The 72,089-nt window shown below is 33.3% G+C and overlaps 3 protein-coding genes and 1 pseudogene across 3 annotated transcripts; 3 read left to right on the top strand and 1 right to left on the bottom strand.

Moving 5' to 3' along the window:
* The first annotated feature begins 20,268 nt into the window (after nt 1–20,268).
* On the top strand, nt 20,269–22,875 carry LOC120081938 (uncharacterized). Its single transcript, XM_039037122.2, has 2 exons — nt 20,269–20,757; nt 21,858–22,875. The coding sequence occupies exons 1-2, from the start codon at nt 20,414–20,416 to the stop codon at nt 22,702–22,704; spliced, it is 1,191 nt and encodes a 396-aa protein (XP_038893050.2). The 5' UTR covers nt 20,269–20,413; the 3' UTR covers nt 22,705–22,875.
* A 25,527-nt stretch (nt 22,876–48,402) lies between these two features.
* On the bottom strand, nt 48,403–49,908 carry LOC150035233 (uncharacterized; annotated as a pseudogene).
* An 11,694-nt stretch (nt 49,909–61,602) lies between these two features.
* On the top strand, nt 61,603–62,849 carry LOC150035232 (uncharacterized). Its single transcript, XM_090315279.1, has 2 exons — nt 61,603–61,658; nt 62,279–62,849. The coding sequence occupies exons 1-2, from the start codon at nt 61,603–61,605 to the stop codon at nt 62,847–62,849; spliced, it is 627 nt and encodes a 208-aa protein (XP_090171405.1).
* Nucleotides 62,850–64,751: 1,902 nt separating this feature from the next.
* Nucleotides 64,752–67,986, top strand: LOC120081783 (uncharacterized). The gene is made up of 2 exons (XM_039036944.2): nt 64,752–65,218; nt 66,852–67,986. Exons 1-2 carry the CDS (start codon nt 64,884–64,886, stop codon nt 67,717–67,719), a joined length of 1,203 nt encoding a protein of 400 aa, XP_038892872.1. The 5' UTR covers nt 64,752–64,883; the 3' UTR covers nt 67,720–67,986.
* The last annotated feature ends 4,103 nt before the right edge of the window (nt 67,987–72,089 follow it).

Raw genomic sequence — 72,089 nt, 5'->3', positions numbered from 1 at the left:
TAATTTTAAATGTTGTTCCAATTTCTTAGGTTTTTGTACCAACACATGCGCCAGACATCCCTAGACCTGAAAGTAATGTAAACTACATTTATGTCCTTTCCACAGCTTGTACGATATTTTAGAAACACCTTTTTAGGGAACCATGTTTAGAATATATACTGCAGTCTGTACTGCATACCCCCAAAATGATTGAGGTAACTGAGCAAAACTCATCATTGATCGAACCATGTCTAACAAGGTTCGGTTTCTCCTTTCCGCGACACTAATTTGTTGTGGTGTACTAAGTGCTGTGAGTTGGGATTGAATTCCATGATCTACTAAGTAATTCTGGAATTGTAAATCCATATACTCACCACCTCGATCTAATCGAAGTGTTTTAATTCTTTTACCTAATAAGTTTTCTGTTTCGGTCTTGAATTCCCTGAACTTTTCGAGAGTTTCAGACTTGTGACTTATTAAGTAAATATAGGCATATCTAGAATAGTTATCAATAAAATCGACAAAATATTCATATCCACCTTGTGCTCAACATTTATCGGATCATAAAGGTTTGAATGTATAAGTTCGAGGGGTTCTTTGGCACGAAGACCTTTGCCAGAAAAAGATCTTTTAGTCATTTTTCCTTCAAGACATGACTCACAAGGAGGTAAAGAATTGTCTCCTAACTGATTTAGATGACCGTTTTTAACTAATCTCTCCATCCTGGTGAGATTTATGTGACCAAGTTTGAGATGTCAAAGATAGGCGTAAGAGAAAATTTTCTTTTTTTATTTTGAGTTTCTGCTGTTTAAAACATCTCTATGTTTAAAATGGCTTTTGCTTCAGTTGATTTTAACACATATAAGTTATTATCAAGTCTAGCATAACAAATATGAACACCTTTTGAAAAAAAAAACATTTCATTAATTTCAAAAGATATTTTATACATATTTTTCAGTAGACATGATATAGAGAACAAGTTTCTTTTCATCTTTGGTACATAATATACATTTCTTAACAAGATAAAAGATTCTCCAAAAAACAACTTGACATCTCCCACTGCTTCAACTGAAATGACTTCTTCTGTTCCCACCTTGAAAGTCATTTCGTACTCTGAGAGTTGATTCCAAGAACTAGTTTCCTGCAGAAAAGTGCAAACATGGTTAGCGGCTCCTGAATCTAATATCCAGGTCAAGTGAGAATTTTCCACTAAACATGTTTCAATTACAAGTAAATCTGATTTATCTTGATTTGCCTTTTCCGCTTTCTTCGGACAGTTTCGTTTCCAGTGCTCATCTTCTCCACAATGGAAAGATTTTCCTTTGGGAGTCTTATTTATTTATTTTTTTTGCAGTGGGTTGTTTATTCCCTTTTTCATTTTTCTTCATCTGTACATTTTTGTCTTTAGATGATGAAGGGACAAACTTCTTTTTGTCAAGGGTTTCATTCCTGATATGAACCCTTCAAAAATTTCTTTTGTTGTGAAGCAACATTTGCTTCACTCTCTTTCAATTTCATCATTGACTGATAATTCTATAGTTTGTTTAATAAAGTAGTCAAATTGTAATTAATTTTATTTATTACAAAATTAGTACGGAAGGTTAGGTAGCTCTTCGGAAGAGACTCTAACATCATACTAACTTGATAGTTTCGTCTATGGTAACCCCGAAAGATTATGCAACATTAAAATGAACCTGGTTTCATCTTTCATGCGTGAATTATAAACATACTTTATAGCCTCATGTCGTACAGAAGATGGCGGTTGCCCGAAAATTTCCTGTAATACGCCATAATTTCATGGCCTGTGGCATGACTTCATGTTTCTTATTGAGCACATCAGATATGCTCACTAAGATATAGGCCCTTGCCTTTTCATCCACCCTTACCCACCTATCATAAGCATCCCAAATGTTTCGGTTTGTAGTCGAATTGGGAATAGGATGACATTCTTTCGTTAACAGAGATCTCAGATCAACAACTATTAATATTTTGTTTAAATTTGACTTCCAGTTAGAATAACCCTCTCCATTAACTTTGTCAAAAGCAAGAACTTGTATTATTGAGTTTGACATTATTGAAAAAGATTAAACAAATTCTATTAATCTTTGTGCATCTTTAACCTAAATTTAGCAAAAAAAAAAAAAAAAAACTAATAAAGTACACATATATCTTTATTTATTTGCAACGATACTATAGTGAGTTAGAATAAGTGCTATCTGAGGCAGTCAAATACTCCTTCACTAAATCAAGACTGTCTTAACTAAATACTATCGCAAGAATAACTCATATTCCGACAATCATTTAGCTACCATTTTTCGGTCAAGAACTTATTGACCCCCATTTTCAAATCTTATAAAACGATATGAACATGCCCCCGAATTGGAAGACAATGTACAAGACGGAACTATAAGACCCTATTCATTTTTTAAGCTTGGGTTGTTCTGAATCCTATGTTACAACCCTCCGAAGGGATCACCGCTGTTAACGACTAGCTAATGCTACCTAAAAATGACAGCAGGCGCAACATAGGAATCTCATGGTTTGAATTAATGGAGGAGAACGTAAGATACGTTATATTTCCTTCACCCACTTACTATGAACTACTTCCCTCATTCACCTTGTTATTGACCCATGCAAACACTTTTCGAATGGAGGAGTCGAAGTAAAATCGACACGAAGTCGAGCATGGATCTCACGGTGCGAACTCTTGAGGACGTGAGAGCTAAAAACGATATAGCATATATATTGTTAGTCTCCCACTAAAGTGTTCTAAATGTTTGGGCACTCTTTAACTTAGGTTTATTACGACTAATTTTAACAACCTAAGTCTATATGTTTATTATCCAAGTATAACGTTTATATTTGAATTTAACCTATGATGTCTAGGTTTTAAAACTAATTTTAAACTTCACACCACACTCACGCAAGCTCATAAAATCGGTTAACAATTCTCGTCATAATCCCCAGGTAGGAGGTGTTATGTAAACCGTCAACTTAAATACCCCCAGCCTTAGACAGGATTGTGAACCGATTGAGTCACAAACCAAATTTTATAAGATAACAACCTATTTTAACTATTAAAACAAGTTGTTAACCTAAGTGAGCATGTTGTTTATCTTTGTTATAGATTTTAATGTCTAATTTTAATTTCATAATAAATTACAAGAATAGACACACTAATCATCCATAACATACATCAAAGGCATTCAACTTTTAACATAACCTTTATATTAAAATATTTGAAACCTTATACATGCATACTATACATTATAACATTTTATAACATACTTTCAATGCATGTAACATGCTTTCTATAATGGGATTTTAACATGGCATACTTTATGCACATACAAAATTTATTTAATTATATCATACATCAAATGCATAAATAATTAAACACAAATTGATATGGTTTTAGTTTTGGCATTTTCAAGCAATCAAAAGCCTAACTATTACATAAATCAGCAAAAACTGGCTTTAAAGACCTTCTGGACCACTCGAACCGCCTTGAACTGGACAAAATCTATTGAGTATCGATAAGCAATGAATACCATCGAGCATACCACCCAACATCGAATATACTAGTGTGCATCGAGTATGACATCCAGTATCATCAAAATCGAGTATTTCACAAAATACCATCGAGTAGACGCCATCGACCATCGAATAAGGCATCATGCATCGAGTACCATCAAGTATGGCATCATGCATCAAGTATTTTATAAAATACCATTGAGTGTGAGCATCGAGCATCAAGTATTTTATGAAATATCATCAAGTAAATGCATCGAATACCATCGAGTAAAGCATCGTGCATCGAGTATTTCATTAAATACCATCGAGTATGTCATTGAGTATTCCATCGAGCATCGAGTATGTGGCAATGATTTGAATCTCCAGTTCCTGCTTCTCGACCTTCTTCACTTCTTTCTTCAATTACATCCTAATTGCAACTCTAAACTTCAAACAAATTATAGACACTTAAACACACATTAAGGCCCATCAAACAAGAGCCAATTACAAGAGTTACAACATAATTCAAAAGATTTAAATGCCAAAACATTGAAAAACCATATCAGTTCACCATTTTCATAAAGTCTATGAAAAATACCCACCAAACTCAAATTAACGGTAATTGAGTGCTTAAATCATGCTCTGATACTAATTGATGGAGTAAATTAACATGAAACGGAGAAAGTCAGAATCAATAAGTACTCTAATTATACTTAATTTGAGTTTAAAACATACTTCAAAATAACTATTACAGAAGAGGGTTTGGTGAACACAATACCTTTGATGAAATCTATTAACAAACCAGTTGAGTTTCACGTAAAGATGCTTCAATCTACAAGTAGACCACCACGAAGATCTTCTCCACTATTCTCTTGCAGGGATTGTGTGGTGGAAACACTAAATTGAGCTGGTTTTGATGAAGACTGAAAAAGGTTTGGAGAAGGTTTCGAATTTTGCATAATCTTGTAGAAATTCCGAATGCTTGGCTAATCATTCAGCTCAACACTCTAATTTATAAAGCTTTCATCATGCAATCTCAAAGCTTGCATGAAGGCCAGCCATTTCTTCATGGATTGAGTGGAATTGTATGAATAAGGTGCTTGCACCATAGTGGAGATTTCCAACTCTTGGAAATTTTCATTTTGTGTTTTCAAAATTTGTTTTCAAAATTGATTTCAAAAATCAATTTACAAATAAACTAATTTATTTGTTTATTAGTTTTATAAAAATCAATTCAATTAATTATTTTTAAATAAAACTAATTAACTAAACCTTTTAATTAATTTTGTTAATTTAGTATCTAATATTAAATTAATAAAATACCAATTTCACTACAATAAATTGTTTCATATAATTCATATTTAAATCATAATTTAAACATTAATTGATTCTCCAATTTTGTTTAATTTCAATAAAATTAAACATTTCAATTGTATCGAATACAATTAATAGAAATCCTAATTGAATTTGAACATTTCAAATTCTAAACCCTAATTTCAAACCTCATAAAGATTACTCAATTTACTAATCTAAATTACGAGTTAGTAGAGGGACCTTATGGACCTATAGATCATGAGCTCCAACGATTTGTAATTAATTGGTTAAACTCTTTAAACCGAATTAATCACTATTCGTTAACTACCAAGACACTCCACTATAGCTCGATAATTGCACTATCCTCACTGTAGATATATTTCTGTCAATTTTAATCATAATCGGTAAGTCAATCCTTCACAGGTCGTTCGTATTTACAGTTGGATAAAATATTACCGTTTTATCCCTGTAAATACATCTTGCTCCTTAAACTCCCACTGATCCTCCATTGAATAATTGATTTATAGTCCAACTAATAAATCAAAACCCTCTCTTTTATGAGAGGGCGGTGCCTCGTTGTTCAAGACAAGGCATCATCACTTAAGAGAACAACCCATCTGCTAACTCTAAATCGGGTAGGAGTGAATTCTATATCACAAAGTTATGTCCTCAACTATCTGTCCGGTCTTATCCCAAAAATGGGAGGCTTATTCAATAGTGTTGTTAGACTACTCTCATCTATGTAGATCAAAGGATAATCCAGAATAAACAGAAGTTCATCGTTAGCTCAGGATTAAGATCAAGTTACCCTAGGTCATTGAGTTTGAGATAGTCAATTTTAACAGTAAACAGTTGTTATAAAGAAAAGTGACTATTTCGAAGTCCGGTCTTATGGAAACTCATTGCACAGGATGCCTCTACTCACATGTCTTCACATGAATGGTTTTTAGATCACATCATTTGTATCAGTATATAAAATGCGCCGCATCTGATAGTATCATAAGGATGAGGTACCCAATCTCATCCATATACTTATAGACCATTTTGACTATATACAAAAACTTGATCCTCTTTTATGTCGTCACATAAAGTTAAAATATTCATGTTATAACCATGGATTTGATTATTGGATTTTCATAAAAGAATGCAATATCAATAATAATTGAATAAAATAATCAACAATATTTTTATTGATAAATAGAATATGTTAAAAACATTTACGAACGATGAGATTTCCAACATTTACATATATACATACACATAATAATAATAATAATAATAACAATAATAACAAACTCACATTCTGTATAAAATATGAGTTGATAACTTTTATATATATATATATATATTATTTACTTTACAAAAATCAAGACTTGAACATTTTCATCCCAACTTTTCCATATTTTAAGATAATGAATGTAATATTTTTTTTTAAAAAAAAGAAACAGACAGATAATTATTCTTAGAAATGAAGGAACTTTTTGCCATTTTATTATATTTGTAAATAAATGGGTCAATTTGCCATATATGAAAACAACTTCATAAAATATTATTATTTTTATAAAAACATTTTATAGTATTCTTTAAATAAAAAAAAATTAGAAATAAATCATTTAATATATAAAATCTTATTTGGTTGAAAATAAATTAAAATTTTGTTAAAAATAAATACATTATATGAAAAAATAAATGAGAATTTTTTTTCCCTACAGGAAAAGGAATTGAAATAGGGGGTCAGGACGGGGATGTCCCCATCCCATCCTGTGGACATCTCTATTCCTGGCCCCTATGTGGCTCCACTCACGCGGGGGAGCACACCATAGTCGTTCTCATTTCCCAATATTTTCCTTTCCGTGGATAATGAAGTTGTTGATATTTACCATTCATTAATCTTCTAGCTTAACTTACTATATTTGTATTTCTCTGTTACTCTCTTTAATCACAATTTTTTTTTTTTCAAGTGACAATCATATCATCAAATAAAGTATTTCATTTATTTATTTTTCTTTTTTTAGTATAGTTTTATTATCAAATGTACATTACAATTTTATTTTATTTTGATATATATTTGTTTGTGTTCGATTTTGGAACACCCAATAAGTTTGTATTTTTTCTGTATGTATTATTCGGTGTGTCTCTTCTTAATCACTAAGTTTTTTTTCCAAGAGATTTGACCACAACAATGATATAATTAAGGTATTTCTTCTATTTTTCTCCCTTTTAAAGAATTGGTGTCATCTATCTCAATGTTATGATGTGTACAGATTTGTTTATAGGGACATTTTAAAATACAATCAATAATTTTATAAATTTATTTTATTTTCATATATATCTTGGAATGTCCAATAGGTTTGTATTTTTCTGTTCCCCTCTTTAATCACAAGGTTTTTTTAAGTGACAACTATATCATCAAATAAGGTATTTTCATCTACTTGTTTTTCTTTTTTAGTACGGTTTTATCATCAAATGTGTATTGCAAATTTGTTTTATTTTGATATATATGTTTGTGTTCGATTTTGGAAATCCTATTTGGGCCTTTCTTTAATATTTTTGAAGATCATGAAATGAAGATTCTATATCTAAACAATTCTACTTATATATATATATATATATAACATTTTATTTTGATATTGTGTTTAAACACTTCTTTTCTTATTTTTCTTTTTTCTTTTTTCTTTTTTAAGATTTGATAGTGAAAAAAATAATATCAAAAGAAGTTTTTCATTTTTTTCCTTTTTCGCAATAAAGTATTTTATTCCATTGAAAATATTATCTATTTTTTTAGTTCATGTGATAAGTTTAATTGATCATTACTTTTTTTAGATTGTTTTCCTCTAAAAAAAGTATTCTAAAAACACATCAGTATTTGGTTGTAATATTCATTATTTATTTAATTTTGCCTAACATTTTATTTTTTTATTGAATTTTCACTTTAATATGTTTATTATTTTTATATTTTATGAATGTTCAAATCTTGAAAACACATTTGCTTATCTAAACAATTTAAGAAAATATAATCATTTATCAATAACATATTTGAAAATACATGTAAATATAACTAAAAAACTATTTGGAGTTATTCCTTCAAATTTAATTTTATGATTATTCAATATTTTTTTTGCAAATGAAATAAGATTTTGAATCTAAACCATTCCTTTTTTGTTTTATTCTTTTAATTTTAAGAACATATATTATAATTATTTTCTAATTATTTATTTAAAGTGTAAGTAAATATTTTTTAAAAAACAACATATAACTTATTTAAAAATATTTTACGAACCTTTATTTTTTCAGTAGAAATAAGATTATGATCTAAATATTTTTTTTTTAGATTGTAAGAAAAAAACGTTAGTGTGTCGATATTGAATCTAAATTAAGACTTTTATTTTTAATATTAAGTATAAATAGGTGTTTCATTTTTTCTGAATATTTTTTTTATTATTTTTTAGATTTTATAAACCTTTAAACTTGAAAACAACTTATTGTGTATATCAAACAATTATAAATTTTTTTATCTTAAAGATGTTGGGGGAAAATGGGATAAATAGAACTAAATACACTAGCAAACTGATTATACCTTAATTACTAGAAACAATACACTCAATGTATAATACATTCGTGGAGTGATGATCAAAATCGTGTTTATGGTGTTTTTCCAACTAGCATAATTTTTGCCAGTTAATTTGACGGCGAAAAGTAAACTTAGAGTCGCGGTAGCCATATTAAATTGCTGAAACAGAACAAATTTAATTAAGTCTACTTGCATTAAACTACTTTTAGAAAACCAAACATGTTTTAGCAAAATAGTCTAGTGTACCCTTTTTAGCAAAATAGTCTAGTGTACCGTAAGTGACATCTATTTTGCAATGATACTTCAGTGAGGCAGGACAAAAATCACTATAGGGTGATCAAGTGCCCCTTCACTAAAATGAGACATTCTCAACCATTAGACAGAAACAACTCATTGTAACTGTAACTAATAGTTACCATTGTTCGGTCTGGAATTTGTTAACATCCTTAACATATCTGTGTAAAAGTCACCGTAGAGTGATCAAGTGCCTCTTCAATGAAATGAGGCATTCTCAACCATTAGATAGAAACAACTCCTTGTAACTGTAACTAATAGTCACCATTGTTCGATCTAGAATTTGTTAATATCCTTAACAATTCTGTGTAAGTGTAACCCCTCATTTTATGTTCTAGAGTCCCACCTTAATGAGCCAACCTCAGGGAAAATTCGATTAGAATAAGAGACTAAAGCAACATTATCCATTTATGGAGATCAAATAAAGCTTCATGCAAAACTACCATCCTTTAAAAGGACACCCACGATGCCTCGAGGCGATGTATGAAACTTTATCCAACCTAATGAGAGAGACCAAGAGATATGTTGTCATATATTCCGCTCCCACTTACTACAAACACTCTCTCCATTCAACTTGGTATTGACCTACCCAAACGCCACTCGTAGGGGGGACACCCATGGTGCCTCGAAGGCGAGAGTAGATCTCACAGTGTGAACTTTTAGAGAGAAACGTGTAGAGGTTAAAGTAAAGTATCATATACCCCATTTTCCTCCCACTGGGTGTTTTACCTAAGGTTCATTAACTTAGAAAATCCAGCTATTGATTTTATCTAAGTATTTGTTATATTTTCTAAAAAACAACACTTGTCTTTGATGATTAAACAACTTTGATTCAAGTATTATTAAACTCTTTAACAAACTTTCATCAAATTTGCATGCATGTAATAAATCTATCTAATTTACCTTTTCAGGTAGGTTCCCAGGTAGAAGTGCAACGTTTCCATCGACTTAAGTACCCCAGCCATAGACAAAAGGTTCCTTATAGATACACTTGTTACATATTTAATCTTTTGTTAGGAATCAATTTAATCCTATTAAACTGATTTAAAAGATTAAACTTAGATTTCTAATCTCATTAGAAACATGATCTTTAGGTCTATCTCAATTAAATTTTAAAACAATTTTAAAAAAGATTATAGTCTAAGGTTTGCATGCAGCTCTTTATTATTGATTTTAATTCTAATTTCATTTATTATAACACTTATAAGAAATAAAACAATTAAAACCAACCATCATGAATGACATACATAAGTCATTTATAACAATTATAAATTGTAATGACCCAGATTTGTACGCATACAGGAAATTAAATGTCAAATAATAAGCAAGACGAAATTTTATTTAAAGGGGTGGAAATTTAGAAGGAAAAAAATAAATAAATAAATAAATAAATTGGAAATTGGAAATTTATTCATTATCCAAAAGATAATGAATAAGGGAGCAAGCGGGAGCGAGAAAGTGGGAGAGAGCGAGAGCCACACCAGCAAGAAAACTGGAGAAAACGAGATTCTGAGAAGAGAGCTGCGCGATCGAAGAAAGAATTGGAGAGTGAGAAACCCAGCGAGCGATGCTAGCGAGATTGAGGCTGGCGAGAGTAGAGAGAGCAAGATCCCTGGAGAGAGCGAGATTGAAGGAAAATTGGAGAGAGCGAGAATTGTAGCGAAGAAGTTGGAGAGAGCGAGAGTAAAGAGAGCTATTCTTAGCGAGACAGTAGGAAAGAGTGGGAGCAGGAGCGAGAGCGGGAGCGGGAACGAGAGCGAGAAAGCTGGAGAGAGCGAGACGGATGAGAAAATTTGAGAGCGAGAGTGGAGAGAGCGGGATTTCCAGCAAGAAAGCTGGACAGAGTAAATTCCTAGTGAGAAAACGGGAGAGAGCGAGATTTTAAAAGCAGAGTGAGCGAGATTTGGACAGAAGCGCGAATTATGTGTTGAATTTGGCCACGATCTTATAGATTATACATGGAAAAACCCTAAAATTGAATACAAACAAAGAATGATGACGTAAGGGCAAACGTTAGCCAAGATTAGGTGTCTTATTGAGAGGAATCCAAAACCATAAGTAATTTTAAAGAAGCCACCTGTATGATGATTTGTCACACTGAGAAAAGCTGAAAACTACTATAAATAGGACCCTTTGCCGAAGATTTAACCCATTCTCAAACAAATCTCAGTAACAAAGAATCGTGTGAAAAAGTAAGTGTGAGTGAGGAAGTTCTGTGAGATTAAAAGAGAAAAGCTCGGGTAAAGTGCTGCCCAAATTTCTTCGTTTGATTTAAAAAGGGAAAACTCTGTTGATAAAATCATAAAGAATAATAAGGAATAATTAGATCACAGTCAAGGTAAGTAGTTTATCTCACCCTCTTTTAAGTGTTCTATGGTAGTGTACCTTTATTATGTTGCATGGTTATGTTAATTGTTATATTGCATTACATGTTTAGAACACGTTTCTCTACAAGGGACCCCATGCATTATGTTTGTTCACGATTACGTTAAAATCAAGTTTTAATTAGGTGTAAGTTATGCTTCCAGTCTAATCTTATGGTTATGCTAATGGTTGATGTTGGATGTGACTCTGACCCTACTGACTGCATGACCCATTAATCATCAGATGGGTTAGTTTTCGCTTAAGTCCTCATCTTCCTATCAGGGCGGAGAAATTTATGCTTCCAGGGCTGGCAGGGCATATATGGTTGCACCCCTCCAGGCCTAATCTTAAGTTATGTTTATGCTAAAGACTAGCAAGGTATGTATGGTTGCACCCCTCTAGTCCAATATTGCGTTTATGCTAATGGTTGATGTTGGATGCGACTCTGGCCCTACTGATTGCATGACCCGCTAATCATCAGATGGGTTAGTTTCCGCTTAGGTCCTCATCTTCCTATCAGGGTGGAGAGATTTATGTTGGAAGCATAACGTTTATGCTAATAGTTGATGTTGGATGTGACTCTGGCCTTACTGACTGCATGACTCGCTAATCATCAGATGGGTTAGTTTTCGCTTAGGTTCTCATCTTCCTATCAGGGCGGAGAGATTTGTGTTGGAAGCATAGCCGACCACCACATGTTATTATACGTTTTCGGTCCCAATCATATGTTTTCATGACATGTTGCTTGTGATTGTGCATTTGGTCACTACCCTACGTGAGAACTACTTACTGGGTATATTATATACTCATCCTATATTTTTACAGACTTTGTAGGTAAGGACACAGCGTAGATGGCAGAGTTGGACGTCGCTCAAATGGCCAACCATCAAACTCACTATTATAGGCACATGCATTTTGTACCACCACGCTAATGTTTTATGGATCCTGGTATTTTGATAAATAAATTTTTATATAGTTTTTCTATCTAATTAATAAAATTTAGATATGTTCTTTGAAATTTCAACCAAAACTCATCTCATGATAGAAAAGTCTAAGTATGCATGTCGTAGCGGCCGGATCATAATGTGTAAGGATCCGGGCGTTACAGCTATTAACTTAAGGTAGTGTCATGCTTCATGCAATGTTCATTCATTACTAATATATAACTTTTATATAAACAAGTAATGAACTAGGCTATAACATACATTTCATACAACCATTCAACCTTCTCTTTTAGATCCTAGCCTTAGTAGAACTTATCTTTGATTGGGATAACACTTATAATATAAATGATGCATGGATATGCTATAATGCATGCACACGTATAGTATAACTCTTATATTATATGATGCATGAGCATGTTTTATGTAATTTAAATCATGCACACTAATATATTATAACACTTATAATATAAAATAATGCATGAAAATTAATGCATAACCTATGGTGAGTTTTAAAACTATATGACATACATTATGACATATAAAATAAACATACATCACATGTATGTTTAACTAAAGTTGATGGACCGGGATAGATAATCTAAAAAACTGGAAATAATGGCTAACTTATTACAAAATTGAGTCCACCGATTTGGAACAAGTGAACCAGGTTTTGACTCGCTCCACCAAGAACCCTTGTAGTTAATCGTGTAGTAAACTCTTGATCATCGAGTAACAAAGCGTCAAGTATAGACGATCGTTTATATGCGATCACGTAGCTTCTGACTATGCGATGGGCATGAAAGTTTACGCGATCGTGTAGCGAACGTCGAATATTGTATACTATGCGATCGTGTAGCTAATGACTATGCGATGAGCATGATAGTCTACACAATTGTTTAACACGTAAGCTTGCATCGAGTACCATATACCGCGCGATCGTTTACCCATCGAGCGCCTATGTAATCATGCAGCCAACGCAACACGATCATGCAACAAACTCTATATGATCGCGTGGTATTAGCTATGCGATCGTTTAGCAAATGCTACATGATTGTGTAGTAAACTATACGATCGTTTATCTCTAACTACACGATGCAACAACCACCGTTTCATCTTCTCCATTGAAATGCACTGCTAATGGAACTCTTAAACAAGAGAACCATTGAACGAAAGCAGATTGTTCCAAATCTCATTATGAAAGAACAAGAACATTTACAATCAAACAAGAAAAGTTATGCATCAACGAGTAAATTACAACATGCTTTGAGAAATAAACAAAAGGATTGAGTAAGAAAAACCTTTGAAGAACTTTTCTTCTAGTATACCCTCGATTAATCAGCCAAACGTCCAAGCAAACTTGGTCAAGCGCACGAATGCAACGAACAAACCCAGCAAACTCGAACTGGCATATACTCAAACCCAATCGAGTAAAACTCGATCCTCAACCCTCGAGCAAGAAACTCAACACTACCACACAATTACCTTGGTATTTTCTGTGTGAGAATCTAAGAGGTGTGGACTCTATATAGATTTAGTAGAGGGAAGGAGGAATTGAACGACCGAGTAAACCATTGAGTAAGTTGGAGAAGGAATAAGTCTATCGTTTAGACTGGATACTCGATCGTTTAGCAACGAGTATAGGTTATTCGTTCCTTGATCATTTTCTCTCTTAAAGCTATCGTATAATTTTTTCTCTTTACACGATATGAATGTGTTGGCTTTTGAAAAAATGAAAACGATTTTCATTTTATCCTTCAATTATCAAAACTGAATAACACTTCCCACTCATGCGGTTATTAGAAGATAAAACCGAAAATCAATTATCTTATAATTGATTTAATTATAAATAAATATAATAACTAATTTATCATATTATATTTATAACTTATAGTTTTAATATCACATCATATGCAACATATAAACTATAGTTCTTTTTCTCCTTTATGACATTTAATATAAATCATATTTATATTAATTTCTCCAATTAATGTATCTAATACATCAAATCAATCATATCACATATAATTGAATCAATTTAATTATATCATATATAATTAAATTTCCTATTGTTAATTTGAACACTTCAAACTAACCCAAAAATTGATTCTCAACATGAATCCATTGAGCTACCATGGGGATCTTATGGATCTGTAGCTTGAAGCTCCAACGATACGTGAATAACTGACTAAACTCTTTAATCACGATATCTACCATCCGTTAACTGTTGGGCATTCCCCAAAGTGGTAGGTTTGAGTCGACAATCTGGCCACTCACACCCATGCAAATCAAAGAACCGTTCTCATAGGCAAGAATTCCCAACTCACTCAGGATTAAGGTCATGTTACTTATGGTCATACTAGTGAAATAAAAGACTTTGTCATGAACGACGTTATATAATGAGACTAAACACTTCATGGTCCAGTCTTATACAAACTCCTTTGTATAGGATACCACGCTCACATGTCTCCACATAAATGATCAGGATCAAATCATTTGAAGCACTTTAAAACACTTGTAATATCTACAAAGCGGGCCGTATTCGTAGTGTCACCAGGATAAGGTTTCCCTCCTTTATCCATATACTATAGACCATTTAGGTTATCACTTAAGGTATGATCCACTTTTATGTCACCACATACATGCTTAAGTTACAACGATAATTAGGGATCTTAGTTTATTGGTTTGTGGTTAATGCAACTAAAATATCTCATATTTCATGGACTGAAGTGAATAAAATATCTCATATTATTACATCATAAATGTTTGTTTATACATGTGTTTACAAACTACAAGACCCTAAAAGATTTAGGGCATCAACCCCAACAACTGCAACCTTTCTTCTGAAGCCTCACAAGCGACTCAAAACTAAACTAATACAGACTCGATTACAATTTATTGTCAAAAAACGTAAGGGCCCTTACAAATTAACTTTGTAATTTAAATAGAAATCCATAACACAGAGACTTTTATCCCGCAACATCCATTAACAACCATCCACAAAGATTTATCATATAAACACAATGAAAAAACTAAAACCCACCATCGATACATAAATGGAATTTGGAATCAGAACTACAACTTGGCTCTGATACCAATTGAAGGAACTCGTTTTACAGAGATCCTTGAGCAGAAATAGATCGTCCAAATTCCATTTTGATTGAAAACTTAATTTACAGCAAACATACAAGATATGCATTCATAAACAAATTACAACATGTTTTTTACAAAGAAAAATGGTTCAAATGATATCACCTTTGAAGAACCTTTCTTCTTGTAAATTCCTCGAACGGTCACAAATTCGAACACAAGAACTCTTGGAGATTTTCTTCAAGAACTTCACGAAACAAAACCAAGAAGACACTACCATAAAGAGCTTTTGATATTCTCAGGGTGAGAACCTAGGAGTGGTGAGCTCTGATTATTTTGGTTAGGAGGGTTTGTTTGAGTTTGGAGGAGAAGATTGAAGAAACACAGAACGTTTCTGTGAAAATTCTCTATTGTATAGCAAATAGCCTTCAATCGTTTAGTCTACCTTTTGTCGTGTAGATATTGTCGGGAAGAAATAGAAACTAATTTCTTTTATTCCTCTTGCCATAAAACCAATTAACCACCCACTAAGGTGGTTGGAGAGAAAATAGGAATTTATTATTCAAAATAATATAAATAAATATGATAACTAACTTATCATATCATATTTATATTAAACTATATGTTATATCAAATATAAAACATAACCTATAGTTTTAATATTGTATCATATACAATATAAACTATAGTTTCTTTTCTCTATTTTATGGCATTTAGTATAAATCATATTTATATTAAATTTAACAAATATGAATCTCATTCATATAAAATATTTTTGAATTTCATTCAAATATTTATTTCCTTCAATTAAACTATAATGTACTAAATACATTATAACAATTATATCATATATAATTGAGTCAATTTAATTATATCATATATAAGTAAATTCCCTCTTATTAATTTGAACAATTCAAATTAACCCAAAAACTGATTCTCAACTACATATTTTTGAGCTACCAAGGGGACCTTATGGACCAGTTGAAGCTCCAACAGTACATGAATAATTAATTAAACTCTTTAATTACATTATCCACCATCTGTTAACTGTCGTACACTCCACTAAAGACCCACAGTTACCTTCTTCACACTATAGACATATTTCTGTGTCCATTGGATATAACCAATCAATAGTACGATAACCCATCACATATTGTTCGTAAGTATAGCGGCCAAATTACCGTTTCCCCCTGTAGTTACATCTAAATCTTTAAGTACCACTGATCCCTCTAATGAACAATACACCATAGTCCCACTATGAATAAAGCCCTCTCGGACCAAGAAAAAGTATGGTGTCACATTGTTCAAGACCCGAAATCAGCCATTAAGGGAGCAATTTATCTACTTACCCCTGCTTTGGGGAAGGAGTGAATTCCATCTTGTGTAGCTGTGTTCCCAGCTCCCCAATTAGAAGAATCCCCAAAATGGTAGGCTTGTTGAGTCGGCAATCTGGCCATTCTTACCCATACAAATCAAAAGACCACCCTCATAGGCAGGAGTTCACAACTCACTCAGGATTCAGGTCATGTTACCTATGGTCATCCTAGTGAAAAGAAAGTCTCTATTATGAACGGTGTTATATAATGGGTCTAAATATTTCGTGGTTCGATCTTATACAAATTCCTTTGTATAGATTATCCCCGCTCGCATGTCTAATATATAAATGATCAGGATCAAATCATTTGTAGCACTTTACAACAATTATAACACCTCCAAAGTGGGTCATACTCGTAGTGTCACCAAGATAAGGTACCCAACCTTATCCATATACTACAGACCATTTAGATTATCACTTAAATATGATCCACCTGTATGTCTCCACATACATGTTTAAGTTACAATGATAACCAGTTTATTAGTTTGTGGTTAATGCAACTAAAATATCACATATTATAGACAAAGTGAATAAAAATATCATATATTATTAATCACACAACAGTTTGTTCATACAATGATTACAAACTATAAGACCCTATGAGATTTAGGGCATCAACTCCAACGATTTTTGTTTAAATTGTGTGATCACGTTCAAAATTTTGTGCAATTATAAAGCATATAACTAATAAAAGAACTTGCCTTAATTGATTTTAAATAATTGTGCAGTTTTATTTTTATTATGCAATTATTAAAAACAACCTTAAGCAGTTACACTATATTTTATTTCAAAAATAAAATAACCAATATTAAAGTATAAATACTGACGTACACAAAATAACCTTTTAGAAAATAATTTTGTTTACTAGCAATCCAAAATGTCATGATTTAATTTTTGTATATATTAAAAGAAGATCAAATGTACGTGTTAAACAAATATTCTTATCTTTATTTATAAAACATGATATCAACATATTACTACTCATCCAATACAAGAAAAGAAAAGGTAGGGAAAAATGCAATCAATATAAACTCATACTTCATAACTCTATGTTAAACAAATCAACACTCTAAAAACATACTTTATAAACTAAAATTAAAATATTGTATACCTCAAATATAGATAATTCAGCTCTAAAAACTATTATATACAACAATACCTCTTAATTTCCCTTGAAATTGTAATTTTGTGTCTAATTTAAAAAAGAGAAAAGACTATATATATATTGGTGATTTGACGGCTAGAAAAGAAAAGAGAGGAAGGTGAGGAAAATGGAATGGAGAGTAGGAAATCAGATTTGTGGCTGATGTAGACAAATGGGATGATTGGACACTGAGCTGCTAAAAGGAAGGAAAATGCAAGCGGAAAGGAGAAGAAAAAGTAAAAATCCACACTTCTTGGCAGGTATGTAATTCCTTCATTTTTATTGATAAAAGATGATCGAGAAATGTCTTTTCCAAGATAAATAAAGAAAATCTACCAACCAAAAATGGGCTTTGTAAACTCATTCCCATTCCCACCTTCTTTTCCCTCCAACCAAACAACCCATAAGTATGGTAAAAGACAGTAGATCAAATTGAAATCTCATATTTTAGAGAAGTACTGAATCTAGTATATAGAAGGATTTAAAGTGTATTCAACTTATTAGTATATATAATATTTTAAACACAAAGCTCTTGACCAAAAAAATTAGGTAATTTAGTTTTCTTTGAAACAACTATAATAGCTTCTCTGTTGCGGGAGAAATTGTGAAAAATAGTATGTTTAGGTTTTTACCTTACAAAACTAGCATCCTTTTTTAAAATTTGTAAAAATAATTTTTCTCGATCCATCTTGAACAAGATTGACCATCAAACATTAATTAAAAAATCATTTTTTTCAACTTATCGATTGTTTTGGACTTTCTCATTACATCTCGCCTGATTACACATCGAGGTTTGCCTTTTTTGTTTTGTAATCTTCCCAAAACTTATACTATTTTCAAATTTTCTCCAAATTTGGTTATGTTTACTAAATATTTTATCAAACTATTATATAATTTTTCAAATCTTGAGCATAATTTATGTTTTCACAATTTTATGAATTTCCAAATTTTCAAATGCGTTTTCCAATTATCAAATTAGATTTTCCAAATTGATTAAACATTTTTAAATTTTGGGAAAGATAAGATTTTCGAAAAATTGGGTAAATTTTAGGATATATATAGAATGTCGGTGTTAATCCTGTCCGAGACTCCATCGAGAAAGCTCAAATATATGAATTTCAGTGTTAATTATGCCTGAGATTTCACCGAGAAAGCTCATAGAATCTCGGTGTTATTTCACTCGAGATTAGCACTGAGATGTACATAATCTCAATGTATAATCTCTTGGTGTATAATCTGGCGGGATGTCTGAGAAAGCCCCAAACAATCGACAAGGTGGAAAAAGTTGATTTTTTAACTAAAATCTTGTGGTCGATCTTGTCCGAGATAAACCGAAAAAAACTATTTTTACGAGTTTTAAAAAAATATACTAGTTTTGTAAAGTAAAAACTTAAACGTGTTATTTCTATCAATTTTTCTTGTTGCGGTTGAATGGGTCAATTGGCCGAACTATAAACCTTGATCAAATTATTATTGAAATGTATGTGCCTACACAATTAAAATGCAGCTAGGCTAGCATGTGTATGTAAGTATTAAATCAGCAATTGCCTATAGAATTAACTTTATCACAATCCTACTTCTTATATTTTTTAGGTTTATTGATGATTCAACCTTCGAACTTAAAGTTTTGTGTTCAGACGTCATGTTTAATTGGAGTGTTCACTGAAACTATGGAAACCAAATCGGAATCAAACTGAAACTGAACCGAAAGCGAATCAATGCAGTTCGGTTCGATTTAGTGTAATTCTAAAATCAAATTATGTGGTTCAATTTGATTTCATGATTGCTTTTGGTTTTTGAATGTTTTCAAATTTTGGTTTGGTTTTTTAAAACAATTGTAAAAATTAGATAACAAAATAAGAAATTTAGAGTTTGAGTAAGTGTTTATAGACCTAGTTTTCAAAACAAAAACCAAATGATTACCAAACGAGATTTTAGTTTCTGGTTTTTTTTAGTTTTTGAAAATTAGGCCTATAAACATCTCTTCACTTTCTAAATTTGTTGCTTCGCAATCTACTTTATATCAATGTCTTAGAAAACTAAGCCAAAAATTAAAAATTAAAAAAAGTATATATATTTTTTTTTTTAACTTGACTAAGAATTCAATCATATACTTAAAAAATGTAAATCATTTAAAAAATTGAGAGAAAATATGTTTAATTTTTAAAAAAATAAAAAACTAAAACAATTATCAACCAGCCTAAATTATTAAAAAGATTTATTGAAATAAATACGTTCCATATAGGAGTAAATCCATTTTTTCCCGTTTATTTATTTATTTTTTTATTTTTAGAATTATGAGTAGAAGGTTTGGTTGTTAAGTAAACAATCCATACGTATTAATTTGAGAAATTTTTTTAGTGGTTTGTCACTTTAAAAAATGGAGAAAAAATATGTTTAATTTTTAAAAATAAAATAATTATCAATCAGCCTAAATCGTTAAAAGAGATTAATTGAAATAAATACATTCCATATAGGAGTAGAATTTTGTTTGTTTTTTTTTTTTTTTTTTTTTTTTTTTTTTTTTTTTTTTTTTTTTGGTTGAGAATTATGAGTAGAAGGTTAAGCAATCCATCCATATTAAAAATATATTTAATTTGGGAAATTTCCTCGGTGGTTTCTTCCACTATACTACTAATCAGCAAACTTTAAAATCGTTGCAAGGAAATGACCAAATCTTGGACGTACAGTTTCTTGGAAAGGAATGGGAAAATTCATGGTTGACATTACCTCTGTTCATGTTCATCTATAAAAAATCAGATCAAATTATATTAAAGCACTAAAATGAATAAATAAATTGGGAAGGGAAGAGGTAGAGTAGCATAGAGATGTATGTGACAAGGCCTCTTTCTCTATACAGAGACACTTCTTCTTCCTCCTCCTCCTCGGCGCTTGAGCCTGAGGGTCCAAATACAGGCGTCTTGGTGATCGAAGACGAAGCTTCGGAATTGAGATGGTTTTTTGGACTGCTTAAGGATACGTCTGTGGCAGTGCCGCCGTTCCCTCAGAACAAGCTACTGGAGCTTCGATATTTGAAACATAGTGCTGCACACAACCGAAGGCACTGGCACCATCTCACTGATTACTTTTACGCATGGCTAATTCCTGTTTTGAATCAGCCTCCCAATTCCAACCAATATTATATCATCAATTCTCGTGGCAAAACTAAAGGGTATTCCATTTCTCCTTTTTGCTTCTTTTCTTTTCTGTAGTTAGCTGCGTAATGTCGAGATTTGATCTAATTTTTTAAGTAATACTTTGGTGCAACTCAGACTATATCTATCTTTATATATCTCCTTCAATTACAAAGAAAATAAGGCCATATAGCAGTTTGTGATTGGATATTTAAGTAAGATGCACAAAGATAGATGCATCTAAGTATTTTTTTTTCCTAACTTTTCGCTATTACTGTTATCTTGAGTCTCAATTTTCCTTTTAGTCCATTAAAATATTATTTTGTTCTCTAGTTGAACTTTAATACAAGTCATTTTACTGTCTTAAAATTAGTTTTGGTTGACTTTTTTAAAAAATAATATATTTATACACAAAAAATTTTGGAAACATATTCACATGGTGTATTTTTATTATTAAATTTATTGTCATATTTAATCAATTTTGATAAAAATTAATTTATCATTTAAGATTTATTAAAACTACATGAACTAAAATTGAACATGAGACTAATATCTGAAGTACAGAGATCATAATGATATTTTTATTATTTCATTTAATCTTAAAATTCATCAATATAGTTAGTTCTTATTCGTGATTATTTTCAAACAAGAAAAAAAGTCTATTTAGTTCAAATAGTTAGTTCTTGTTCTTTGTTGATTGTTTTTTTTTCTAAAAAAAAAGTCTCCATTTAGCACTCTCCGTTTAGATATTGTGAATATTTATCTACGTAGTGTCTTTTATTGCATAAACATTATTATCGTTATTATTTAACCAATTTTGATAAAAAAATAATTTTGAATGACCAAATTTAATAATTTATTGAAAGTATGTATATTACATTTAAAATTTATTGGAAAAAAACAAGGACTGACGTTGGAGAAGAGAGAGAGAAAAAAAAAGGAAAATATAAGAAAGTTTAGAGGTATTTTTAAAGAGATTTATTCAAACCTTTAAAATTCAGTATTATTTTTTAAACAAATTATACAAAATTCAAAAGTATTTTCTATAATGGATGCCCCTATCCAGAAGTACTAGCATTCACGAAATTATGACACATGGGTATTCATATTCATCAAGATCAACCCTAATGAATTGTAGGCTGGCATGTACAAGTTCAAAGGAAGACGACATAATTAGTTGTTGTTGCTTCAACTTTATTGATGATATACAACCACAACTCTTCGACCCAAGAAGTCCTTATCAACAGTTCCAAATTACCAATAAATATACATACTTTGGAAGTCAAGATGGTTTTGTGTCTAAGTCAATGGCTTCCGATGGGGTTCCTCCATATTTCCTAAGACATCAAGGCTGGACAGCTAATACCAAGACTCTTGAAAACTTCGAAGCTTGGCCAGCACTCGGCATCAACCCTACATTACGAGCTCGCCTCCCTAAGCTTGACTCGATCGACCCAGTGGTGGTGGGAAAATGGTATTGCCCTTTTATTTTCATTCGTGAAGGAGAGATTGGTGCTCAGATGAGGGACTCAACGTACTACGAAATGACCCTCCAGCAGAATTGGAAAGAGATATTTAGATGCTATAATAATAATAAAAATAGTACTAATGGTGATGTGTTGGTGGATGTTTGTGTTAAAAGGGAAGCGGTTTTAGTTAGAGAGACGCTGTTAACAACAAAGAGGGTGGTGGTTTCTGATGGGATTATGTGGTTCGGTCCATCATCAGAGGTGGGGCTGAGTATGGCGATTGTGGAGAGGGTTCAATGGGAAGAGGAGAGAGTTGGTTTTGTATGGGGAGAAAGTCATGAGGATCAGGAGATAGAGAGAGTTGTGAGAAGAGAAGTGTTTAAAGGAAAGGGAGTGTGGAAGAGATTTGGGTGTTATGTTTTGGTTGAAAGGTTTGTGCTTAAGAGAATGGATGGAACTTTGGCTCTTACTTGGGAATTCAGACACACTCATCAAATTAGAACCAAATGGGAATGAAAAGAAGGGAAAAACACCTCAAAGATTTTTTATATTTTTATGATGTAATTTTGAATTCTAGAAATGAAATAAATATTGGAGTTGATGCCCTAAATCTCGTAGGGTCTTATAGTTTGTAAACATTGTATGAACAAAATCTTATGTGATTAATAATATATGATATTTTATTCACTTTGTCTATAAAATATATGATGTTTTAGTTACATTAACCACAAACCAATAAACTAACATCCAAGGTTATCGTTGTAACTTAAACATGTATGTGGAGACATACAGGTGGATCATGTTTAAGTGATAATCTAAATGGTCTGTAGTAGATTGATAAGGCTGGGTACTTTATCCTGGTGACACTACGAGTATGACCCACTTTATAGGTGTTATAATTGTTGTAAAGTGCTACAAATGATCTGATCCTGATCATTCATGTATTAGACATGCGAGCAGAGATATTCTATACAAAGAAGTTTGTATAAGACTGGACCATGAAATGTTTAGTCTCGTTATATAACGTCGTTCATAATGAAGACTTACATTTCACCAGGATGACCATCGGTAACATGACCTAAATCCTGAGTGAGTTGTGAACTCCTGCCTAAGAGGGCGATCCTTTGATTTGTATAGGTGAGAGTGGCAAGATCACCGATTCAACAAACCTACCATTTTAGAGATTCGTCTGATTGGAGAGTTGGGAATATAGCTACACAAGATAAAATTCACTCCTTCCCTAAAGCAGGGGTAAGTAGATAAATTGCTCTTAAGGACTGATTCAGGTCTTGAACAATGTGGCACCACACCCCCTCCTGGCCCGAGAGGGGTTTAGTCATAGTAGAATTATGATCTATTATTCATTAGAGGAATCGGTGGTACTTAAGGAGTTAAATATAACAATAGGGGAAAAACGGTAATTTGGCCTAGCTGTACTTACGAGCAATTTGTGAAGGATCATCGTACTATTGATTGATTATATCCAATGGACATAAAAATATATATGTAGTGCGAAGAGTGCAGTTGTCGGTCTTTAGTGGAGTATCCGAAAGTTAACGGATGGTGAATAGTATAATTAAAGAGTTGAATTAATTATTCATGTACCGTTAGAGCTTCATGCTACAGGTTCATAAGGTCCCCTTGGTAGCTCAAAAGGATTTAGTTGAGAATCAGTTTTTGGGTTAATTTGAATTGTTCAAATTAATAAAAGAGGTTTAATTATATATGATATAATTAAATCGTTTCAATTATATATGGTATAATTGTCATGATGTATTTGATACATTATAGTTAGTTGGAGGAAATAAATATTTGAATGAGATTCAAATATATTTTTTATGAATGTGGTTTATAGTTGTTAAATTTAATATAAATATGATTTATATTAAATGCTATAAAATAGAGAGAAGAAACTATAGTTTATATTGTATATGATACAATATTAAAACTATAGGTTATATGTTATATTTGATATAACATATAATTTAATATAAATATAATATGATAAGTTAGTTATCATATTTATTTATATTATATTATTATTTTGAATAATAACTTTCCTCTTTTCTCTCCAACCACCTTAATGACTGGTTATTGTTTTTGTGGCAAGAAGAATAAAAGAAAAGTATTTTTCTTGTTCTTCCTCAACGACTAACATTGTGAATTGTTGTACGATTGAGTTTTTTACAGAAAAGTTCTTTGTGTTCTCTCAATCTCCTTCCTCCACCCAAACCATCTTTCCTAACCAAAATAGTCAAAGTTCACCACTATTGAGTTCTCACCCCGAGAATACTAAAGGCTCATTGTGGTAGTGTCCTCTTTGTTTGGTTCCAGAAAATCTTGAATAAGGTCTTCAAGAGGTTGTTGTGTTCGTGACTGTTCAAGAGATTTACACGAAGAAAAGTTCTTCAAGGGTAATGTATCTTAAACCCTTTATTTCTTATAAAAGCATGTTGTAGTTTACTTTAAATGCATATCTTGTATGTTTACTGTAAATTATGTTTTCAATAATTAATGGAATTTAGACGATCCGCTTTCGCTCAAGGATTTCTTTCAATATGAGTTCTTTCAATTGGTATCAGAGTCAGGTTGTTGGTTTCTGATTCCAAACTCCATTCTTATATTGAATTCGTTTACAATACTGGTGGGTTTTATTATCTGTATTCTATTTATGTGATGAATGGTTGTGGATAATTTGTTGATGGATGTTTCAGGATAAAAATCTCTTTTTATGGTTTTCTGTTTTATTTACAAAGTTGAATTGTAAGGGCCCCTACCTTTTTGGGCAACAAATTGCAATCGAGTCTGTATTGGTTTAAGTTTTGAGTCGCTCGTGAAGCTTCAGAAGAATGGTTGTAGTGTGTTTCGATGGAGAAAACGGAGATTGCCGCATTGTGTAACTAAAGCTAAACGATCGTCTAGATTTTGTTATGCGATCATGTAGAGTTTATTACACAATCGTGTAGCATATGCTAAATGATTGCATAGCTAATGCGACACAATCGTGTAGAGTTTGCTACACGATCGTGTTGTGTTGGCTGCATGATCGCATAGGTGCTTGAAGCTAGACGATCGCATGGTATATGATACTCAACGCAAGCTTGCATGCTAAACGTTCGTGTAGACTATCATGCTCATCGTATGGTCATTAGCTACACAATCGCATAGTATGTGATACTCGATGCACGCTTGCTAATTACACGATCACATAGACTTTCATACTCATCGCATAGTCAAAATCTACGTGATCGCATATAAACGATCGTCTATACTCGACGCCTCGCTGCTCGACGATCAGGAGTTTGCTACACGATTAGCTGCAAGGGTTCTTGGTGGAGCAGTTCAAGACCCAGTTCACTTGTTCCAAACCGATGGATTCAACTTTTTAATAGATTAGCCTTTAATTTCCATTTTAGAGATATTCTACCCCGGTCCATCAACTTTAGTTTAAATATACATGTGATGTATGTTTATTTTATATGCCATAATGTATGTCATATAGCTTTAAAACCCACCATAGATTATGCATTTATTTTCATGCATCATTTTATATTATAAGTGTTATAATATATTGGTATGTATGATTTATATTACATAAAGTATGCTCATGCATCATATAATATAAGAGTTATAGTATATGTATGCATGTATTATCGCATATCCATGCATCATTTATATTATAAATGTTATAATATAAGGAAGAATGGTTGTGTGGATTGTATGCTATAGCATAGTTCATTACTTAATTATATAAATATTATATATTAGTAATGAATGAACATTGCATGAAGCATGACACTACCTTAGGTTAAATTATAATTGTTATAATTAACTTATGTATGTCATTCATGTAATAGTTGGTTTTAATTGTTTCATTTCTTATAATTGTTATAATAAATGAAATTAGAATTAAAATCAATAATAAAGGGTTGCATGCAAACCTTAGGCTATAATCATTTTTTAAAATTGTTTTAAAATATGATTGAGATGGACCTAAGATGACGTTTTTAATGAGATTAGAAATCTAAGCTTAATTTTTTAAATCGGTCTAAGATTAAATATGTAACAAATGTATCTATAAGGGACCTTTTGTCTAAAGTTGATTCTGGCTAGGCTGGGGTACTTAAATTGATGGAAACGTCGCACCCTGATAGCAGAAATTTTGGTGTCGCTCCCAAAACCCTTGCTATACAAATAATATTATAAATCACCGAACAAACTACTTATACTAACTGGTAGTACAAGCGGCAAGTCCAAGGTCTAACATCAAGGAAGTGTGGAAGATTAGTTCCTCGAAGCACGTTTTCAGTTAAAGAGATAAATTGGGGCTTGGTGTGGATAAGATAAAGGAAAGTACATAAAAGAATAAAGTGCAAGAAAATAAAAGATAGAAATGCAATTAAAGAAACGATCTACCTTAAGGGAATCAGAATTGGCCAATGTAACTTTTGTTCATCGAGTTATTTAAATGAAATTTAGTTTCTTGAATATGCCTAGCCCAATTGATTGGAATCCCAATCAATGGTCCTAATTACCAAATTAATCAACATGCATAGAAAATGAATCCGCTCCATACAAATTAACTAATCGCATTAAGTTCTAGGGATAATGCTTGGATGAGTGTTCGACTTCCAACGTCTAATCAAACATTCAATATGGTTTTTCTCTAGGTTGATAGGAGCCGTCCTTTTTGCCTAACTAACCTATTGCTTCCAATGGGATTAACCTATAAATATTTGTCAGATATTACAAGGTAATCGCAAAGCATTAAAATAACACGAAAAATTGTTGGGCGTCAATCAATAATTAAAATCATGCAATTCATAAAATACAAAGTTCAGATTAAAACCCATAAAAAAAAAAACAATAAATTGCATTCCAACAAAACTCCGAAAAAAAGCTACATTGTTCCAAATTCTCCTAAACTAGAAAATAACTAGAACTTACCTTCCCATTGAGATGAAAAAGACAAATCCCGACTCGTTCCATGAGATGAAAAGAAAAAGGGAGAAAAATACAAGTGGAGAAGTAAGAAAAGGGTAAAAATCGGCAGGAGGCCAATTGGAGGTTGTGTGCCCTGCCCTAAAACGCGAGAGACACATTTATAGAAAATCTCGTATCGTCGCGACGCTGCCTCTGCTCCGCGTACACGTTCGTCTTCCATTGTTGTAACGCTGCTCTGTTCTTCACTGAATGGGTAGCTGCTATCTTATAGCATTGCTCAACGCTCGTTTGAGTGTTGCGACACTCCGTCTAGGGGTGTTTTCATCCGTTCACATCTTCTTGAAGTCTGATTGCTCAAATTAGCTTCTAATTGCTCCAAATTAACCCAAAATAGCTCGTAACAACGAATTCTACCTCCAAGATGCTCGATGTCTACAAAATTATCAAATAAACACATTAAATATAGTAACAACCTAGAATTAAGAAAAGGAAAATAGCACAATTTTGGTGTTATCAAACACCCCCAACTTAATTCTTGATCGTCCTCGAGCAAGGTAAAATCATACATTCACACAAAAATTATGCTTGCTCAATCACAAGTGTCGTTACTTTAGTCTCAACAGTCTATAAGGATGAGATTTGTAATAAAAAAAATGAAATCCGATTACAATAAATCAATAAAGCACATTTGAAAATAGTTCTCAACTTTTCATGCATGAGTGAGTCAAAAGCCCTACTAATTAAGCTCGCGAAGCTCGGAATGGTTTTATAGGACCCTCAATTCGCTTTCCCCCTACACTGGCTCGAAGGTTCATGAGGTAAGCTTCCTAGACTCAACTTTGTAATAACTGACTTAAGGAAACCAAACTTTTATTTATTTTTTTTATTATTGTTATTATTATTATTATTATTATTATTTTTTTTTTTTATATTGAAGCTTACTAGACACATCACCTTTGTTTTGACTTTTATATTCAACTTTTATATTCAACTTTACACAAAAGAGGAAACCTTATCTAGACACATCACCTTTGTTTTGACTTGCCCACACGGGTGTCACGCGAGTCATCCAACTACGAGCAATGTCTCCTAATAAGATGTCGAAGCTTACTCATTCCTCGGGGTACTTTAGCTCAAAGGGAAACTACGGGTGTCATAGTTGTCCTAGGTTAATCATATCCCAAAAAAGAGGAGTAATCCCCTTCAAAAATAACCTACAACTTGCTTTTACTTTACAACACACCCTGCCTTTTACAAACTTGGCTTTTACATACTCTACGCTTGGCTTTTACAATACAAAACAAGAGTTTGGAAAGAACTTAGGCATGCATTACTAGGTTGAGCTTTCAGTCACTTAACACGTATCACCTAGGCATTTTAGGGTGATAACGAAAATATAAGCCCCATAAAACGGCTCTAAGCATGCAAGTCTTAATTTCGTTGGACAAGGGACTTAAAGATGCATGAGAGACAAGAACATTTTTTAAAATGGGCTAAACATCATGATCATGCTCTTTGAACATAGTTTCATGCAAACCTAATCACCAAAAGGATTTATCATCAACTACTCATCATAACAAACTAACCAAAAGAGCAGGCAAGTAAATTAAGCACACAACATCGTCCGAGCACACGCTCAAGGACCCCAACAATCACAACATACCCCACCCCCAACTTAAAACGATACATTACCCCTAATGTATCTCTAATCTAAGCCCAATAAAAAAATAAAATAGTCAAGGGAACAGAAAACCTCCCCTGATAACGTTTCTGCACACAAGATGGTGGTAAGAGGGCTACATTAAATTGATTTTCTTCTTCTTCAGGGCAGAGGGAAAGAAAGCCTACAAAAGAAAAACAAAAAGAAATCTAATCTAGAAAACAAATAAAGAAAGCAGTAAAAAATTTTCACCTGGCTCCCTCCAGGAAGGGTAAATTTTTAACGTTGATTGCTCGACGTGACTTGTCCCCTGTCAAAGTACAAAGAAATTCTCGTATTTCTCTAGTCCTTCTTGGATGAGTCGATATGACCCGGTAAGGTTATAAGGGTTCTCATCTTTTGAAGAGAACCAGACAAGTCAAAATTTCTATTTTTAATTTTGTTCAAAAAAGAAGAAAAAGAAAAATCAAAAGACTCAAGGACTGACTCAACTGAAAATATAGACTCTAACTCAATTGACTCGTGAGGCGAAAGTGAGCAAAATTAAAAAATGAGAGGAATACCAGTATAAAGAACAGGACGAGGCTTGGGAGTCGCTGACTCTTTTACATAGGATTCTTTCAAATTAAGCTCATACTCATACTTAACCTCACAAACTAGCAAGCATGGAGTGACATCCTCATCATCACTGGAGAAGTAGTACTCTGCAAAGAACTCGACCTCTGAGTTATAGACGATGGACTACTCTAATGTGCTCTCCAGTTTCTGCATGACCTTATTCAACTGGGCAACATGGGTGATCAATCCTTGCAGCCGAGCTTGAAAATCCTACTGAAAATTCTTTGTATCCTGTTGAAACTAAGAAGTACTATTAGCAAGTTCAGAAACTAAAAACCCCAAAGTCATACCTGGGCACGAATTTCCAGGAAGTGGTTACTGCTCCTCCACCGTGTCGACATGGACTTCTTACGCCTCTGGGTCTTAAGAAAACCAAAGGAATGGTCTGGAAACTACTCGTCCGGCCTCCCAACTGAAGTTGCAAGTCGAGCAACAAGGTCACTAAGACTTTGCAAATCAGTCCTAGCCTTTGCCTCGGGGCAAAGACTCTCCTGTTGGATGAGTTCAAACTCTTGTTGCCTACGGAGCTTATCCTGCTCAAACTTAAAAGATCTATCAACAAGCTTTATAACCAAAGCCTCTAAAGACATACCTAACCCTAAAGACTGAGCACGAGTCAATTGGTGTGGGGTTGTGAAATCTTGGCTGCCAAAGCTCTGTTGCCATCTTGAGTATCCATGGTTAAAAGAATCCCCCCACCAAGAATGGTGAGGCTCATAGTCCCAAAGACCATAATACCCTTCCTCGAAGAATGCACATGGGGCTGGCATCCACTGTAACCTCGAGCATGCTTGCGTAGGATGTCCCTCGAGTAGGCAACTCCTGCACACCTCTACTTGCTACGATCTCCTTCTCACCAAGTTTCTAACCAAGGAAGTCAACTCAACAAGCTAATGGCGAAGGCCACTTACCTCGTCATCAAAATTTTCAATTTGACCTTTGGACGTCGAAGACTAATTCAGAAATCTTACCATGCTCAACTGACACAAAAAGAAAACAAATAAAAGCAAAAGAAACTTTAACTAAAAACTAACTAAATTTTTGGTGTCACTCCCAAAACCCTTGCTATACAAATAATATTTATAAATCACCAAATAAACTACTTATACTAACTGATAGTACAAATGGAAAGTCCGGGGTCGAACCTCAAGGAAGCGCGGAAGATTAGTTCCTCGAAGCACGTTTTTAGCAAAAGAGATAAATTGGGGGGGTTTGGTGTGGATAAGATAAAGGAAAGTGCATAAATGAAATAAAGTGCAAGAAAATAAAAGATGGAAATGCAATTAAAGAAACGATCTAGATTACGGGAATTGGAATTGGTCAGTGTAATTTTGTTCATCAAGTTATTTAAATCCAATTTAGTTTCTTGAATATGCCTAGCCTAATTGACTGGAATCCCAATCAACGGTACTAATTACCTAATTAATCAACATGCATAGAAAACAAATCCGCTCTATACAAATTAACTAATCACATTAAGTTCTAGAGATAATGCTAAGATGAGTGTTCGACTTTCAACATCTAATCAAACATTCAATATGGTTTTTTTTTAGGTTCGACTGCTCTATTCTTCACCGAATAGGTAGCTACTGTCTTATAGCATTGCTCAACGCTCGTTTGAGTGTTGCGACGCTCTGTCTAGGGGTGTCTTCATCTGTTCACGTCCTCTTGAATCCGGTTGCTCAAATTAGTTCCTAATTGCTCCAAATTAACCCAAAATAGCTCATAACAACGAATTCTACCTCAAAGATGCTCGATGTCTCAAAATCATCAAATAAACACATTAAATATAGTAACAATCTAGAATTAAGAAGAAGGAAATAACACAATTTTGGTACTATCACACCCCTACCTGGGAACCTACATGGAAAGGTGAATAAGATATATTTGTTGCATGCATGCAAATTTGATGAAAGTTTGTTAAAGAGTTTAATAAGACTTAAATTAGATAGATTTTGTTACATGCATTCAAATTATGTTTTCAATAATTAATGGAATTTGGAGGATCCGCTTCCACTCAAGGATCTCTTTCAATATGACTTCCTTCAATAAAAACATATTTTTCTGGTTAATATTTGAAATTACCATAACATAATTCATTTTAACAACGCCCCTGCTGATCTTCAAGCTAGTAGTCTTGCTATGGAAAAAGCTTTAAAGATTATTTCTTTGAAGAAGGAAGCTGTCCCTCCTAGGATCAGTTTAAGCATCAATCTGCCTATTACTCATTGAAAGTCACCAAGAGAGAGTTGCTGGAAGATGAATATTGATGTCACATGATCGGAGAAGGCTCAGAGTGGTGAGACCAAGTGGATTGTTTGTGATTGGAATGGTCACCCCTACTATTTTTGTAAGATTTCTAACTTATCTGAGGTTTAGTTGAAGAGCTCTCTTTCTTGCTCCTTTTGTATATGTTTCTTATTTTTGTAAAATTTCTAGAGATGAAAACAAAGATACCCATAATATAGCAATTTTGGCCTTTTCATTTGGGACTTCATCTTTTTTAAGAGATTTATTTTCTTCCTTTGTTTTTACCTTTATCCTAAAGAGGGATTGATGTCTAGCTATTGGGGAAGTAAAGAAAAAAAAGATGGCGAATGGATGGAATATTTTTATTTTATTTTTTTCCTACACAACCTTTCCCAACGACTTTCCTTTATATGCTGGCATTGTCAACGCCCAACACCAATCCTTGAATCCTTGCAACAAATTTCATTAGTATAATTTAAATCTTCTATTGATTCATAGTCGCTTCCACGACTTGGGTGATGTGGAACAAGCATTTTGTTCAAGAATTTATTGTTTTAAAATCATGTGTAGGAAAATTAGGACCAAATCTTGGGCCTAGAGTTTCTTCGAAAGGAATGGGAAAATTCGAGGTTCAGTTCATCTATGAAATTAAAGCGCTAAAATGAATAAACAAAATTAGAGGGAAGGTAGAGTATATAGAGATGTATGTGACAAGGCCTCTTTCTCTGTACAGAGGCTCTTCTTCTCCTTCTTCATCAGCTTCGATTGAACCTGAAGGTCCAAATACAGGTGTTTTGGTGTTCTAAGATGAAACTTCAGAAAGAAAATGACTTTTTGGATTGCTTAAAAATAAATCTATGAAGGAGCCATCATTCCCTTTGAATAAACTACTGAAGCTTCAGTATTCAAAAAGCATCCACAATAATACTGATTATTTTCACGCAATGCTAATAGTAGTTCTGAATCATCCTGTCAGTAAAAATTATTTAAAATGAAAAAAGAAAAAAGGAAATCACACATTGGTTATTTCAAGGTTTTAGAGGGGTGAAGAGACAAGTAAATGTAGGTATGGTGGACATCCACACACGCCACTGTCTGGGCATGGCGTGGAATTATTTTTTATTAAAAATAATTATCTTTTTCTTTTATTTTTTATTTTTTATTTTTATTTTATTTTCCAAAAATTGAAAATTATCATCCGTTTCGTTCCAAACTTACCATAGCCTTCGTTGTTCCATTCTTGTCATGGTCTTTTTTTAGCATAATCAATTTTAGAGAGAGGGTGTCAGAATTTCTATCGGTTCCAGTGCAATTCCAGTTGAGACAGAAGTTTGTTGGGCTATTTTATTATGGGGACAACGTGGCCTTATTCTGATCTGCTTGTACAAAGAGCAGAGCCGCGAAACATCTTAAAGAGAGCGAGATCCGCGACTTAGCCTACTTTCACCGTTTTTCATTTTGCAGGCTCAGTTTTCGACGATCGAAATGTCTATTTTTTATAGTCTTCTATCCGCTGGAGGAACCATTAACAATTTTAAGACGTTATCCATTTTCCATGATTCATAGTGGCCCTATCAACATAGAACGACTTCATGTCCTCCGATATCAATCGTCCTTTCTAATTCGAGGGGCACACTTCAAACATTGGAAACAAAAGATGTTGTTCTTTCTCACTGTCAAGAAGGTTGTTGATGCTTGCACCATGAATGATTCCGGGGCTTGAAGGATGTGGCACCACACACCTTCTTATAGCCCGAGAGGTGTCCACACATAGTAATACTATGTTGTATTGTTCATTAGAGGGATCGGTGGTACTTAAGAAATTAGATGTAACTATAGGGGCAAAATGGTAAATTGGTCCAACTGTACTTACGACCATCTGTGAAGGGTTATCGTACTGTTGATTGGTTATATCCGATGGACATAGAAATATATTTATGGTGAGAAGAGTGCAGCATTCGGTCTTTAGTAGAATGCCTGGCAATTAACGGATGGTGGATCTCGTGGCTAAAGAGTTTAGTCAGCTATTCACGTATCGTTGGAGCTTCAAGCCACAGGTCTATAAGGTTCCCTTGGTAGCTCAATGGATTCAAGTTGAGAATCAGTTTTTGGGTCAATTTGAAGTGTTCAAATCGACAAAAGGGAGTTTGATTATATATGATATGATTAAAATGGTCAAAAGGGAGTTTGATAATTGACATGATGTATGAGATACATTAATAGGAGGAAAAGGATGTAAATATGATTTATATCTAGTGGGAAAGAAAAGGACTATGGTTTATATGTTGTATATGATGTGATATTAAACTATAAGTTATAAATATAATATGACTATATTTATTTTAAATAAACAATTATGAGATAATTGTTGGTGGTTTTTCTCCATAACCGAACAAGATAGTGGGAGGTTATATTCAGTTTTTGTAACTGAAGGATAAAATGAAAATAGTTTTCATTTTGTAAAGAGATCGAATTAGTACACTACCCATCCTCTAGTAAACGAGAGCATACACGACTCAAGTTTTCCTAAACGATCATGTACACGCGCAGCTTTCCTAAACAATCGCATAGTATTTTCCAAATGATTGCATAGTCTTTTCTAAACGACCACGTGCACGAGCGATTTACCTAAACAATCAACCCCGTTTTACTAAACGGTCGTGCACCCTTTGCTAAACGATCAAGCACCCGTATACACGATAGACTCCATAATTCTCCCACTTGCTTGGTCGTTGTAAATGATCGTTGTTTCCTCCTCCTCTCTACCAAATCCAACATAAGCCCACACCTCCTGGATTCTCACTCCGAGAATATCGAGGTTACTGAGTGGTAGTGTCCTCCTTGCTACTTGTTCGTGTAGAAGATGGTTCGTTGGTGAGCGACAACGAGATTTGGTGGACGATTGACTTGACAATCTTAGTAACAGTGAGAGTTGTTGTTCCGTGACGAGAGCAAGACTAAAAGAGAAGAAGAGTTCTTCAAGGGATATGTTTCTCGCTCCTTTGTTGTTTAAGTATGAAAAGCTTGTCGTAATTTATTCTTAGATTCATAACTTGTTGTTTGTTTGTGAATGTGGTGTTTATGTCATAATGAATTTAGAACGATCTTGCTTTCGCTCATAGGTACTCTTAGTTCCTTCAAAAGCCAGTTGTCACAAAAGAATATCCTACCGAACCGCAAATTAAAGATGCTGCTGTTTGGAAAATTTGATTTTCTCTATAGAAATTTTATATTATATGGTCTAACTAATGATCTTTATGATTATTATAGCATAAGGAAAACAGCAAAAGAAGTATGGGGTTCCCTGCAGAAAAAATACGACACCAAGGAGGTCAGCTCCAAAAAATGTACAGTAATGTTGGGTTTTATGTCTTAAAACTCGTAGTTTGTAAAATGATAAACATTTTCTATAATCAATAAACTTATTATTGATTTTATAAATTGTATGAAAGTCTAAATCCAATAAATTAAGACCCATGACTATTACATGAGTACTTGAACTTTATGTGGAGACATAAGAGTGGATCAGGTTCGAGTAAATAATCAAAATGATCTATGGTACATGAATAAGATTGGGTACCTTATTCTAGTTACACTATTAGATTCGGACTACTCTGTAGTTGTTACAAAGAGTTGTAAAGTGCTACATACGATGTAATCCTAATTCGTATATGTTATGACATGAGGAGTGGAGGCGTCCTTTGCAATGAGTTTGCATAAGATCAGACCAAAAAATAAGTCACTCTTACTTTATAATGCTGTTTACTATATAAGATTGACTATTTCACCCAGATGACCTAGGTAACTCGATCATAATCCTAAGCTAACTAGAAACTCCTGTTTGTTCGAGATTATCCTTAGATTTGCATAGGTAAGGGTTGGCTCAACAGCGCTGGCTCAATAAGACTCCCATTTCAGGGGTAAAACCTAATAGATAGCTAGGGGCATAGGGTGCAAGACGGAATTCACGCCTACTCGATTTAGGGATAGGAGAAAGGTTGTCCTCTGAAGTACTGAATCTAGGTCTTGAACAAGGGGCCCTACCCCCTCACTGGGCTGAGAGAGTTTGGTTTAGTGATTGGATCACAAACTAGTTGTTCATTAAAGGATCAGTAGGAACTTGAGAAATAAGACGTAATCTCGGGGGTAAAATAGATATTTAACCCAGCTGTTATTACGTACAACCTATGAAGGGTCGACTTGCTGATTATGGTTAAATCATGTGAACATAATATATCTACAATGAGGGAAGTGCAACTATGAGCTTTAGTGGAGTGACTCATTAGTTAACGAATGAGGATTAATCTGGTCTAATGAGTTTAGACAATTAATCTCGGATCATTAGAGCCCATGATCTGTAAGTCCGCGAGGTCCCCCTACTAGCTCGTAAGCTCTAGAATAGCATGATAAGTTAATTTGAAATGTTCAAATTAGAATTAAATGAATTAGTAATTATATGAGATATAATTACGTGTTTAATTTGAGAATTAAACGGAATAGAAGAATTTATATTTAAATATGCTTTAAATATATAAAGATGAATGTGTGTAAAAAAATTAATTTAATATTTGATATTAAATTAATTAGTTCTATTTTAAAATTAATTTATGAAATTGATTTTATTTTTCAGTTTTTAAAATCAAAATGGATTTTGGAAATATCAAATTTTGATTTTTGAGATAAAATTGGAAAATTGGAAAATGCAATACACAAAATGGAAAAACCACTTTTTCCATTATCCATCTTCTACTTGCTCACACAAAAGTCATCACTATTGCCTTGTGTTACTCAAAGCATGAGTAGAAACTCATGCAACTATCTTCCTTGCATGATGGTCTACAATATATTGAAGAGTTTGGAGTGAATTTCGGGCATGCAATCAAGAGAGAATTTTAGAGAAAATTCGTGATCAAGAAAATGTTCTTCAACAAGATTGCTGTTGTGCACAATTCTCCATCGTCCCTTGATTCAAGCTTGTTTTGAGTCCCACAACTCAATCTAGAGTACCAAGAGAATAGTAGGGAAGATCTTGAGGTGGTCAACAACAAGATTGGGAGAAGATTGCAGCTAGAGAACGATCTTTGAAGAGGTTCTACAAAGGTATGTCATGAAACTCACTTGTTTTCTACAAGAGCATGCTTTATATTTTGCCAAAATTAATGAATTAGAGTGCTTAAATGATCCTTGTTGCTTCCGCTGTTACTGATACATTCCTACAAGTAAGCCATTACCTGAAGTTCTAAATGATGGACAACAAATCTGTGGAAGCTCGATCCCATGAACTGCAGAAAATAGCTCATGAGATAATAAGGTATGCCTCTTGACGAGCAATATCAAATTGTTGTTATTATTGACAAGTTACCCCCCTTATGAAATATTTTAAAAATACCCTAAGGCATAAGACCAAGGAATTCTCCTTTTAGAGTCTAATAACACGCCTAAGGATTAAGGAGGAAGCCCGCAAGCAGCACCAAAGGGAGGAGGTAAATATCGTATTAGGAAGGCATGTCTCTACAGTGATAAAGCCTGAACCTGAACCAAACTTAAAAGGAACTAAGAGGAAATGTCAAAATTGGGGCTCTAGCAACCAGAAGAATCAAAAGAAGTAGAAACCCCTCTCATGAGATACAATTTATTTGATATAACTGCAACAAACTTGGACATATGGCCAAGAATTGTAGGAACAGACATCTTCTACTGTGCAGACGAACCTGACAAAAGAGCCATTGGTAGCCATGATCACAGAAGTAAATGTGAACGGGTGCTCTGAGAGGTGGTGGATAGACACTGGCATTCACGTCATGTCTGTCATGACCTTAGTTTATTTTAGACTTATTCTGAAACTGAGGATAAAATATATTGTTGGGGGATCACCACTCAATAAAAATTACTAGAGTCGGTGAGGTGAAGCTGAAGTTTACCTCTAGGAAGACCATCGTTCTGAAGGAAGTTCTGTACACTCCAGAGATAAGCAATAATTTGGTCTCGAACTATCTCTTTAACATGACGGGCTTTAATTAGACCATAGGGACTGACTTGTATACTCTTACAAAAAATAATGTATTCGTGGTAAATGGCTATGCAACTGATGGAATGTTTAAGCTTAATCTTGACATAAACAAAACTAAATCTTTCGTTTATATGTTGTGTTCTTTTAATATTTGGCATGCTAGACTTTGTCACGTTAATAAATGAATAATTAGTAACATGAGTTGGTTAGAAATGATTCGTAAGTTATGTAAGAAAGACATTGATAAATGCAAATATTGTAGTCAGACTAAAATAACTAAGACTTTGCATAAATCTATATTTAGGGTATCTGAGCCTTTGGACTTAATTCATTCAGACTGATGTGAATTTGATGGTGCCTTGACTAGGAATAATAAAAGATGCTTTATCACTTTTTATTAATGACTGCTCTGACTTCACTTTTGCATATTTGCTGAAAATTAGAAGTGATGTTTTTTTATGTGTTCAAATTGTTTGTGGCTGAAATAGAAAACCAATTTAACAGAAAAGTTAAGAGACTTCATCGTGATAGAGGAACTCAATATGATGCAGATGTTTATAATAACTACGATAACTCACATGGAGTAATTCATGAAAAGACGACACCTTATTCTCCTGAAATGAATGGAAAAATTGAAAGGAAAATAGAACTCTATCTGAACTAGTAGTTGTTATTTTACTTAATTCAAGAGCTGCCTTTTATTGGTGGGGTGAAATTATCCTTACTATGTGTTATATGCCAAATAGAATATCAAAGTCTAAAACACAACCTCACCCTACGAAATCCTTAAGAATAAGAAACCGAACTTATCATATTTTAGAATTTGGAGGTGTCTAGCCTATGTAAGTGTTGGGTTGTACGTCATAAAACTCGCAGTTTGTAAAATTAAACATATTCTATTTGCAATAAAGATGTTATTGAGGTTTATTCAATGAAGTTGTTATTGAATATGTAAATTGCACTTGTAAAGCCTAAATCCAATAAACTAACGAACCCCTAACTATAGCATGAATACTTAAACTTTATATGGAGGCATAAAAGAGGATCAGATTTAAGCATATAGCCAAAATGGTCTATAAGTATAAGGATAGGGTTGGGTACCTTATCTTGGGGACAATATGAATGTGACCCGCTTTGTATTTGATAAAAGTGATGTGATCTCGAAATCATTCATGTAGAGACATGCGAATGGGGACATCTTAGCAAAAGATGTTTGCATAAGACCGAACCATGAAATAGTCACTTTTCTTTATAACGACCATTTACTGTTAAAGCTGACTATTTCAATCTGATGATCTAAGGTAACTCGATCTCAATCTAGAGCTAACTATGAACTCTTGTTTATTCGGGATTATCTTTTAATCTGCATGGGTAAGAGTGGTCCAACAGCGCTGCTTAATAAGCCTCCCCTTTTAGGATTAAGACCGGGTAGATATCTGGGGACATAGTCCTACAAGATGGAATTTCCTTCTACCGATTTAAGGATAGTAGATAGGTTTTTCCCTTAAGTACTCACTTCTAGTCTTGAACAAGGGGCTCCGCCCTCTCGGTTTATTGGTAGGACCATAAACCAATTGTTCATTAAGGGATTAATGGAGACTTAAGAAGCAAGATGTATCATAGAGATAAAACGATAATTTTGACCCTATATTAATACGAACAACCTGTGAATGGTCAACTTCCTGATCATGGTTAAATCAAGTGGACAGAAATATATCTACAGTGAGGAGATGAGCTACTGGACTTGCGTGGAGTGACCCGGTAGTTAAAGAATGTTGATTAATTCGGTTAAAAGAGTTTAGCTAATTAATCTCGATTCTTTGGAGCTCATAATTTGTAGGTCCATTAGGTCCTCTTACTAGCTCATTAACAGACTAAACCTTAGAATAAAGTGATGATAAAATTTGAAATGTTAAATTTAGAATTAAGGAAATATTATATAATTAAATGTTTAATTATCGAATTAAACAAAATTGGGGAGTTGAAAAATATTTAAATATGATTTAAATATTAATTACATGAATAGGGATTCATATTTGAAATAAGTGTTATATTAATTTAATATTTGATATTAAATTAATTAAAATTGTTAAAATTAATTGTTATAATTGATTTTGCTTAAAATTAATGAAATTTTATTTAAATATTAGTTATTTAATTAATATTTTATAAAATTACTTTTTCATTTAATTTTTTAGATTGGATTTCAAAGTTAAAATTAAATTTGAATTAAATTCATTTTAAAATGAAAAGATTGAAAGCTAGTGGGAAATTTCCACTTCTTCTAATTGATTACACCAATCTTCCACCTAAAATAAAATGGTTTGGGTGTCAACTTCTCTTTATTTTGAGTTTTCATGAGTTGAAAATTTAAAATATATATATATATATATATTGAAGAAAAATCTGCTGAGAATTCATTCATGCAATTGAAAAAATTGAGAAAGAAGGGTTCATTCTCATGTTCTAGACCAAAACTCAAACATCTCCAAAATTCCCTAAATTCACTCTTGTTTTGGATCCCACAATCCAATCTAAAGACCTAGAGAATAGTAGGAAAGATCATGTGATGCTCTACAAGTATTGGAGAGTAGATTAAAGCTAAGAAGTTTTTGTATTGAAGAATCATGCTTAATCACTAAAATTGATGTAGTTAGAGTGCTTAATATCCTAATTGTTTCCGCATGTTGATTGTCAACACCAACAGTAAGAACGTCAGATCCCGAAAGAAGGAAGCTTGTCAATAGAGCCTACGAGTGTGTCATTATAGGATACGCATCAAATAGTCAAGTCTATAGGTTCTATCCTAACAAATCAAGTGATTATAGAATCCAATGATGCTGACTTCTTTGAAGATAGATTTCCTTTTAAATCAAGAAATAGTAAGGGTCTCAGTTCTAGTAGTCTGGCTTCAATTAGAATTCAAACTCCAAATGAGAAAGCAAACCTAGAGACTAGGAGAAGCAATAGAACTCGTACTGCTAAGGACTTTAGGGATGACTTCCAAACTTTCAATGTAGAAGAAGATCCTAAAAATCTAAAAGATGTCATGTCTTCAGTAGATGCCAATTTATGTCAACAAGCTATAAATGATGAAATGGACTCTCTTGAGTCAAATAAAACTTGGTATTTGGTAGACCTACTCCCTGTTTACAAAGCAGTAGGTTGCAAATGGATCCCGAGGAAGAAACTCAAACCTGATGGAACAATTGACAAGTTTAAAGCCAGACTTGTAGCTAAGGGTTTCAAACAAAGAGAAAACATAGATTTCTTTGACATTTTCTCTCCTGCGACTAGGATCACCTCAATTCGTGTGTTGTTTTCTCTAATTTTTTTAAACAACCTTATAGTTCATTAGATGGATGTAAAGACTACATTCCTAAACGGGAACTTGAAGAAGAGATTTACATAGAACAGTCTGAAGGCTTCGTGATCCATAGTCAAGAGAACAAGGTTTGTAAATTAGATAAATCTCTTTATGGCTTGAAACAAGCTTCTAAGTAATGACATGAGAAATTTGATAATCTCATCACATCTAAAGAATTCAAAGTTAATGAAAGTGATAAATGCATCTACTCTAAGTTCTAAAACAATCTATGCACTATCATATGTTTGTATATAGATGATTTGTTAATTTTTGGATCAAACTTGCACATTATAAATGATGTAAAATCCTTGTTGAGTGAAAATTTTGATATGAAAGACTTAAGAGAAGCAGATGAATCTTAGGCAACAATGTGACGATCAACACCAATAGTCGCTGTCTGACGATGTCGGATGCAATGAAACATACGTTCGATACAAGTGTCTTTGTGACTAATTGAGCTTTAGTCGCAAGCCCAATTAATGGGCGGGAGGTTTGGCGCCTTAGGGCATGCGACAAAAGCCCCTATCATCGCATGATGCGACAAAAGGATGATTCGTTGCAAGTCTTTTTATGTTCGACGAAAGGCTTTTTGCGTTTTTTTTACTAATTAGGCTTTGTGACTAATTGGGCTTTAGTCGCAGGGCCAATTAATGGGCGGGAGGTTTGGCACTTTAGGGAATGCGATGAAATCCCTAATCGTTGCATGATGCGACGAATCGTCCGTTCTCCACAAGGCTTTTTACTTTTCCCTCTTTCTTTCATCAAAGAGCAAGGGTTTTCATTTCAATTTTTCCCTTTCGTTCGGTCATTCATCTGAAATAAAATAAATCTGTCGTTCGCCGTTTGCCGTTTGCTATTCACTGGGAGCACGTTCATCGTTCGTTCGACGTTCGTCCGAAAGTGGAAAGTTTTTTTTCATCATTCGTCTATCGTTCGTCTGAAAGTGGGAGGTTCTTCATCTGTTCGCCATTCGTTTGAAACTAGGGAGTTCATCCATCGTTCGCCATTGCATGTGTCAAAAAGTTTGGTATTCCTCTGTTGTTCACCTTTCTTCTCTATTTCTTAAATGTAGTCAATGGAGGTGGAATTTCTATGAGTTTATTGCCCAAATTTATCTCTTTGATATAACAGACAAACCTTTTATTGTTTATTGTTTGTCTTTAATTCTGAACATTGTTGATATATATATATATATATATATATATATTTCCCCTAAACTTAGCACTTATTTCAATTTTAACCTAAATTTTTTTAATTTCATCAATTTAAATTTCAAATTTAGCCTTGAAACTTTAAATTTCATGAATTTAAACTTTAATTGAGGGTTTAAATTGATATAAATATTCAAATTTCTGGTTTAAATTGATGAAATTGAAATTTAAGGTTAAAATTGATGTAATATGTTAAATTTAAGGTTTAAATTGATGAAATTGAAAGTATAGATTCAAAATTGATATAGCCTATCAATGTTTAGGCTAATGAGAATCGAGTCCCTCACTTAAAGACTACAAGAGAGATCTAAACTCCGATGAAGTCATTTCTTTGATAGACATCTCATGTTCATATGCTCTTGCGAGCTGCTTCGGTGGTAGAGGCGCCTACCTATTACATTTCAATCCAATAGAACTTGTTAATTTCTTTTTTACTTTTGTTTTCTAAACATATGATTTAGACTTTAGGGGCAGTTGCAAAGATGTCAAAATAGGTTTTTAAGATTAGGCATTTGGACCATGTTTAATGATTTTACAAAAATGTTAGTCTTTGAGCCCAACCCAATTTCACTAATGGACTGTAATAAAAAAAAGACAAAAAATAGGGTTGACCAGATAAATTGCAGAATTTAAGTTTTCATTTGGACAAATAGCAAAAACTTTTTAAAATTGTAAAAATAGCAAATGGAATATAAATTAAAAAATAAAGATTACCAATTGTCAAAACTACCCCAATGGAATTCTAAAGGTTTGAGTGTTTTAAAATCGTTTGAAAACAACAAATACAGTCTACTTACTCCTATCACACACTACACACTCCATTATGACAAGGGGTCTAATCCACCATCCCACCTCACATGATAAACAATGAATTTAAACCAAAACCCTAACCAAGCATTTATTACCTAACAATCGTTCACCGGTAAGAAGAAAGATAGGAGGGTTCGATGGAAAAAGACCTTCACTTCAAGAGAAGAAATACTTTCTTGACAGCTTCAAGTGCTTGACCTTTGACGTTGAAGCTCCTTCAAAATAGCTTCAAGGGACTTTTTTGCATGGCATCAAATATTTTTCCACGGTATTGCAGCTTCAAAGGACTTTTCTAGTCCTTTTAAGTGCCTCTTCACTGATTGAAAACTGTTTAAATTTTCTTGAATGCAATCTGCTTAGGTCTGGAATTTGCTTAAATTTTCTAATTTCGGACAACATTGTGATTCCTAAATTTCTTCTAATCCATGCATTGCAATCTAGTCTACCTCTTGTTTGCACATTGAAGAGATGAAAACAATGCTGACCAAAACTCTTTATGTATAATATATAAATATTCCATTATTTTTTCAAAAATTAAAAAAAAAATTAATATTGGTTTTACTATTAAGTATTTAGATTCGAATCTTTTGGGATATAAAATAACGTCATTTTTTTAGGAGTTGAAAACAGAAACGATTAAATAAAACGATATAAAATCTCGTCCTTTGGTTGTTTGTATAAAACTGATAAGTCTACTATTAATCAAACATTACAAGCTATGAAAAAAAGAGAAAGTCGAAGGAAAAAGCAGAGCCAGCGAAAGATTAAGGGCAGCTGGAATAACTGGTGAAAAAGAACAAACAAGCAAAGGGCCAATAGTTCTTAACAGTGACGACGAGGTATGTTTTTATTTTTATTTTAATGTATTTGAAAACATCAAATTTTGATCATGTATGTAAAACAAGGAAAAACGGAGATAATGGCAGGGGGATCAGACAAAAAACATGCAACTCCAATAACTAGCAATAAACAAAAGCGCGATGCTTCTACACTAGAGGTCAAAGTTCCAGCAAGCAAGCCAAAGATAAAGAGCAAGTCAGGATTATTTGGGGAAAAAAACAAAGGTCAACAAGAAATATTAAGGGTTGAAAATCTTATAGATCTAATTGGCGATGCAGGCTATGAAAGAAAAGATAGAACCAAACAAAAAAAGGGAGAAAGGACATAGTAGAAGAAGAAGAAGAGCAACATGAACTACATGAGGGAAAGGTATGATAATGTAGATTTTATGAAATAATCTATTAATTACAGTGTAGTTGTTAAAGTATATACATAATATAATTTCTAAATAATGAAACAGGATGACCAAGATAGTAATGAGTATGAAGAGGAAGAAGAGAAGCTTGAAGGGACATGTGAAAACGTGCAAGATGAAAGCAAAGACAATGAAGAAGAACAGTCACAAAGTCGTAGGGAAACAACACTATAAAAAAATAAAAAAAATAAAAAAATAAAAAGATCATCTAGTGGACAGTTAGACAAGAGGATGGAAACAAAGAAAGGAAAAAGGGTAATCATCTACAAAATGGATATATGTGCAGTATTCTTACTTAAATATTTACTGTTAGTTGTAAATACTAGGTAATAACTAGGTCAGATAAAGGAAAAGGCAAAGTAACAACATGCCAAAAGGGGAAAACAATCGAAATGATAGAACCACGTGAGGTATTTTTACTCAAATACTCTGTACTTGTTTTTACTATTAGCATATTATTAAGCTTGTGTTTTTGGTTTATTTCAAATGTGTTAGGACAGTATCTGATGGATAGTGCAAGGAGAAATGAACCACTGAAAATAAACTTGTAAACAAAGACTTTTGTAGTTTATAAAATCAAAGAGAATTTAAATGAGGAGTTACAACAGAGATTTAGAGAAACTATTTTTGGACAATTCCTTGATTTTTTCATTACAAATCAATCTTCCCAGCTGTTGTTACACCTAATACAAAGACAGTGTAAACCAAAATCATCATCCCAGTTGAATTTCTTCATAGGGGGCCAAGTACTAAAATTTGGTTTGAGAGAGTTTGCATTGATAACTGGTCTAAACTGTGGTGAATTAACAATAATGGATAAAAGTGGGATAAAGGGGGGAGGTAATATAAGAAAAATATACTTCGAGGATATGAAAGTTGTGACTAGGTATTTTCTTAACATAGCTTTTAATGTTAACAAGGCAAGATGTGAAAGTGACAGGATAAAAATGGCGAAGTTATATTTCTTGGAAAGTTTTTTTCTCCCAAATCAAGATTCGGTGAATGTGAATATAGACCACATCCTGATGGTTGATGGCGATAACCTCTTTGATAACTACCCATGGGAAAGGGTTGTATTTAATTTACTTGTTGATGTTATGCATAGAGCAATACACAGCAAAGGTAAATCAGGAATATCAATGGAGAGTTTCTAACATGGGTATACGAGGTCATACCCACCTTGAGCTTGTCACAAAATTTCTTTGCCAGAAAGGTTTCTAACAATGTTCAAAGGATAGTAAATTGAGTTGCAGAGAGTCAACCCAAATGGAAGGATCACAAGTGAAAAGTATTTTATTCAAAAGAGGTATAAATATCTATACAAACAAAATAGACGTAGAGTTTTAAATTCTAAACTATAAACTAACATCTTATTTCCTTGTTTACTTGACAGTTTGAAATTTGTCCATTACTTGCAACCCCACATGAAATGACTATGCCATATTTTGCTCCATTCAATGAGGAGGAAAAAAGGGTGTTGCAATAAGTCGAAGAAGAAATGAGCAAATATAGGCCGAGAGAGAGAGTGGTTAAACTATCCTTGAATAGAAGACTCGGTTTTTCATATGACAAAGATGAAATGGAATAAAGGTTTGAAGGAATAGAGAAAATACAATAGTTAATGAACACAAGGATGAATGAAAACTTTGATGCCATGAAGAATAGTCAGTAAATCTTGACGAAAAAGATAGATGACTTGGTGGAGTCGTTAAACAAACTGATTAGCTACATGAAGACTACACAGACTATTCAATCACATGCATTAACAAGCAATCTGTTTACGATATGTAAACTAACTACACTGTATTTATTGTTTTTCATAGTACAAACCTATTATGAATTATATGGAAGCAGCCTACATCCCAGTTTGAAAATGAACTAGATGGTATTGAGAAATAACTAGAAGAAAAAGAATAAGAAGAAGAGAAGGAGTTGGTTGATGCTTTCGATGCTCCCACAATAGTTTGAAGAAAAGATGACGATGAGAACGAAGAAGGCCAAGGAAACAAGGATCATGGATTGAAAATACCATCAACAGTACACAAAGAAGCATGCCATGGAGATAAAAACAAGAAGTTTGAAGAAAAAGAAAGTAAAGAACCAGAGGTCAAGGTGAGTTGATATAAGCATGTTGTAGATTATACCTTTTAACAATACATGGAAATTGACTAGCAAAATTGATTGAGATAGGACAATCAAGACGCTGATGAAGAAATCAACAAAGTGATTCGATTAATTGATGAACGAGAGATTTACAAGAAATTGGAGATGTCAAACAAGCGAAAGACAACAATATTGATATGTTTCTTTAAAACTGTACAATCCTGGTAATTATTATTTTTTAACCCCATATTAAATAAATTATTTGAACGTTTTAACGTGTTAACAGAATCATACTCCTAAAACTTCAACAACTAAGATCCTTCAAAAGGTACAACCATTGTGGTGCACGGATCAACCCCCACAACCAAAAAAGCAAGAGGTATAATACTACAACTAATGTAGATCTTGAACATATAATGTGTATTTCTACATATCTATAACAAATGTTGTCTCTTTAATAACTAATAAAATGTCAAAAGGAAGTTGAAAATGACTGATAAGCTGTACAACATTGATGAAAATAACTCTGCTACAAGGATCATACTCAAACATGTAAGAACAACTGATCTTGTAAATTTGATTACTATTACAATTCATTAAGTCCTAACAAGTAATTGGTCATTAAATGTTGTTAGTTAAATGTAACTAAGCAAGAGTTGATCATGATGGCTAACCAAGAGGATGAGAGAATATTAAGGCAATGGGAACTAAAAAGGAAACTACCAAAAGTGAATGATGCAAGTCCACCAATGACAAGCATATGGAAAGATGCAGCAAAAGGGATAATACGAAAACCTCAACCACGGATGAAAATACACTCCCAGATGACCCATCATTTGACTTGCACCTAAGCCAAGCCTGATCTTGCAATGAATGAACCAAGTGATTCTGGATTTTTATGTCATTCCCGTTTTGGCTTTTGAAAGTAGGATACATTCACATTTTGTGCCAGCTATATGGGCGAATTCTATAATCTTGGTATATGTTTTAAACTTTAGAACTTTTTAGTAGTCTTGGTTCTTGTATTGAATGAAGGGAATGATTTGGATATGTTAATATAGTTTCTGTTTTGGTATACAGTTTAACTATTTTGGATTTTGAAAATATAATAGCTTTGGATTTGGTGCAGTTGTTATGTACAAGTTTGTCTGGCCAGCCCTATACTAAATAACCCCAATAAAGTCTCAATCGTCCAAAGGGCATATACATAAATTATTTATAGTTGAATTGAACTTTTCACATTACATATACATAAAGTTTAACAACAACAAACACACTGTAATTATAAAGCATGCAGCTCAATTTCCAACCCTTAATAACATAAATGAACAATGAATATATCAAGTGATTTGGAATTTTATCATTACTGTTTTGGTATATCAATAAATAGTGTGGATTGATTTCACAAGCACACTGTAATTCTAAAACGTTTAGCTCAATTTCCAGTTATGAAAAATACAAATGACTGAATAACTAACATAAATTAGTAATATTTAACTTTCAATTCCATATACAATAATTGGTATATCATTACTATTTTTGTATATAATTTGAATATTTTTTAAATGATTTCACAAACACACTAATTCTAAAACGTTTAGCTCAATTTCCCAATATGAATAATACAAATGAGTGAACAACCAATATAAATTAGTAAAATTTAATTTTCAATTCCATATACAATAATTGGTATATCATTACTGTTTTTGTATATAATCTGAATATTTTGAATTGATTTCACAAGCACACTGTAATTCTAAAACGTTTAGCTCAATTTCCCATTATGAATAATACAAATGACTGAACAACCAACATAAATTAATAATATTTAATTTTCAATTCCATGTACAATCATTACTGCAAATAACAATTCCTTTCATAAACAACATTAAGTTTGAACATTAAAGAACTATTTGAAGAAGGAAACAAACGGTAAAGTAAAGTAAAACAATACTAAACAATATAACACAGTAGATGCATTCAATGTCATATGGGATCCTTGCAAGACCTACAATTATGACCCCTCTTACCGTACTGACTACAGGGGAGTATAGCTTTGTTTTCTAATCAAAACGTGATTCGTTTTTTCTTAGGCCTACCAGTCAAACGTTTGACATTAGGAGGAAGAACTGGATCATTGCCAACTGCATGACTTGTAGTGAATTGTTGAACATTGCCAATAGGTCGTGTTTCCTTTCTATACAACAAACGTAGATTGGAAACACGATAGAAATCATGTGCATATAACTGTAGTTTAAGGTTCCTACGAGACAATGCAATGCATGCATGAGAGCACGAAATCATGTCTAGGTCCCAATGCCGACATGATCAAGTACGATTCAGAATGTTAACAACAAATTGGTTAGAGCGATCATGCACTTCAAATTCATACTAGTTAATGGGGTACAACTGGAAAAAAAAAAGATGATAATAGGCTCAATCGAATACAAATACTATGTAACTAAAAATAACACTTACATCTATTGACCTACTGTCCCTTAAAGCTGATTGAATAATGTTTTCTACATGCGATGGCAATTCAGAATGCTAGAAACTTTAATGACTACGACATTTGTAAAACCATTTTTGAACCAAACTACGGATAGAATCAAGGAGACCAATAACGAGTAATTCGCTTGCTTCCTTTAAAGTTGAATTCATGCATTCAGATATATTGGTTGTCATTAAGGAATATCTTTACCTCCGACAAAATGCCTTAGCCCATTTGGATTTGTCAACATCCTCTAATTCAATCCTAATGGACGAAGCAATCTCATCCAACTGCCTCATGTAATACTTAAATTCACCAAATGTATATGTTCTTGCACACATATGGAAAGTGTCTTCAGTTGAACGTGACTTATGGTTCTTAACAAGGTTTTTATACAAATGAAATGAACACAACCTGTATTCAACAAAATCATAGACAGAACTAACACCCTTGGCTATACTTTTATGATCATCAGACACAATAACATGGTCGTTAGAATCCCCAAAAACAGCTTTAAGATTACGAAAAAACCAAGACCATGATGCATCATTCTCATAATCAACAATGAAAAATGCAAGAGGTACAATCTGCAAATTGCCATCAAGTGTGCAAGAAGACAATAATGTCCCCAAAAATTTGTTCTTTAGACTAGCACCATCAACTGACATAATAGGAAAACAAAATTTTCATGCATCTATGGAAGCAGAAAGGGCCATAAAGTAATACTTAAACCTACCTTCATCATTAGATTCTTGTGTTGTATATGTTCTTCTAAGAAATAAACATTTAGATTGATTATACAAGATAAAGTAGACTGTATATAATTGCTTAAACTAAATATAGACGAGAAACATACCAGGATTGTTTTCAATCAACGCAGTTGAAAATGGTGACAAATCGGTATATGAGGACTTAGGAGTCCCCCTGAGGGAATTGAAGGCAAACGCACGACCTCTCCAAGCTTTATCATAACTTATATTTATACCATGTTGACTTCTCATATAACTTACAATATCACACGTTCAACATGCGACATTGTCATTCATTTTAAAAAATGTCTTTGTACATTCAGCAACAATCCAAAATCTTGCTTGTCGATGACCATCTTTAACAATGTCAATAGAACATTTATGGATATCGATGTATTTCCGAACAATCCACACACCACCCCCTCTAATACAGATGCACGTAGATACCACCCACAAGACATATCCTTGCAACGAATTTCAAATGAAGTTTTGTTTGACCTAGTAGTAGTATGTTTGAAATTGTTTTTAAGATCAAGAAAATAAACTACTTTCTTCAATACAGACTTGCTACTAAAAAGTAAACCTACTCTAATGGGAATACCAAATCGAAAGACATTGAAATCTTGGAAAACAACGATTTCAGTATTGCCCATAGGATGTTGGAAAGGTTGATCAATGTTTGCTGATTCATTATTCAAATACAGTGTATTTCGAGTGTTTGGGGCAACAGATGAGACATGGTCAACCACTATACATAAGTCAATTTGGGGGTGACATCAACCACAAAATATCTTTATCTTCAACAATGCTAACAAGATTTGAATTGGTAGAACCAATTTGGTACATTGTCAAATGAGACATAGTTAACTCACTGGAGGGAAAAAGTTTACCTTGAATATATTCCCCAAAATTCATTCCACAAATTGTTGGAACGATGAATTTGATGGAATATGCGCCTCACAATCTCGAAAATCATGGTACTGAGAATTCTCATCCCATCGACCATCAAATAGGATTCTAACCCGTTGTAAAGTCATAACAAAAACAGTAGCAAAAGTTAATGAATTGGCAAGAAAACCTAAATCGATGAAATGACCATTTTTTTAAGGAACTGTTATTTGTTTTCCCAAAACGTGAAAAAAATATAAAAAATAGCATATACGCCTAATTTATTAAGAATGTGAGAAAAACAATATAGAGATTTGAAAAAAAAATATGGATAAAAGAAGTTTTAATAATATATGGATATTTCAAATATAGATTTGGTTTCAAAATATTTTATTAAGGTGAGATAAATTCAAAAAATTGTTAAACATAATCTAAGATAATAATAAAATATAGAGATTGTGTTATCTATATGAGAAAAATTAGGAAAGAAGTTTTAATAATATATGGATATTTCAAATATAAATTTGGTTTTAAAATATGAATATTTTATTAAGGTGAGATGAATTCGAAAAGTGGTTAAATATAATCTAAAAATAATAATATATAGAGATTATGTTAACTACATGAGCAAAATTAGGAGAGTAGTTGTCTTGACAAATATCAACAATTACCCTGTATATATACCTCGACCCAGGGATTTAGAAATTTGTGGTCACGTGCATGTCATATGAGTTGCCAAAATTCTTATTCTTGGGTGATTTTGCCATTTTCGGGTGGTTTTGCCATTTTCTCCATTCAGTTCTTCCTTTTCACGCGTAACTTTAGGGTTTCATCTCTTCTTCACTTCTCTACAACGTCAGTCCTTCTTCTTTCGCTGAAATTTCTCCCTTTTACTCCTCCAATTTCTTCCACTTCCTCTTACAAAATATCAGATCGATTTCCTTTTCCCACAAATTTCTTCCTCTTACCCACAAATTTCACATCGATTCTTCTATTGTGAAATTTCATGTTCCAATTGCTTCAAATGGAAGATAAAAATGAGCTAAGATTATAATTTAGAAGATTGGATGATTGCAAATCAGAATTTGATAATTTAGAAACCAATATAGACACTGGCGTAGGTTTGAGTATATTGGTGAAAGATTTGGTGGTTTTGGATTGGTACTTGAGTAAAATTTTGTCGGACTTATCTTTAATGAAATTTAATATTTTCTTAATTTTCTTAAAAAATATAAATCTCTTGGTATGATTATGAATATGTTATATGTGTACAAATGAAGTTGAGGGAAAATTATAATGTTGGTGTCAATGGATTACAAGGGAAGGATGAGAGCCATTTTAGTAATATGATAATAAGATACCAATTAGATAGTAACCATATGACAATAAAAATTTAAAAAAAAAAAACATAAAGTACTTAATATCTAATGAAAATCATATGACAATCAGATAGTAATCACATACCGATCAAATAGAAATCACAAAGTATTGAATATCTGATGAAAACCCCCATTCAAATAGAAAGTACTTAAAATCTAATGAAAATCACATAGCAATCAAATATCAATCACATGTTAATCAAATATAAATAAAAAAATTACTTAATAACTAATGAAAATTTCATGGCATGTAATAAGAGATGGCAATTAGATAACAATCACATGACAATCAAATAATAAAAATCCCAAAATACTTAATATCTAATGAAAATCACATGGTAATCAGACATATCAATCACATGAGAATTAAACAAAAATCAATAATTATTTAATATCTAATGAAAATCACATGAAAATCAAAGATATCAATCAAAGAACAATCAAATAGCAATCACATGTCAATCAAATATAAATCACAAAATACTTAGTATCTAATGGAGATCACATGACAATTAGAGATAGTAATCAAATATCAATCAACTAATAATCAAACATGAATCACAAAATACTTAATATCTAATGAAAATAACGTGATAATCATATAGCAATTAGATAGCAATCACATGACAATCAAATACAAATCACAAAATACTTAACATCTAATAAAAATTAGATAGCAATCAGATAGAAATCACAAATTATTTAGTATCAAATAGCAATCAGATGGATATTAGATGGCAATCACAAATAAGTTACACTACTCAATCTAGCCAAAATATGAACTAAAGTGAACTAAATTATATCCTTACTGATGAATCTAACTCGATCTCTTCATATTCCAGCAAACTAACCTCAAGCTAAGAACACTCATTGCAATTTATTTGATCCACTATTCCACCCTTTTAAATTCCCATATTAACTTTTAATATAAAAACAACAAGTTGTGATAATTTATTTCAAAATTAGATATTTGTGTTATTAGCAATAAAAAGTGCAAATTTACAAGTGACTCTTAAAATGGTAATTTGCTAATGAATCTGCCAACTTCCTTTCATGTATATTCCAAATAATCTTCACCTCCAAATTCCCAAACGATCCCCCCACATCATCAATGGCCCTTAGTAGCAACAATGACGTTATGATATCTAACCTCAACCGTCCATTCCAGTTTGAAGGAGCGAACTTCAAACGGTGGAAGTAAAAGATGCTGTTCTTTCTTACCATCAAGAAAGTTGTCGAAACTTGTACTAGAGCTAAGTTAATCGTCCCTTTAGAAGAACAACCTGAACAACAGATAAAAGAAGTTGCTCACTAGGAGGAGAAAGACTTTATTTGTAAGAATTTTATTTTAAATGGTTTTACTGATGATCTGTATGACTACTACAGTACAATGAAGACAGCGAAAGAGGTCTGGGATGCCCCACATAAGAAGTATGACACCGAGGAGGCCGGGTCAAAGAAATATGTTGTTTAGCCGTTATATCAAATTCCAAATGACGGATGACAAATCTGTGGAGGCCCAGTCCCATGAACTCCAGAAGATAGCCCACGAGATAATTACTGAAGGTATGCCTCTAGAAGAACAATTCCAAGTTGCTGTTATTATTGATAAACTGACCCCTTTGTGGAAGGACTTTAAGAACACTTTGAGGCATAAAACCAAGGAGTTCTCCTTGGAGAGTCTTATAACCCGGCTAAGGATCGAGGAGGAAGCTTGGAAGCAAGACCAGAGGGAGAAGGTGAACACAGTATCTGGGAAACCTACCTCTGCTGTGGTAAAACCTGACAAAAAATCTAAGGGGACAAAGAGGAAAGGTCAAAATTGTGGTTCCAACAACCAGAATCAACAGAAAAAACATAAGCCCCTTTCAGGAGAAACAGTACAGTTCCTCTGCTTGAATTATAATAAATATGGGTACATCACTAGGAACTGTAGGAACAACCGTCGTCCTACTGGTCAGGCGAACCTGACAGAAGAACCGTTAGTCGCCATGATCACAGAAGTAAATGTGATCAGTGGTTGTGAAGGGTGGTGGATAGACATTGGTGCTATGCGCCATGTCTGTCACGACCTTAGTCTATTTAAAACTTATACTGAAACTAAGGATAAAAAGGTTCTGTTGGGAGACCACCACTCCACGAAAGTTGTTGGAACCAGCGAGGTGGAACTGAAGTTTACCTCTGGGAAGACCCTCACGTTAAAGGACGTTCTGCACATTCTGGAGATATGAAAGAATTTGGTTTCAGGCTATCTCCTCAACAAAGTCGGGTTTACTCAAACTATAGGGGTAGACCAATATACCCTTACCAAAAATATTATATTTGTAGGGAAAGGGTATGCAACTGAGGAAATGTTCAAATTAAATTTAGACCTTAATAAAATGAAATCTTTTGTGTATATGTTGTGTTCTATGAATATTTGGCATGCTAGACTCTGTCATGTGAATAAGAACTTAATTAGAAACATGATTAGGCTAGAAATGATATACCTAAGTTATTCACGAATGATTTTGATAATGCGAGTATTGTAGTCAGGCTAAAATTACTAAAACTCCGCATAAATCTATACTTAGGAATTCTGAGCCTCTAGATTTGATTCATTCTGATATATGTGAATTTGATGGCATCTTGACTAGGAACAGTAAAAGATATTTCATTACCTTTATTGACGACTGCTCTGATTTTACTTTTGTATACTTGCTAAGAAACAAAAGTGATGCTTTTGATGCCTTCAATCTTTTTATTTCTGAAATAGAGAATCAGTTTAATAGAAAGATTAAAAGACTTCATAGTGATAGGGGAACCGAGTACGACTCGGACAACTTTAATGAGTTCTTTAACTCACATGGAATAATACACGAAAAGACCGCACCTTATTCTCCTGAAATGAACGGAAAAGCCGAAAGGAAAAATAGAAATTTAGCTGAGCTAGTAGTTGCTATTTTGCTTAGTTCAGAAGCCGCGTCTTATTGGTGGGGTGAAATCATCCTTACCGTGTGTTATGTCCTAAATAGAATGTCAAACCCCCTCCCAGATTACCCTTCTTAATCCATAAGTGAATGTGACGGCAGTAGTTACCAACCCTTTTGCGGCACTTACTGCCTAACTAACATCCTTAACCTGCTTAAATCCCTGGAATACATATATAAGATTCACCAAACTAAAGAAACTTTAAAAATAACCTCAGAACACCAGGGATCAACAACAACATAATTACTTCATATTAACACATATAGAGTTCAGTGGTCCCAATATACTTTACTAGTCCTTAATATGAGCAACACATATGTACAGAAATTTACAGAATAAACACCTAAAACTTCTCTCTAGACTTTGGACTTTTAACTAGAGTCCTTAAGTGGCAGAGCAAGATGACAGCTAACCTCTGGGGAGATGACAACTGGGAAAAGAAAAACATTTGAAATAATGAGCTACTCGCCTAGTGAGTGACTTAATAAAAACATAAATCTCATGCTTAAACTGAAAACTAGAAAACATAATACTGGAACTAAAACATGTCAAGCAAACGTGTACATAAAACTTTTAAAACCATTGTATCTAAAAACATAGCTAAACTAATTCCCGGTTGAGAGAGAACCCTCATGGTTCAAACTTAACGTTGGATATCATGTTCAAAAGAGAACCCTTTTGTTCAATCTCTCAAACATAAGCCTAGGCTGGGGTGAGAACCCTTTTGTTCAGCACATTTCAGCCAATGCTAGGAAAGAACCTTCGTGGTTCAATCCTACTGAACTGATTAACTGTCATAAGTGCACGTAGAGCAAACTGGATCCTAATGTCAAGGATCATAATTGAAGCAGGGTACCACTGCTTATCACTAAACTGAGTGAATTATTCTGATACCTTCTCTATGTACTTCAGCATCAGAATCATAACAAAACTGAAACTAGGTAGTACAGCTCGGATACCTTCTCCTTGTACTTCAGTATGTCTAAAAGTACCTGATAGGAAAACATTTTCATAAAACATGCTTACTGAAAGCTTGATCTCATAAATCATAATTTTCATAAGAATATCATTTGCTAACGCATGCTCAACAACATTAAGGGCACATATGCTTTAAAACATAATACAAATATTTGTAACATAAACATGTCATAGAATCATCTTTTGAAAACTACCATGGTTAAACCATTGTACCAAAGCATATTTCATAAACTTTGTAACTAACATGCGTTTATAAACTTTAGAGAAATGCGTTGCTTGAAACTTCTTGTAAAAAAACCAATATAAAAGTAACTATCAATAAAGCGTGGATTATTAAAATATTTATAAACCATTTAAAAATCATTTATAGTCACTCACAGCTCGTCGGGGCTCTTAAACGGTTTATATGCCTCTCCTAGCTCTTCTTGGCCTAAAAGGATATAATCCCCGATTAGATTCCTTAGAATTCTCAGCAGAATGCTTCAGGTAGCTCACTTACTAATGAAACTTTCACCAACAAAATAGCATTACTAGTAAGATGATCATCATGAGCGAGATCACCCTCATGAGTGAGATCATCCTCATGAGCGAGATCGTCCTCATGAGCGAGATTTACCTCTTCTAGCAAGATTTGTGACTTCTAGCGAGATTTGTGACTTTTCCAATGAGTTTTGTAACTTTCTAACGAGATTTGTGACTTTTCCAGCGAGATTTGTAACTTTCCAGCGAGATTTGTGACTTTTCCAACAAGATTTGTGACTTCTAGCGAGATTCAACGCAAAACCAGTGAGATCTTCTTCCTTAGCAAGATCCTCCCCATCCTTAACTCATTCTCGCTCTCGCTCTCGCTCACAATGTTGAACTGCCTGCTTAATCTTCCCAAGCAGCTGCCTGCTTACGCACCGATTCCTTGTTCCAAACTCAAAAATTTATAACTCAAAATAAAAGACTCTTTTTAAGAAACTTCCTTCTACAAACTTGTTTATAATTGAGTTAACTTTCTTACTTTAAAATATCAGCCAAGAATTCCTTGTGATTTTTCCTGGAGCTTCCAATCTTCACTCTAGGCTCTGATTAATCTGAGAATATGCCTCTTTTGCAAATTCTTCACTTTTTGCTATTCTCCGTGTGAGATATTTCTCCGGCAAAACAATCTCAAAAACTAGATTCTCCTAGCTTTCGAATGGCACTGATATCACTTAATTTGCTCAAGTCATTTTCCAAAACCGAGCTTCTGAAATTCCTCTCCCTTTTATACTTCTTTCCATCCCCTATTCAAGGGTCAAATTGCCACCTCATCTAGCACTTAGTGCTTTCGGCCAATTCCCATTAGTGAGTTTTTTCAATTAATTTATTTTTTCTTCCCTTCCTTTATAACCCTCATTAGGCCTTCGTCCCAAAGCATAACTTTAGCGTACATCGAGTTTCAATGCCTTCCGCACATCGCATACTCCATCGTCTAGCGCCTAATGCCTATCGTCTAGCATTTATCATGCAGCTCATCATCTAGTATTTATCGTGCAGCTCATCATCTAGCACTTATCGTGCAACTCATTGTCTAGCACTGATGTCGATCGTGTAGTGTCGCTTACGCTATCGTCCAATGCGTAGCGCCATCATTTAGTGCGAGCCTTCGCATCATTTAGTGCATCGTTTAGCTCCACGCAATTACTACACGATCACCTACCACATCGCTTAGCTCTCCGCACATTTACTATACGATCGCCCAGCACTCGCCTACACGATCGCCTATCTCATCGTGTAGTGTCGTTCACTTACTAGACGATCGCTTACCCAATCGTATAGCGCCACTCATTTGCTACACGATCGTCCAACGCCTTTGCTCGCACACACTTGAGGCTGCCGCAAGCCTTATCAACGCATCATGCCTTTCAACCCATGCGTTCATCCTTAGTACCAACGCATAGTTTACCCTTGCCTTCAACACTTAACCTCTACAAGTCTTGGTTGCTATATACGTAAACCCATGCGTCCACACTTCTCCATCAATACATGTCTACACTTTGCTTCCATACTTAGCAAATTTTCACTTGGCATATTATCTAAAACTCATCCTTGACTAAATATTTCTAACATTTAGAATTTTCTTCCTCCATTGGTCTACCTTCTTTACCTCCTTTCATAATTTTACTTAACACGCTTGTTACTCACTTATATAGGAAAAATGGAGTACAAAGATTAACATAGAATCTCAAAGTCTAAAAACAAAACTTCACCTTACGAAATTCTCAAGAATAATAAACCAAGCTTGTCCTACTTTAGAACATGGGGTTGTCTAGCCTTTGTAAGGATTCCAGACCCAAAAAGGAGAAAGTTGGCTAGTAGAACTTACGAGTGTGTCTTTATAGGTTATGCCTTAAATAGTAAAGCCTACAGGTTCTATGATCTAGTGAACCAAGTGATCATTGAGTGAAATGATGTCGATTTTTTTTAAGACAGATTTCCTTTTAAATCAAAGAATAGTGGGGGCTCTAGATCAAGTGGTCTAACCCTAGTGGGAAATCCAACCCTAGAGAGGAAACTGACCCAGAACCTAGAAGAAGCCAAAGAGCTAAAACCGCCAAAGATTTCGAAAATGACTTCTGGACCTACAATGTAGAAGAAGACCCTAAAGATCTAAGAGTGGCCCTGTCCTCAGTAGATGCCAACCTATGACAAGAAGCCATAAATGATGAGACGGACTCACTGAGTCAAATAGGACCTGACACTTAGTAGATCTACCCCCAAGCTGTAAGGCAATAGGGTGCAAATGGATCTTAAGGAGGAAACTTAGACCTGATGGGACTGTCGACAAATTTAAGGCTAGGTTAGTAGCAAAGGGCTTTAAATAAAGAGAAAATGTAGATTTCTTTGACACCTTCTCCCCTGTCACTAAAATTACCTCAATCCGTGTCTTGTTCTCTCTCGCTGCCTTTTATAATCTCGTAGTACATCAGATGGATGTAAAGACCGCTTTCCTAGGTAAACTTGAAGAAGAGATTTACATGGAACAATCTGAGGGTTTTGTTGTCCATGGTCAAGAAAATAAGGTGTGTATATTAGACAAATCTCTCTATGGACTAAAACAAGCTCCTAAGCAATGACATGAAAATTTTGACAACCTTATCCTATCTAAAGGTTTCAAGGTCAATGAAAGTGACAAATGCATCTACTATAAGTTTGATAATAACCTCTGCACTATCTTGTGTCTATATGTAGATGATTTATTGATCTTTGGGTCGAACTTGCACGTCATAAATGATGTAAAATCAATATTGAGTGCAAACTTCAACATGAAAGACTTAGGAGAAGCTAGTGTAATCTTAGGCATAAAAGTAAATAGGTTTGAAAAGGGAATTTATTTGGATCAATCTCACTATATAGAAAAGATTCTAAAGAAATATAATTACTTTGAGTGTAGACCAGTCTGTACTTCTTATGACCTTAGTGTCAAGTTGTTCAAGAACACTGGTGACAGTGTTGATCAATCTGAGTATGCGAGCATCATAGGCAATCTTAGATACGTTGGTGACTGCACTAGGCCTAACATAGCTTATGCTATAGGATTGCTTTGCAAGTTTACAAGCAGACCTAGTAAAAAACATTGGAATGCTATAGAAAGGGTAATGAGATACTTGAAGAAAACCCAAAACCTAGGATTACATTATCAAAAGTTTCTCGCTGTCCTGGAAGAGTTCAGCGATGCTGATTGGAACTCTCTTTCGGATTATTCAAATGCTATAAGTGGTTATATCTTTAATATAGCTGGTGGAGCTGTCTCTTGGAAGTCCAAGAAACATACTATTTTTGCCCAATCTATGATGGAGTCAGAAATGATTGCACTAGCTACAGCTAGTGAAGAAGCAGGTTGGCTTAGAAATCTGCTATCAGAGATTCCTTTATGGAAAAAGTTGGTACCAGCCATATTGATCCATTGCGATAGTACTACAGCAATTGCAAAAGTTCAGAACCGTTACAACAACGAAAAAAGACGTCAAATACGTCATAAGCACAGTACCATTAGAGAGTTTCTCACTACTGGTGCAGTTAGAGTGGATCACATACGGATTGATGAAAATTTGGTAGATCCTTTGATGAAAGAACTGGCCAGAGAAAAGGTTTTCAAAACCTCAGAAAGGATGGGACTCATGCCTATAGAAAGATGAATCACGGTGAGGAAAACCCAACCTGTAGACTGAAGATCCCAAGAAATAGGTTCAACGGGTAATAACTGATCACGAGTGATATATAGTGAATCATGTTAAACCAAACATAGAGTTCCATTCTTATGACCTATAGTCTGAGAATGATATCCTAAAGCGTAAGAAAGGTTGAACTTAGTTCTTAAAGAGATCTATACTTGATGACAAGTGGGGTACCTAGCTACAAGAGTACTCTTGATAAACTCACCTGTGTGAATGTAGAAGTGAGGGTCGCTTCCTATAGAGTTTTTAGGCAAACTCTTTAGAGCATTCACTAAACTGGGATACATGTGCTAGGCCTTAAAGCACGAGCTTTCGTACTACACCCTAATGACACTCTGTGTGAGATGCTGTTAGAGATAGAGTTCAAAACCAGGGGTTATTCTAGTATATTCTAAATCATCTACACTATGTAAAGGTTCAAGTCGTAAGACACCTTTGCTTATGCACAGTATTGTATAGACTGACTGCTCGATGAAAATATTTTCTCTCTTCCACTTTTTGATTGAACTTCCAAGTGGGGGATTGTTGGGTGAAAATTTAACTTTCAAAACAAGAGGGAACCAACCTTTTGGTTGGAGAATCCCACATTGGAAAATTTGGTATTGGAAGTTTCCCTTATGTACTCCAATCTTGAGTTTTGGGTTTGGGCCCTAAGGGGTACCCACGTTTTGGAGGGAGTGAGGAGATAGACCAATGTGGGTTCAGTGGACGTCCCACATGCGCGTCGCCGCCACCGTCCGGTCGGTCAGGTGAGGCGAGTGATTATTAATTTTTAATATAAATATTATTATTTTTATTTATTTTTTATTTTTTTCTTTTAACCAAAGAAAAAAAAAGGAAAAGGTCCTCCCCCTTTGCGCTTCGTCCATGCGTAGGCGATTCGTCCGTTCACGTTCTGAGGCTCACTGCCTTTTTCACTCCCTACCGTTCCACGCTAAAGGCCTAATAAAAGGCATGGCCTTCAGCAGTTCGAAAACACAACTCATTTTCACTTCATTCCATTTTTCCTCTCTTAACTCTTCCATTTTTGTTTTCTGATCAGTGGGTTTAGAAAGTGTGTATGTTCTGGTCGGTAATGGTGCATTTTCGATCGGGTTTCTTTTGGCTGTTTTATCCTGGGACGACATGGTAATTTTCAGACCTGCTTGCACACTTGCCGCAAAACGTCTTAAAGAGAACGAGCTCTGCGACTCAACCTATAACTAGTTTCTGTTTTGCAGGTTTTGCTCTTTACTTAACCGTCATGCCTTGACCGTTTACTATTCGTCGTTCTGAGGGTCCTGTCGTTTCCAACAAAATGTTTATCAACAATTTCAAATTATTAATTATCATACTAGAAGTTTCTATAATTTTGTGTCTAAGTCAATAGCTCTCGATGGGGTTCATCCATATTTCCTGAGACACAAAGGCTGAATAGTCATACCAAGACTCTTAAAAACTTCGAGGCCACACCAGTATTCAACGTCAACGCTGTGCTACGAGCCCACCTCCCTAAGCTTAACTTAGGGAGGTGAGGAGATAGACCAATGTGGGTTCAGTGGACGTCCCACATGCGCGTCGCCGCCACCGTCCGGTCGGTCAGGTGAGGCGAGTGATTATTAATTTTTAATATAAATATTATTATTTTTATTTATTTTTTATTTTTTTCTTTTAACCAAAGAAAAAAAAAGGAAAAGGTCCTCCCCCTTTGCGCTTCGTCCATGCGTAGGCGATTCGTCCGTTCACGTTCTGAGGCTCACTGCCTTTTCCACTCCCTACCGTTCCACGCTAAAGGCCTAATAAAAGGCGTGGCCTTCAGCAGTTCGAAAACACAACTCATTTTCACTTCATTCCATTTTTCCTCTCTTAACTCTTCCATTTTTGTTTTCTGATCAGTGGGTTTAGAAAGTGTGTATGTTCTGGTCGGTAATGGTGCATTTTCGATCGGGTTTCTTTTGGCTGTTTTATCCTGGGACGACATGGTAATTTTCAGACCTGCTTGCACACTTGCCGCAAAACGTCTTAAAGAGAACGAGCTCTGCGACTCAACCTATAACTAGTTTCTGTTTTGCAGGTTTTGCTCTTTACTTAACCGTCATGCCTTGACCGTTTACTATTCGTCGTTCTGAGGGTCCTGTCGTTTCCAACAAAATGTTTATCAACAATTTCAAATTACTAATTATCATACTAGAAGTTTCTATAATTTTGTGTCTAAGTCAATAGCTCTCGATGGGGTTCATCCATATTTCCTGAGACACAAAGGCTGAATAGTCATACCAAGACTCTTAAAAACTTCGAGGCCACACCAGTATTCAACGTCAACGCTGTGCTACGAGCCCACCTCCCTAAGCTTAACTCTACAGCCAACCCGATGGTGGTGGGGAAATGTTATTGCCCTTTCATTTTCATTCGTGAAAGAGAGGTTAGTGCCCAGATGAGGAACGTAACGTACTACAAAATGACCTTCCAACAAAACTTGCAAGAGATATTTGGATGCTACAATAATAATAATGATAATAATGGTCACGGAGTTGTGGATGTTTCTGTTAGGAGGGAATCAGTTTTAGTTGGTGACGAAAATGGTGGTTTCCGATGGGATCATATGGTTCAATCCGTTGTCAAAGGTGGGGGGTTGAGTATGGCGATTGTGGAGAGGGTAAAATGGGAGGAGGAGAGAATTGAGTTTGTAGGGAGGAAAAATCATGAGAAGCAAGAGATAGACGAGGGAGTTATGAGAAGAAAAGAGTTTGAAGGAAAGATAGCGTGGAAGAGATTTAGGGGTTGTTTAGTTTAAGGTTTTAAAGATGTAAGTATATCTAGGAATAAAAAAACTGGAATAAGATTGTTGGAAATGAAGAATAACTGTGTTTAGTTATACATGGAATGTTATCAAAATTTTATGGTAACAAATTAGCTTTGTATTTTATTTATAAAATTAATCAGAACATCTCTATAAAAAATTTTGATAGATTAAGTAATAAACAATAGAATTAATTCAAAGTTTTGAACAAAATTAATTATTTAACTATTGAATAATATTATTAATTAAATTATTAATTGCAAAAATTTTTAAAATGAGTAATTTATAATTAAAGTTACTTGATTACATAATTTGATGAATTTATATAAATATGATGTATTAATTAATAAAACCATCAAAATCAGTTTAAAAAAATAAATATAACATTTTGTGATTAAAAAATAATGAATTATAATTAATCTTTGGTAAGTTAATTATAATTATTTAAAAATAATCTCATAAAATATTAATCATAGTGATAATTAATTTATTACATATATAATTTATTAATGAAAAACCATCAAAATCAGATTGAAAAAATAAATATAACATTTTGTGATTAAAAAATAATGAATTATAATTATCAATGGTAAAATAATTATAGTTATTAAAAAATAATCTCATAAATATTTATCATAATGATAATTAATTAACTACATATATAATTTATTAATGAATTAATGGTATCAATTGATTGGTTCTTTATGGTTTATTATATAATTAATTTATTTCTTTATGAATCTCCGGTAGTTAAATATTACAATTTAAAATTTAATATCGTTTTCTAAATTATAAATTCAATATTCATATATCAATTAGTTTTAATAATATAAAGAAAATTATATATTAAAAGAGGAGAGAGAGTAGGCATTAAGAAAATTCACACTTTTGGATGGGTATGAGGAATGCATGAGAATAGCTTATTCTCATGCCTAAAGCTTCAAAACTTGTACAAAACAAGAGGATTTTGTATCTCTTACCCATTCCCACCCTTGTTCTCATCCCAATTCCCTTAAACCAAACGTCCTCTTAAAAGCTCACCTAATTTCTAATACAATCCATACGAAACCTAATTATGGTTGTTCTCATTTGCCTTTGATATTTCTGTTTATGGGTTAATTTGTTATGGTGGATTTTGGATTCAACAAACCCAGAAAGAGAAAGACTCAACATTCATCTTAAGCCATCTTATCTCCATTACCCACATCTCTTGTCAATCACTTCATTTCATAGATAAACATATCAAATTTGTCAAACTTGCCAGATTTAGAATACAATTAGTCCCTGAATTGGTCAAGTCTCACGCTAACATTTGATATTCAAATTCCACCAACCGTAATCGTAGAACATAGAATAAGAAATTTCTTCCCAAAAAATACATGGTTTTCAAGAATTTATTCTTTTCCAAATTAGACTGATATTTTATAATAGACTTTCATACAGAGTACAAAACAAAACATATAAGTATAACTAACAAAAAAAAATACCAATAAGAAAGTATAAACAAAAAGGAGACTATAAGGAGTTTTTCGACCACCAACTTCTTAAGTATACGTAAACAGCTAATTTTAATAATAAATACGAATCAAATTTACATATTTATCGAGTAACTTGATCTTCTCATCATTTTTTTTATTCATTTATTGAGGAACGTCATCTTACAACTCTAAATCTCAAACATAAACTTACTAACTCAACATATTAACTCTAGGATTATTAACTTCACTTAGTGTACCAAACGACCCGTTGCGACATGAAAATTAAAAAACTAAAAATAAAAAAATAAAAACAGAGGTACGGCTGAATATTAGCTATAGGAAGCAGCCAAGTTCTTTCTCGGGCTGCTAACAAACGACGAATCAATGAATTAAACCGTATAGCACTTGCAAGGAAGAACCTAGGAAGGTTCTTCCTTGCCAGATATATTTTCATCTATAAATGGAAGCAAATAAAAAAAATTATCGTGAAAAGAGTAGAAAACCATAATAAATCGCATTTGAATCAAAAGTAAAGATATCAATAACTATAATGTACGTGACAAGGCCTCTTTCTCTATATAGAGAGTCTCCGTCGTCAATATCGATGCCGCCACCGGAGGGTCCGAACTCGGGGATTTTGGTGATTCAAGATCAAAAAGAAGATGCAGAATTGAGAAGTAGCAAGTGGTGTGGAATGTTTAAGAAGAAGGAATCAGTGAAGATGTTGCCGTTCCCTCAGAACAAGATACTGCGGCTTACACATTCGGTAGAGGCAGGAGAATTTGAGTATTCAGAATCGGTATACGCAGTGCTGATTCCAGTTCTGAATAAGCCTCTCTCCTCGAACCAATATTATATCATCAATGCTCGCGGCGCCCGAAAAGGGTATTTACGCTATGTCTCTTGCTCTTTCTTTTTCTTTCCGAACATCTTTAAGTCAATTTTAATAATATGAAAAATGTGTTCAAAAGTATAAGATTAAACATTGAATTTATTTTGAGGCATTGGAAGTGTATTTCGAAGTAATTTAAATATGACAAGAGATTTTTATCATTTCAAATTCACTCCCAAATATATTTTTAATATACCACGTGAAAAGGGTTCGATCGATCAAGTTTGGTTGCTCGATAGTTACTTATTAATAGGTCATGACTCGGAGAAAATTATTTGGCTCGGCTTATAATTTTTAGGGGCATATAGATTCATATTGAATAATTTTTCTATGAGATAGAGGATTGGAAGGAACTTCCAATTGATTAGGCTCTAATTCTTGATCAAACTATTATAATTGGAAACTGTTAAAAAGATAGGGTTAAATCTTTATGGTCAGATTTTGGTAACTAATTAGTCTTTTGTTTTTCAAATTTGTGTTCGTTTCTCTTAAGTTTTTTACTCATAGTTTTTATATTTCTTATGTAAAGATTTGAATTCTTACCTAATTTTAAAAACAAAAACAAAACTTTGAAAATTATATACCTTTTTAGTTTTCAAATTTTGGTTTTGATTTTGAAAACACTCCTAAAATGTAAACAACAAAAACATAGAAACTTATGGATAGAAATGATGTTAATAGATTTAATATTCAAAAACAAAAAACAAAAAATAAAATGGTTACCAAAGGAAGTCTATAACTTTCCAATTTTGAATATGCATTTGGTCTACAAACTTCAAATTTTGTTCTAAATAGGTCCCGTGCTTAAAAAATTGTTTTTCAATTATGTGCCTAATAAATTTGAGAGACATTCAATTTTTTTACGAATCAACTAATATATTAAATATGTAATTGAATTTTATGTCTAAGAATAACAACTTTTAATAAATAGGTCAAAGACCCTTAAACACAAGTAAAAAAATTCAAGAACCTATTGGTACAAATTCAAAAGTTCCAAGATTTATACGAAACATTTTTTAAAATTCAAATATACTTATTACTTCGTAGATACATAAACAAAAGTTTATGTTTTGGTAATCATTTTGTTTTTTGCTTTTATTTTTTGAAAATTAAAGTCTATTTCTTCCTCATTTCTTATGTATCTTTCTCAAATACAATGGTTGAGTTTTAGTCAAATTTCAAAAATAAAAACAAGTTTAAAAGCTACTTTTGTATGTTTCAAAATTTAGTTTGGTTTTTTAAACTATTGGTAAATAGTAGACAACAAATGAAGAAATTTGAAGTTGGAAATAATGTCTATAGACTTCATTCTCAAAAACAAAAGAAAAAAAATTAAATGATTATCAAACGGGACCTTAATACTCTACTTTTAATTCAACCACCAGATAAACACAAAGATTAAAAATATTTAACCCCTTGTTTTGCATTTTATTAAACTAGAAAAAAGAGAAAATATTTGCATTCTAGCTGGTAGCCTAGCTAATTCTCTTTCTAAGAAAAAAAAATTAGGTGCAGTGTAAAAAATTGTCACGTGACAATTTTTTTTTTTTTTAAAAAAAAATTATTTTTGTGGGTAGAGAAAAGTGAGCATGTACACAATCTCTAAAACTTTCACTTTGATCGCAGACTAGCATGCACCAATTCAAAAGAAGACGAGACAAGCAGCAGCAAGTGCTGCTACACCGTCCCTGATCCCCCGCCACAAATCTTCGACCCGAAAAATGAATACCAACAATTTCAAATCAGTGATTACATATACTGTGGAGGAGCCTCCGGATTTGTGTCCAAGTCTGTGGCTCCAGATGGGGTTCCTCCACTACGTCTAAGCCGCAATGGCTGGCAAGCTTATCCCCAACCTCTCAACAACTTCCTCGAGCCCACCCAAGCCCTCGGTCTCAACGCCTCGCTCCGAGCCTGCCTCCCAGATCTCAACTTTTCATTACCCTGCAAATCCTCTGACGCAGTGGTTGTCGGGAAGTGGTATTGCCCTTTCATTTTCATTCGCGAAGGAAATGAAGCTGTTGGATCTCAAATGACCAACTCGCTCTATTATGAAATTACCCTCCATCAGAATTGGGTTGAGATTTTCAAATGTGAAAATAACGGTGTAGCTCCTGATAATGTGGATGCTTTTGTAGAAAGGGAAGTTGTTTCGATTGCAGGCGAGGCGGCCACGCCAGTGGGGAGTAGAAATGTTGGTGATGGGATTGTGTGGTTCGAGCCATGGAAGGTTGGGTTGAGCTTGGTGATTGTAGAGAGGATGAAATGGGAACAGGAAAGAGGGGGGTTTCGATGGGTTGAAGAAAGGGAGGAAAAGAAAGTGAGGGTAGTGAAGAATAAAGAGGAGTTGAAGTTTAAGGAAAAGGGCAATAAGTGGAAGAGATTTGGATGTTATGTGTTGGTTGAAAGGTTTGTGGTTAAGAGAATGGATGGAAGTTTGGTTCTTACTTGGGAATTCAGGCACACTCATCAAGTTAGAACCAAATGGGAATGATTTCAATCAACGTTTTGAGAGTGATATTGAAATTGTTAAAGATGTTCTATTTGAAGTTTCTCCAAAATGTCTTTAATCATGCAAAAATGATTTAATGTTTAATATTACCCTCTTAAATGGGGTTTTGAATATTTTGATGATAGATGATGTAGTTCTCGAGATTATCTTTTAATATTCTTGTTTGGGTTCGGTTAGGTATAGTGAAATAGCAATTGTGTTATCACCTCTTGATAAAATAAAATCATATATATTCATGTGACTGGAAAATTATGATTTTTTATTAAATAAAATTGTTTTATTTTATTTTTTACTTATAAGATTGGACTATCCTACATTTATGACAGACTTGTGTACTATAGTTAATTAGTCATTATTTCTGATTTAATTATGTTATTGCATTTGCTTATACATTGAAAGAGTATGTGAATATTCAGTCCGAATTTTAATTTTATAGAACATCTAAGCATAAAGAGGATGGAATATAGGTATAACATTCTAATTAAGCATGCATTTTATAAAATATTGAGAGGAAATCAGGGATGCAGGCAACTTACCCCAGAAGACCAAAACTCTTCAAGTAAATCCTCTCCAGTCACGAATAATTCGTACAATCTCCTTTTCCCTCGAACTCTCCATCACAGCAACCAAATGGACACTACCATAATGATTTCCCTGTTATTCTTAAGATGGAGAATCGCCAAGAGTTTTGTGTGCTTCAACAGTAATTTTGGAAGGGATGAAGATTTTTTTTTTAGAACTATTGTTCACAGAGAATAAAAATTCTGAGAGTTTTTCCGCACTGAATACAGGAAGAAGAAGAGGATCTATATCCCTCCTCTGCCATAACCCACGTTCAACGAGGGAAGGAGGAGAGGTGGTTATCCAATAATTCCTCTCCCAAAACCTAATTTTTAAATTAAAAATAATTTTAATTATATATATATATATTAAACTATATGTTATATCTAATATAACACATAACCTATAGTTTATATTATATCGCACATAATATAAACTATAGTTTATTATTTTCTCATTTAACTTGTTGTATTTAATATGAACCATATTCACATTAATTTTAACATATAGTTTATAATGCGAATCTCATTAATATTTGAACCATATTCAAATATGTATTTCTCTCAAATAAAACTTTATATTATAATGCATCACATACATTATGTTAATTAATAATTTTATATTATAATGCATCACATGCATTAACTTAATTATATCTTAAATAATTAATTCCCCTATTAATTTGAATAATTCAAATTAATCCAAAATTAATTCGATGCTCATTAATCCCAATTGAGCTAACGAGGGGACCTTATAAACCTATAGATTGAAGCTCCAATGGTACCTGATTAATTAATTGAACTCTTTAATTAAATTAATCAACTTCTATTAACTGTCGGTCACTCCACTAAAAATTGATAGTTGTACTATTCGCACTACAGATATATTATTATGTCAGTTGGATATAACCAATCAACTGTGCATTGATCCTTCACAAATGCTCGTAAGTACAGTTGGGCAAAAATTACCATTTTACCCCTATAGTTACTTCTAACTTCTTAAGTATCATTGATCCCTCTAATGAAAAATTAGTTATAGTCTAGATATAATCGAACCTGTTGGGATTAGTGCCCTAAATCTCGTAAGGTCATTTAGTTTGTAATTGTATTGTACAAACATTTATTTATTTGATAAAATATGAGATGTATTATTTTTCATTTAGTAGCATTAAACTCATAAAACCAATAAACTAACATCTAAAGCTATCTTCTGTAACTTAAACTGTTGGGTTTTGTGCCCTAAAACTCGTAGCTAGTGAATGTAATTAAATAACCGTCATTAATAAATAGTTATTAATGTTTTTCTCAATAAGTGTTATTGATATTTTATTTAATTTTGTCTTATTAACTCTAAAATCCAATAAACTAACATCCTAGTCTGTCTTATGAGTCTTGAACTATATGTAGAGACATATAGGGATCAATATTCAAGATACAACCCAAAAGGTCTATAATATAGGGGTAAGGTTTGGTACCTTATCCTGGTAGCACTGTGGATATGACCCACTTTGTATTTGATACAAATGCGGTGATACAATGCGTTCGTGTAGGAGACATGCGAGTGGGGGTATCTTAGGCAATGAGTTTGCACAAGATCAGACCGTGAAATAATAACCACTAGATGTAGCTCCATTGACTAGTTAGATTTCTATTTCAATAGAATGACCTAGGCAACTTAGTCTTACTCCCCAGTATATTATGAACTCTTGTTCACAAGGGAGTGTCCTTTAATTTGTATGAATGAGAGTGACCAATTCGCGAACTCAATATGTCTACTATTTTGGGGATAAGACCGAACGGGTAGCTAGGAACATAATCATACAAAATGGATTTCACTTCTTCCCAACTTCAGGGTAAGTAGATGAGTGTTCCCTTAAATGGTGTCTCTAGGACTTGAACAAAGGGTCCTATCTTATTGGCCTGAGAAAGTTTTTGTTTAATGGTTGGACCATAAACAAGTTGTTCATTAAAGGAACACTAGTACTTAAGAATGTAGAGGTAACCCAAGGGTAAAATGGTAATTTGACCCAGTTGGTGTTACGAACACTCGTGAAGGACTAACTTGTTGTTATTGGTCTATATCCGTGGACACATAAACATATATGTAGTGAGAAGAGTGCAGTTGTAAGTCTTTAGTAGAGTGTACCCATAGTTAACGAATATTGATTAATTTGGTTAATGAGTTTAGCCAATTAATCTCACATTGGTGGAACTTCTCATTTGTAGGTCCATTAGGTCCCCTTCATAGCTTGTAAAGGTATTGAGGTAATTTATCATTATTTTGAATTTGAAATGTTCAAATTCAGAATTGGGAATTTTTTAATGTTTGTAGATGCATTTTAATATAAATTTTAATTTTAGACTTTATTATTAATTTTGGAAATGATTCAAAATTAATAAATGAGAGAACGAAATATTTGAAAGGAGTGCAAATATTAATTTAACATGAATAAGATTCATATTGAAGACTATATGTTAAAAATAATGTGCCTTGGATGCACATTAAAATTATAGGTTAAATGAGAGAAATATATTTGAATATGATTCAAATGAGAAATTTAAATTAAATATGTGATATTTAATTAGATGATTGATTAATTGGAGAATAAATTAATTATTAAATTTAATTGAATTCTGAATTTAATTAAATTAATTAAATCAAAACTATTGGTTAAAATTAATGCACATTAGATGCGCATTAAAACTATAGGTTATGTGAGAATGAACCATTTAAATATGATTTAAATGGTTATTATTTTTATTTAATTAATTAAATTAAATTAATAATTTTATTTAGTCTTAATTAAATAAAATGTAACTCCCCACGTAGGTGAGTTACTAGAGACATGGGATGAATCTCATGTCTCCTCACTTTCACCCTCTCTCTCCCATTCTCTTTGTATCAAAACAAAAGAAAAAAAAAGACAGAAAAGATCAATTGATCGAGATTCAAAAACTCTCTATGTTTTCTTTGTCTTCCCTCTTCCTCCCAATTCCAAAAAAAAAAAAAAAAAAAAAAAAAAAAAAAAAAATCACAATTCTCATCTTCTCAATGAGAAGACTCCAAGTGGTGTTGCCCAATCCCAATTCCTAATAGAGAAATTCTACTGTCAAAAGGTTTGCAAGGTAAGATTTTTTTCCCGGTATAATTATGTTTTTTAACTGCATGCTTAATATATTTTTCTATTTTATTCAAATGCAAAATTGTTTTGTTTTAAATGTCAATTTTAAATATGTTTAGGTTATGTGTTTTGGCTTCTGTTGTGCCTTAGGGTTTTCATCCCTTCATAAACATGTATGATGAGACATTGGATCATGTTTAAATGATAACCTAAATGGTCTATAGTAGATGGCTAAGTACGAGTATTGTCTGCTTTGTAAATGTCACAATTGTTGTAAAGTATTACAAATGATCTGATCCTAATCATTCATGTGAAAATATATGAGTGGAGGTATTTTATACAAAGGAGTTTGTATAAGGCTGAATCACAAAATGAATAGTCTCATTATTTAATACCGTTCATAATGGAGACTTATATTTCACTAGGATGACCATAAGTGACATGACCTAAATCCTAAGTGAGTTGTGAATTTTTGCCTATGAAGACAGCCATTTTATTTGTATGGGTGAGAGTGGCTAGATCATTGACTCAATAAGCCTACCATTTTAGGGGATTCATCTGGTTGGGGAGTTGGGAACACAGCTACACAAGAAGAAATTCACTCATTCTTCGAGATAAGGAAAAGTAGATAAATTGCTCCCTAAGGGCTGATTTTAAGGCTTGAATAATG

Source organism: Benincasa hispida, chromosome 7, assembly GCF_027475165.1.
Source record: "Benincasa hispida cultivar pf3 chromosome 7, pf3_genome.v1.1, whole genome shotgun sequence".
NCBI classification, from domain to species: Eukaryota; Viridiplantae; Streptophyta; class Magnoliopsida; order Cucurbitales; family Cucurbitaceae; genus Benincasa; species Benincasa hispida.
This window is presented reverse-complemented; position numbering and strand designations above follow the sequence as displayed.

Bases quoted from the DNA above. Each gene is read 5' to 3' on its own strand.
- LOC120081783 (XM_039036944.2), top strand. From the start codon at position 64,884: ATGTACGTGACAAGGCCTCTTTCTCTATATAGAGAGTCTCCGTCGTCA. The intron at 65,219-66,851 runs GTATTTACGCTA...CTTTGATCGCAG, and splicing joins GCTCGCGGCGCCCGAAAAGG to ACTAGCATGCACCAATTCAA.
- LOC120081938 (XM_039037122.2), top strand. From the start codon at position 20,414: ATGTATGTGACAAGGCCTCTTTCTCTATACAGAGACACTTCTTCTTCC. The intron at 20,758-21,857 runs GTATTCCATTTC...AATGAATTGTAG, and splicing joins TCTCGTGGCAAAACTAAAGG to GCTGGCATGTACAAGTTCAA.
- LOC150035232 (XM_090315279.1), top strand. From the start codon at position 61,603: ATGTGGGTTCAGTGGACGTCCCACATGCGCGTCGCCGCCACCGTCCGG. The intron at 61,659-62,278 runs GTGAGGCGAGTG...CTAAGTCAATAG, and splicing joins GCCACCGTCCGGTCGGTCAG to CTCTCGATGGGGTTCATCCA.